The sequence below is a fragment of the Nicotiana tabacum genome, chromosome 8, assembly GCF_000715075.1.
Source record: "Nicotiana tabacum cultivar K326 chromosome 8, ASM71507v2, whole genome shotgun sequence".
NCBI classification, from domain to species: domain Eukaryota; kingdom Viridiplantae; phylum Streptophyta; class Magnoliopsida; order Solanales; family Solanaceae; genus Nicotiana; species Nicotiana tabacum.
Window position 1 is genome coordinate 145,697,619 of NC_134087.1, and position 72,089 is coordinate 145,769,707.

Consider the following 72,089-nt stretch of genomic DNA (forward strand, 5'->3'; position numbering starts at 1 on the left):
CTAGATCGTGTGGTAGAGCTCACTTATAAGAATTCAAATTTCGAAATTCTATATTATTCATAATAAGACGATACCTACATCTGGAAAGAAGATTGGAAAGAGAGATAATTGTGGAAGAGCTGAGTCAGAGGAATTGGATTTTTGCATGATAAGTAAATGTGAGGTCTTTGGCAGATCATGGGTGTACTGAAAGGTGTAAGCTTCCTGATAAGAAACCTTAAGGTAAGAATATTTATCTACCTTTATGGTGAAAGACAATGCTTTCAAGAAGTAAAAGAAGCAAGGTGAAGAAGGGTATGAGGCGCCCAGTTAATGAAGATTATCAGTATTACAGTTCTGACAGAAAAATATAAGCATTAAGAGTTACCCTCAATAGTAATATAGGTATGTACAATTGGTCATACCCATATCAGTTATGCCCTATGGGAGCTAACATGTGTAGTTTAAGAAAAGTACGGAACATCAGGACCTAGCTGGGGTTAGAGTAAACCAAAATGGTAAATGGATGGTTTGCGTTAGTTTACAATTTCGAAGGACATTGCAAAAAGTGCTAATAGATCTCCTTGTGAAACACCTAGATGGTGCATTCTAAAATAGTACCACTAGATATGAGTGCTACAAAGATAGGCGCTGGAAGCCTGGAAAGGATAAATATTATCTTAGTATGACTCCTGTCCCTAGTAAAGAGATAATGATAGGCAACCCGAAGGGCCAGTGAATGGAGCAAAGGGGAGCTAAAAGCAAAAGAATGTTTTGTTCGAGTTTTCTGAGTAAAGTAGTAGACATAGATAATTAGCGGGAGATAAGAAGAGAGTTAATGAAGCATTATGAGTAAGATGTGATACACGGATGATAATGGTAGGTCAAAAAAATGATGACAGTATTACAGAGTTTACAGTCAAGTGAAGGAAAAGACAAAAGATGACATGCCTTGAGACAATAAAAGAATATATGCCATAAAGTCATATTCTCATTTCAAGAAATAAGTTTGCAACTCTAGCGCGATTACCAAGAGGAAAAGTTAGACCCCAAAGTAATAGATATAAATATGGACCAGTGAACAAGATAAGCTAAATATGAATTAGGGACTGAGTAATTTGATAATAGTCAGCATCATGAGAATTTCAAGTCGTGTTCCGGCAATAATAGGACGGACAACAGAAGAAGATTCATGAGAAATTTAGAGAATGGTCATTCAGAAAGATGCTTCCCTAAAGCAAGCAATGTTAGCAAAGTTAAGCTTAAAGGGATGTATGTACCAGTTACATTAGTGTCACCCTCGCGAGTAAGGGATTTTGTCATCCTTGGTATATAAGGATTACCGCAAGGTGAGTAACGGCCATCGATGATGTGAATGCCAAAGATGAAGAGTTAAAATATCTATAGGTAGGTCATCGTAGCTCCACTTTTTAGTACTCCCTAAAAGGGGGAAATATGAAATAATAAAGGAAGAATGCGAAAAAAAATGAGAAGGGATGAGATTGAAATTGTCTGAAGCCTACATATATGTTACGATTCCAAAACATTATGCAAATACAACGTCAAGGAGAGGAAGTAAAGGTTCCTGCCCAAAATGTTAGTAATAGATAAGGAGCCAGTAATAGCGGTAAGTTAAAAAAAGGAAATAACCCAAGAAAGATTACGTGGAATATGGATATGAGAATGGGCCAACGAGTAGTTAGTAGTTGATTCAGGAAGAGCCTAGTCATGACTAGACAAGAGGCTACAGACAAATCAGCAAATCATGCAAGATAAATATAGTAAACCCCAACATGGAGAATTCAACCTCACAGTAATATCATTATAATACTTGAGATATATTCAAATAGGAGTCGGTGTAGTTAAAGGTATCGTATGAGTGTTATGGGGATAAAAGAAAGTACCACTGGGAAGACAATCAAAATATCAGTTTAGAAGCAACCCTACAAGCACAAGGGCATGGAGATAAACAACTACGGATAATTATAGGCAAGGAAGGACATCAAAAGGTCTGTAATAAGCTCACAGCTTTACGAGGGTCAAGGGTTCTCCCTAAGTACTACGACGAAAGACTAGCTGAGTAACAAGGAAGAAGGATTCAACTTAAGCACAATGACCTAAAGAGAAAATTGTCGTGTAACAACAGTCTCACAACAACATTATAATCACTCCAAAGGAAAGTGGCACCTACCGCGGCTAATGAACAGGAAGTAAAATAAAAAGTAATATTATAGATCATATAAGTTGCACGAAAACTCTGGCATGTGTGGGCACTAAGATAAGCTATGTATGGACGCAACAAGGGGGCAGAAAGACTAGGAAAAGTAATAGCTTACGTTGAAAGAAATCTAAGATGGAACGAAAGAATTATTCGATCAATGATCCAGAGTTAGTGCGTTATGGATACACTCAAGGTTTTGGAGAATTATCCAGACAGCATATTTGTTGACAATCATACAGCCATAGAAGACTCCGGTATAAGTTAAAAGAATGAATTGAGCCCAGGGCATAGACAAAGGATTGAATTATTAGAAGATTGTGTCATGGATATTCCATAATGCCCATGAAAGGCTAAGGTAATAACTGATATCATGAGCCACAGATCGGAAGATAGCTTAAGCCTAAGTAAAGGCTAATTAGAAGGAAGAGGAAATTAAAGAATTACATCACCCAAGTAAATCAGGAGTCTGATTATTGGACCTAGAAAAATTGTAGAAGTTATGCTTGAGAACATAACAGAATCACTCTTAATATAAGATGTTCAAGAGAAATAACACAACAACCATAATCTATAATGGCTCTACAAGGAAGCAAGTTATAAGAAGTACCAGCCTCATAAGAAGTCAGTACGAAGCTCCCACTGGATTGTGTATGTACCAGAGGAGCGAGTATTATAATAGAGCCTCAAGTTATGGACGTGAATTACACATAGGTGGAAGGGAAGTCAGGAAAGAGATAGAAGATACGATGCGAGATTTTAAGGTATGTAAGGTAAAGGTGAACAACATACGAGATATTCAAAGGTAGAAGATCGTGAATAGTCCATACTTCAGATAAAAGGCTATAGGCACAGGGATCTAATAACCGGGAATGATAGTGGCATCATCGGTGGCATGTCTTCCAGCCTATGGCTTCTAAGTACTGAGAGATCTAGTTAAGAGAATAGAGAAAAGTTGGAGACAATGTGATATCTTGCTTGACATTCTAGAGTAACATAAGGAAATCTATGGTGCAAGCAAGTTGAAGGAAAGTTTATAAATGGATATGTATAGGTCGCAAGCTAAAGTATGGTAGAGCGACAAAGTTTTAAGGAAAAATGAGTAAGGATGAGGAAAGGCAAGTGAAAAGGTGATGAGAATAGATAAGTCTTTAAGATTAAGCCCATGAGAACAAGAAGAGAAGACAGTTTCTCTATGTTATACAAAGCTCACTATAGCCCTAATAAACTCAAAGGAGTCTAAGATTAATAGCATTTAGAAGGAATGAAATGTTGATCTGGTAATAAAATGAGGGTATAATTGTGACAAATAAAGGATGACGTCTTCGTTTGAATAATGATTTGGAAAAAAAAGAAGGAGAAAAGATTTCGCTGGCGGCATGAAATTAGGAGGTGAATCACATTAATACACTATGAAATATGATTATGGGAATCACTTTGAATATTCTTTGAGATAACGTAAGCCCTAGGGGCAAAGTATTACGTAAGAAGTTTCAAGTTATCAGTGGTATATTGTAGATCAATATTGAGGTGAATCAACAATTGATAGATAAAAGTTACAAAGTATGAGACGAGATTAGGCCATCATTCTAAAGATGAGCAGTAATGAGGAAGCATTAAAGGACTTAAATTTATACATATGAATAAGTAACGAGAGTAAGATGGGATTTGGTAGCAGACCTCAGCAACGATAAATTAAAGTAAGAGTTATGGCAGTAAATTCATATGGAAGTGCATTGGCGATCCTACCTGAGTAGTGCCCACAGATGATGTACAGATTACAGAGAACTTATCATACGAGGAAGTTCCGATTGCCATCCTAGATCGACAAATCCGCAAGCTACGGAATAAGGATGTAGCCTCCGTGAAAGTATTATGGAGGAACAACAATGTGGAAAAAATGACTTGGGAGGCCGAGGAAAACATGAAGTCTAGATATCCCTACCTATTCCCTCCTCCAGAGAAGGGTCCGACTGAGACGTCATAATCATGAGGTATGTGTACAAATTCTTTTATTGGCTATTGTCGTTGGTCGTGTGAGGCCATTGTCATTTGTGGTCCGGTGTGGCATTGGATTATTAAGCTTCTACAGGGAGAGTTGGTATTAGCATTATTACAAAGGCGACTCTACCAAGATTATATAAATCCCGGAGAGTTAAACATTCGAGGACGAATGTTTCTAAGGGGGGGAGGATGTTACATCTCGCGTTTTTGTACGTTAAAATTTCGTTTTCAATTAACCGATGTAGGCTCGGGAATGAGATCATCTTGACGTTAACGTACTTATGTTATTTATAGCAAGCAATAAATAAGTGTTATGAAGAATAAGAGGGTACACGCATTAAAGAAAATGAGTTTCATTGAAAGTGGTCAATTTGGAATAAAGTACGGGTCGAGCGATAATACCCAATAATTATGAACTAGTATCATGCAAGGTACCATATGACCATGATAGTATAATATATAAAGTATATATGAAGTATTTTAAAAATAAATAGAATTTTAAGTAATTTGTAGTAAATTTTAAATTATGCGGGTAATGAATTAATTATCGGGTAGCGAAATATTACCCGGTTAACTAATAAGTGGATAACAATTAACATCCCACCCCCACCCCACTTGGCAAGAAGCCACATACCTAGAAAATGACAAAGTAGTCATATATCTAGGTGTTAGAAAGCTAAAGTCTTAAAAAGACATAAAGTTATCCAATCTGCCTTAGTCATCTTTAAAATTGATTTTCATTGTTTTGGTTTTGAAAACCAAGAACGTGGGAAAAGATCTTTTTTGTCAACACGCCTAGCCAAAAGAACTTTAATTGAAATTTCAAGAGAAACAACAATTTACAATTGCTTTCTGCTTTGAAACCAAAAATGTGAGAAAGCAGGATCATTTCACTTCAAATTTTCAAGCAAAAATTCGATTCTGAAAAGCTTCAAACGAGAATTTTTTTGGAATAATAGCAACGTAAAATTTTTTGGTTCTAAAAGATTACGGTGCAATATTCACCAAAAATATTATACAAAATTTTTTCTATTCTAGGTATGTTAAGGCTATCCCTTCTTTCTTTTGGCATGATCCATACGATACGAACGAAACGTGTAAATGCACAAATTCCATAAATGACTATATTTATAAAAGTATTAGAGATATCTGTATTCTTGAGTTTCTATCTGTCATAATATTTTATCATCTGTTTATGGGTCTTAGAAAAATATAAAAATTGAAAAGAGTTTACATTTTGATATTACTCAAAGGCAAAATGGTCTTATGACATTACGAAAGACTTTATTAACATACTTTCATGCATCGCATTCATATACATTGACCCATGACCAGATGACGTTATATACGCGTATATATATGTAAATATATGTATATGGGATATGGGAAAAGGTTATGGCGTTATACACGCACCACCACCTGATCAACTGGTATACGATGATGATGTTGCCCACAATAGCTGAAATATGACTCAGATGGCATTATATATGTATATATATGTATATGGGATATGGGAAAATGTTACGACATTATATACGCACCACCACCTGATCAGCTAGTATACGATGATGATGTTGCCCACAATGGCCAAGATGATATGATGGAATGCCCTCAGGGGCTGATGATGTTATGAAACATGTACCTATGCACGACATGACATTCATACACATATGCATGATACTATAATTATTCATGATTTACAAAGTTATTCAGACCTACAGGTTGAGTCTTGTACTCTATATTTCTTTCATATCTCTTATGTACTTATTTATGTGCCTTACATACTCGGTACATTATTCATACTGACATCCCTTTTGCCTGGGGACGCTGCGTTTCATGCTCGCAGGTCCCGATAGATGGGTCGAGAGCCCTCCAAGTAGGCTATCAGCTCAGCGAAAGATGTTGGTGCACTCCATTTGCTTCAGAGTTGCTTGTTTGGTTAGTATGATTTAGACGTGTATTGTTTGGTATGGCGGGACTCTGTCCCAACCTTTATGACATTTTTGTACTCTTAGTGGCTTGTAGACATATGTCGTGTACGTGAAAGATTGTACGGCCTTGTCGGCCTATGTTTTGAGTTTATAAATAATCATGTTGGCCTATTAGGCCCGTATGTCATGTGTATATGATAATGTGATAAGAAAGATACGTTATGTTGGTGCTCGGTTGAGTAAGGTACCGGGTGCCCATCGCGGACCTATCGGTTTGGGTCGTGACGTGATCATGGAAAGTGAACCATTCCAAAAGTGCTTTTCCTGTCCACAAGATAACCTACATAGTTAACATCAGCATACCCAATAAGATTAAAACTGTCACCTTAAGGGTAATACAGGGTCAGGTCCTGAGTTCCCTTAAGGTATCTCAAACTTCTTTTGGCAGCCTTCAAGTAGGATTCCTTGGGACTTGACTTGGATTCTATTCTGGAGTGGAAATACAGAAGGGACTAGAAATTATTTTTTTTTGAATTTTGATTCTTGTCTAAAACCAGAATGAAGGGGAGTGATTATGTTATCAAGTAGATGAGAGCTTTTGTGTTTCCAGTTTGGGACTGAGGTTTGATTGGTAGAGGAACTTGGTAGGTTAATTGGTCTTCCCTACACTCCTTATTCTGTTACTTGTAGAGTGCCTTGCACTGCATCTCCACTCTTTCTTCAGCTTCAGTGGTAGTAATTGAAGTACCAGGTTCCTTATGAGAAGTGGAAGAAGATGTTGCATTGTCTTTCACCTGTCTCCTTCATCTTACTCATCATATTAGCCTTCCCATTTGAAACCTCAGATATTTCCCAGGGGCCAAAGATGGTTCATTATATTGATCATCATTGTTTCCTCCTTTGTTAGAGGAAGGTGTCTCGTTAAATAGCACACAAACACTTACTTCCACCCAGTATGCCCTTTTGTTATAGACTTTGTGGCCTTTACTTTGTGGGGAGTATCCCAGAAGGATTCCTTCATCGCCTTTTGCATCAAACTTCCTAAGTTGGTCCTTCCCGTCGTTGAAAACATGGCATTTTCATTCAAAAAGATTCTCAGATAAGTTGTCTTTGGTTTTCTTCCATTTGGCAGCTCATAGTGGGTTTTGTTCAGGAAGGACCTGATCATACACCTGTTCACCATGTAGCAAGCAGTGTTTATTGCTTTTGCCTAGAAATTTTTGGCAATTGCACTATCGATGAGCATTGTCCATGCCATGTTTTACCTAGTCCTGTTCTTTCTTTCAGCAACACCATTTTGCTATGGAGTCCTTGGTGCTGAGAAGTTGTGTGTGATTCCATTTTTGTTACAAGCTCATCAAATTTGGCGTTGTCAAATTCTGTCTCGTGGTCAGATCTGATGCATACTACCTTCAATTTTACCTTCACTTGGATTTTCTTGACAAAGGCCATAAATACTTTGAAAGTCTCATCCTTTGTTCTAAGAACCAGTGTCCAGGTGTATCTTGAATTTGGCAGACCACGAACCAGGTCTGACTGAATTAATTTACTCAGAAATGAGAAGCTTGCATGCTCCAATCTTCCATGCCAAAGTTCTGCATCATCATCAACTAACTTCAATCATCTCATATCACCAGCTTGTAGAGATTCAAAGTCAGCAACGTAGATGTTCTTGTTTCTTTTGGCCACTAAGACCACTTTGCCAGTTACCGGATTGGTATCTGTGCACACTTTTGATAAGAACTCTACTTTGTTCCCTTTATCACAGATTTGAGAGACATTCAGGATACTGTACTTCAGGCCATCCACATAGTACACGTTCTCAATTGAGTGTCAAGGAGATTTTCCAACTTTTCCAACATTGAGAATGTACCCCCTTCTTTTTCAAGGGACACATTCCCTTCATGCAGGGCTTTCAGTGAGAAGGAATCCATGGTGCTTCCAGTCACGTGCTTTGAGCATCCACTGTCCATGGTTCATGCAGTCCGCTTCCTCTCACTATTCCCTGTACATGCAAATTATGGGTTAGATTTAGGAACCCAAACTAGTTTGTGTCCATTGTTATGATAAAAGGGATGGATAAGGACTTTTTTAGTCCATGCAGGCAATATTCGTTTCTTGCGAGCGGTACATGGTCCCTTGTTAGTAGTCACTTGTCAGTAAACACTTTGTTTTTCTGAATAGATTGAATCCTGGCTTGGCAATTTTCTTTGAAGTGCCCATTGTTCCTATAGTAGGTACACAGCCAGTTATTAGGAACAGTGACGTACTTGCTGTGAGGGTTGTAAGGAGTTTTCTCCCTATGGAAACCAATTCCCTGCCTAATCATCTTCATCTTCTTCATCATCAGACTGAGGCATCAACGTGAATAGTGAGTCATACTTCATTGCTTCAATTTCTACTGCCATCATGGAGCTATTTTCTGCATCTGGTTCCCTTTCTAATTCACTGGAGGAGTCTCCCCAAGCAGCAAGAGTCTGCTTCACAATATTGTTAGCTGCACTTTTTCGATTGAATCGTTTGTCTGGAATCAGGTTCTTTTTTGCTGCTTTGTTAGGGTTTTGTTTATATTGCTCTTATTTCACAAGTGGACAGTCTTTGATGAAATGTTCTGGCTTTCCGCACCTGTGACAGAGATCATTTTTCCTTGCCTTACTTGAACTGCCCCTCTTTGGTAAACCACCATTCCTTCGAACCATCTTTTGATATCTTTTAGTAAGATAGGCCATATCACTATCTTCTTCACTTGAGTCACTGCTTTCAACCTTGAGTACCAAGTTCTTTTCCTTCTTTGGCTCTCTCCTTTCACTGTCTTTCTTTCTTTTCATCACGTATGTCTTTAGATTACCAATCAGCTCATCCATGGTTAGAGTTTGTAGATCTTTAGCTTCAGTAATGGCATTTACCTTACTTTCCTAAGAGCCAGGTAGAACACTGAGGATTTTTCTTACAGGCTTGTTTCTGGGAATAACATCTCCAAGTGAATGAAGCTCATTTATGATGGATATGAATCTGGTGTGCATATCCTATATAGACTCATCATCCTTCATCCTGAAGAGCTCATACTCTGTGGTGAGCATGTCAATCTTGGACGGTTTAACCTGAGTAGTTCCTTCGTGTGCGGTTTGCAATGCTTCCCATATTTCTTTGGCAGTATCACAAGTTGAGACTCTATTGTACTCATCGGATCCTATACCACATACCAAGATTTTCTTGGTACGATAGTTCTTTTCTACAGCTTTTCTGCCAATATCATTGTACTCCTTTCTGTCTTTCGGCACTATTGGTCCAGTTTCTTCAAGCTTTTTCATAGGAACATGTGGACCATCACAGATGATGTCCCACAGTTCTAAATTTTCAGCCATTATAAAATCTTGCATGCAAGTCTTCCATCAGCCATAGTACTGATCATTGAATCTAGGAGGTCTGTAGGTTGATTGTCCTTCCTCAAAGTTAGGTGGAGCAGCTATTGAGATCCTTTCTAGGTGTTAACCTTTTAGAAAGAACCTGTTCTGATACCAATTGTTAACTTGTATGAGTCCACCAAACTGTAGAGCACCTGATCCTTTATGAGTTTCTACTGAGAATACTTATGAAGCAGTAAGTAAAAGAGATAAGGGATTTTTACGTGGAAAAATCCCACACAAGGGGACAAAAACCACGACCTACACTTGTAGGCTTTCAACTTCACTAACTTGTAATCTCACTATTACAAGGCACTTTATAATAACTCTATTACAAAGGATTCAACTCAACTAACTTGTGGTACTCTCACCACAAACCACTTTGTGACTCTCTAGTTACAAAGACTTTAAACTTATGACTAATCCTAGTCACAATATAAACTCAGAAAGTTCACGGATTTTGGGTTTCCTAAAACATAGCTTCTAAGAAAGCAAGATAGAAGCTACGATGAATAACAAATAACAAGATTACAACTCAACTACGGATACATATAGACTCATTATGAAACTGATCCTTTAGTGGAGTTGTCTTCTTGTTCTTGATACACCAGTGACTTCAATGCCGGATGAACACTTTGATGTTTGAGAGAATATCACTAAATGCACAAGTGAATATGTTGTGCCTTTGCACCATGTTGTTATACTACAAAAGACATCTCAATGGTGATGTCAAATCTTGGTACACGCTTCTCCCCAATGAAAAGTGACTGATGCACTATTTGCTGCACTGCCGCATGTACAACTGCAAACAGTCACTTTCTGTAGTTGCATTCCAGCTATATAGTTTACTTGTGCTTCTGTCAGAGAACTATAAGGGACCAGGTACCTGTTGTGTTCCTCTTTGTAGCAGTTGCGGATAGTCACTTTCTACTGTTATGTTCCAGCTGTACAGTTGACTTGTACTTCTGTCGGAGAACCCTAAGGGACCAGGTCCCTATTGTGTTCTTCCTTGTGGTTGTTCACTCACTTGCTGGAGATCAGATTGAACATTGTTCATTTGAAATGTACACCAGGTGGGTCAGGTTCTTTATCTGGTTCTAGACAATAAGTTTGTTAGATCATCAAACATAAGAAGTATAAGGCAAAAACATTGAAAACCCATCTGTTGATATATTTGTTGCTTACCTAACAATGGTGTTGGGCCCCATCACAATCTATAGTAGGATTTGGGTCTTGACAATTTGGTATCAAAGCGCTAGGTTTACTAGGTCTCATGAGTTATGAGCAAGTCTAATAGAGTCTTGCGGATCGGTACAGAGACGTTTGTACTTATCTTCAAGAGGCTATATAGTTGTTAAGAGAACTTCCCTTCTTGATTCCTTGTTGTGCGGTTTGATTTCATTGAAGTGTATATCTTTATTTCCTTCCTGCTCATTCTTATACGGTGTTGAGTATCTATTATCAATTGGTCATTGAGGAGTTACAGTGGTGCTGCAAATATGGTACATGATATTTTTCCATGCATATTCAGGCGGACTATTATCGTCGCCTTGTGGAGGGATGTTCTATCGTTTCAGCCCAGTGTTAGAGTTGCTTATGGTTTCGAGGCTATGCATAGTGTATTGTGATATTCATGCATTGTTATCGCGCAATGTTGGTGTGAATAATAGGGTTCTTATTTATGTGTCACAGTAGTGAATGTCCTAAAAGGAGGATTTCTCGGTTCATGGTTTGGATATTCGGTATTTTATTCTAGTGGAGTAGAGTCAATCAGAATATGGATGTTCAGGCTTTGGTTGATGGAATAACGAGATTGGATATTTTCGAACTTGGTGGAATTCTTGCTTGTGATGTGGTGTCGCCGTCTTTGTTTGAATGTATTTAGGCTTATCTGTGTGATGGTATTCATTGGTTTGCCTTCGGGGTGGGGTGTTGTGAAATGGTACCTAAGAAGCGAGTATCAGAGAAGGCGGTGTGTGGCAGCTTCAGGGTCAATTTGTTGTTTCTAATGTTGATGGCTCAAGAAAGATGATCTTTATGGAGGCTTAGAGTTGGTGGAAATTCATTAGTTTAGATGCTACAGAGATGGATTATGATTTGAGGCAGTGTTTTAGTAGCCAAGGATAAGGAAGGACATGCATGGTTATGTTTCGGGGTAGATGACTTATTAGCAGGTCAAGTACGAGCATCAGAGATCGAGTAGTTTGCTTAGGAAGTTTAAATGTGTCGGGAAGAGTTTGCTTGGAACATAGAGGGATGTGTAAGCTTAATTATCATTTTGGGATGCAACATGACTTCGACTTTTGGAACGTACTGTTGGACCTTCAATTGATACTAATAGGATGAACGGACTCTTGCGGCTGGCGGATGAGTGTGAACCTAGGAGAATCAATAGATTTCATAATGGACGAGGTTATGGCTATGCAGTTAGAGGATGTCGGTATGTGGTTACATATGTGGGCTATCTCCTGTGAGAAGGTTAGGGGTTGCATAACTCCTAATGAAGTTCCTATAAAACTTTTGCCTTCTATCTAATGGGATGCATGTACTGCGATGTGAGCTTAGATCTCTTGAAGAAGATGGTATGACTGTGTAGAGGTCAAGTGTGTGATTGTGGCTGATAATTCGGGATATGTTATAATTAGTGCAACAAGAACTTATGAGAAATTTGGTTGAGCAATGGTGCGAGATTATGGTAACTGAGGAAGATGAGTCATTGTGGGTTCTGGATTTATGTGGTTGTGGCTTAAAGCTAAGTGGGGGAGCCTGTTGTCTATGATTGGGTCACATGCTGATGTGCCTTTGCAGTTTGGGGTTATCGGTATGTTGGTGGATTATTTATTACTAAGGGAAGAAAACATCAGGGGTAATTTGAGTAGGGGATTTGATGGATGTGATATACAAGGGAAAGTATTCAGCTGGTTGCTTCGTTGGAGTGCCTATGTGTTAACGGAGCACTAGTGGTTTGGTTAAATAATCGAGACTCGACTAGAGTGGGCGACACTTAATAATGGTTCTAGTATATCGGGATTTTAGGTGTGGTGCTTAAGAGTTTTCAGGTTCATTATGTGGCTGAGGATTGTGTTTTGTAGTAGAGTGTGAAGGTTACTTGGAGCATTTCTATGTTATCAACGGGTCTGCAATACAATATTAGAAAAATGGGAGAAACAACTTTGGATTTGTAGAAGATCTAATCAGCGCAGGTGTATTAGTTGGAGTTACTATGGATAACATAAGGATGGTAAGAAATGGCTTATGGGTATTGAAATAGCGTGGTCTTGTGATTTGGGTCACTCGAGATGAGTGTTGATTAGAATCCGTTATGTGATGGGATAGAGGTATTGATTCTGAAGGCAAGTCAAGAAAAAATTAGAAGAAGCTGAGTCAGTCTAGTAGTGATCTAGATCGGCATGGTTAAGGAAATGATCGGTTCCTTCGATGTGGTAAGGCAATACTTGTGTTTCATGGATCTATGTGAGGGCTTAACATCCTCCGTAATTTGATTGATTTAGAGGTATTTGATTATGATAGTTTTGATTATGTGTAAATGGGTCCCATAAGAGTTATAGCAGTGTGGAACACGACTTGAGTTCTATGTCTCTTGTGACTATGGGAAGTTGATTATGTGTTTCTATTCTTCTTCTAAAAGGAGTTAAGTTAAAGGTTCTAGCTGATGAAGTATTTATTCTACTGGTGGTTCAGGAGTTATGATAAAAAAATTGTGCTCTAGCGTAGTAGCATGATAGGTGCAGTAAGCGGTATGGAATTAGAATTTGAGGATCAAAGTTGCGATCCAATTTTGATAGGAATGTCATGAGCTCGGAAGATCTGGGAAGAGATTTCAGATATTTAGAGTATGTTGACGCTATTTTTATGTCGCTTGAGAATGGTGCTATGTGGAAGAGGCATTGTGTATTGATTTATGGATTCTTGATTTGCATTACAGTAATAGTATGGTTGGTAGCCATGGATGTGCAGATTTTGTTACCTGGTGAGAAAAGTCGTAAGATATCTCCAGCGGGATGATTGTATAAGTGTGACATGTCAACCATTTATGTGGTAGAGATTGAAATCAGGTATGGAGATTCTAGTACTGTCGTAAATGGGAGACTTTATGTCTGAGAGGCACTCTACTTCTTTGGTTGCGGACTAGAAGTTTGTTCTTGATTTGATGGTTGATCGTATGTGTCATGGATAGGGTCATTGTGGATCTTTGGGAGGTTATAGACCCATTTGGGGATGATCATAATCAGCTTTGAGGTCCATGGGTAGGTCTAATGTGAATGTATATTCTATACCAGATCAGATACACTTATTTGGCATAGTATTTCTTATGGATGGGTCTTCCGGCGTGGTGGATGATATTACTGCCTTCGCCTATTTTAGGTGCTACTCTTTATGCTATGTTCTGTTGAGACGACTTGATTATTCTCACGTGTGTTGAGATCATGTGTAGCTTGTGGTGTTATGTGAGCGAGATGGCTCTCGAGATATAGGTCATTTATTGCATCTTAGCCGTGCTTGGCATTTTGTAGCGCATGGCGCTATCTGTCTCCCCAAGGTTGTGTTTATGCTTTTGGCCTGCTTATGGTCGATATTCAGGCATTTTATGGGTATGAGCATTTTGCCTCGATGAGTATTTCCTTATTGATTATTATGTGTGGATGAGGATGGCACGCTATCACGAGTAAGATGTTTAGATCGAGATGTACGTCACAACAATGCGATGTTGAGTACAATTCCTTATACTTATTTTGTATGTTTTGTTTCTTATCTCTTATATAGGTTCATAGCATTATGTTTGTTGTTTTTGTTCGTTGCGCAGGCTGGATAGTCTTATATTTGGGTTCATTATTCCTTATTGGTCATATTCGAGTTGTGGTTGGCGCATTGATGACGTCATATGAGATTCTAGGCAGTGTTTGAGGTGGCTTATTTCCCGAGCAACTTGTACTGGGTGAGACGAGTTTGTTGGACCTGGAGTTAGTGCAATCAGATTTATATAATGTATATCAGAGGGAAAATGTCACAAATCAGTTCTGAATGAGGCAATGGTTCTCGCCTAGCGGAGAGACTCCATGAGTAATTGATTTGGCAGGTGATTATGAGTTTCAACACATCTCTTTCATTGTTGCAATTTTTTGAGGGTTGGAATAAGGCTTATATGTGTTATGAGGTATATTACGGGTATCCGGTTCGTGAATTTGCAGCTATTATGGTTGGAGGATGTTATTATAAGCATACGAATTTTGCGGTGCATTGTGTGAATTCAGTATGAGTGCATAATAATGTTTTTGCACAACGTATTGAGATTGATACTGCGTGCATATGTTAGAATCAGACCTGGTAGAGATTTTTGGATATTGGAATTTGGTTCTAAGGCTTGTGGGTTAAAGTAAGGGGAGGGATATTTAGTCTGGCTTGAGCTAATGTGCTCATATGAGTTGTGGTGGCACGGGTAGGTGCATGAGGTGTTAAACAATGATTTTGGGCAACTCTGGAATGTTTCTTGTCATATTCGAGGACAAATATATATTTAAGTGAGGGAGAAAGTAATGATCCGCCTGATCGTTTTGAGCTCTAGCATGTTGTTCGGCGATTTGAGACCTTGAGTAGCTTCACTTCATGTATTATGACTTGCACGTGTAGTCGAATTAGATTTCGGGAAGATTAGAGTTGGTTTGGAAGAATAATTCTCAATTGGGAAGCTTTAAGTTGGAAGAGTTGACAAATGTTTGGCTTTTGAGTAAACGACTTTGGATCGTAGTTTTGACAGTTTAATTAGGTCTGAATGATGATTTTGGAGTTAGGCATATGTCCGGATTTGGATTTGGAGGTCCGTAGGTCGATTTGATGCTTTTTGGTGAAAGTTGGAAGATTAAAGGTTTAGAAGGTTGATAGGTTTGACCGAGAGTGACTCTGTTGCTATCGGATCCGGATTATGGTTCCGAGAGTTGGTATAGGTCCGTTGTTTCATTTGGGACTTTCATGAAAAATTTGAGGTCATTCCGAGTTGATTTGGTATGGTTCGACATGAGTTTTAGAAGTTTAAAAGTTCATCAGTTCATTATGCTTGAGTTGATGTGCGATTCGTGGTTTTGATATTGTTTGGTGTGATTTGAGGCCTTTAGTAGGTTGGTGTTATGTTTTGGGACTGGTTTGTGTGATTGGACGGGGTCCCGGGGGCTTGGGGTGTGTTTCAGATGTGTTTGGGTTGTGCCGCGCTCTTATTTGATATTTTTCCGTTGTTTCTTTGTGCATAAAGGGTACCATATTGAGAAAATGACTTTTTATTTGTGAATGGATTGAATCATTAGATCCATATCGTAATTACAGAATCATAGCAATCAGAATCGTCGAATTCCAAGGTCGTATGAGAGAGTTATGTTCATTTCCATGTCAGAAAAGATTGCTGGTTTCTGGTGCGAACTTTATCCTTCGTGAATGCAAGGGAGATCCCGCGAACACGAATAAGAAAATTTGGGTTTACCGGTCAATGCGAAAAATATCTCTTCGCGAATGCAATCGTGTCCTGCGAAGGCGAAGAACAAAAATTACCTGGGTCGTGTTTTAAATGGGGAAACCAAGCATTTTAGTATTTTGAGCATATCTTGAGTTCTAGAGCTCTGTTTGAGGTGATTTTTACGGCGTCGTTATTGTCTAAAAAAGGTGGGTAAATATTGGACCTTTATTTTGATGTTTTACCATGATTTTTTCCGTTGGGTATCATTTTTATCTGTGTTTGGATTGCAAAAACTGGGGGTTTGAGCCCCAAAGTTGAGAAATAGTAAATCCTTGATTTGATGACCAATTCATGGACGTAATTGGAGGATTTTATGGATATACACTATATGGGTTATGGGTAATATTTATTTCAATAATTTTAGGAATCCGGACACGCGAGCCCGGCGTTGACTTTGTTGACTTTTCGTGCGGAGTTAAGAATTTATTTCTAATTGTTGAATTACGAGTTTTGAGTATATTTTGATTGGTTTTCATATTCTTTATCTAGTTTCGGATCGTTTGAAATTGGTTTGAGGTGTTAGAGATGCGTTGGAGCCGGTTATCAGATTTCAGAACGAGGTAAGTCTTATGTCTAACATTGAGAGGGGGAATTTACGCTGTAGGTGTTATATATGCTATGTGCTACATGTTATGGGGGATACACACGTATGAGGTGATGAGTTTTTGTGCGTACACTAGAACTCCTGATTAGGTCCGGTAGACTTAGACTCACCCTATGCATTGTAATATTTGAGCTATTCTTGCATGTTTAATTGCTTTAATTTACTTTTTGCCTGAGACTAGAGTTGCGTAGATTATCTAACTTGCAATTTTAGGTATTTGGCGAGCTACTTGATTAGCAGTAGAGATTACACTTTCTTCTACGAATTTCTCAGTGTAGTACGTATTTGTCCGAAAGTTTCTTGAATTTCACAACTCACACATATACGTGAGTGGGGCTAGTAACCTGTCAAGACTTCACTATTCCTATGGGATTGGGCTGAACGCCTCAGCAGTATTATTATGGGATTGGGCCGTTCGCCTCAGCAATATTATGAGATGCATTTATTATTCATGTCGGTCGATCATCGGCAGTGTACACGATTATGGGATCGGGCTGAACGCCTCAGCTGGGATCGAGCTGTACTCCACGGTAGAAATTCGTGCCCTTACTCTTATGGGATCAGGCCACTCGCCTCTACAGAATCGTGCAAAATATTTTGTAAGTAATCAACGTACTTATGAGTTTTCCTGGCTTGAGATGTAACCGTTGATTTGGTGTTGACCATTACCTATTCCATTTGAGGAAGTTTACGGTATTTAAGGACCTTGTCTTTACTGTTCAGCTGAGGATCGTATTATGTACCTCTATCTATTTTCACTATTTACTTACCATGCTTCAAACATGTCTACTTTTTACTGTACATGATTTATTAGACCACTAGTAAGTGGTGATGTCGACCCCTCGTCACTACTTCTTCGGGGTTAGGCTAGATACTTACTGAGTACGCATTGATTTAAGTACTCATGCTATACTTCTACACAAATTGTGCAGGTTCTGAAAGGTTCATTTAATGGTCATCTTGGCGCATAGGCGTAGCTGCTGGGGGGACTTTGTTGTGAGATTTATTCCATGTTACGATCCGCAGCACACAGAGTTTCCATCATATTTATTTACTTTATCCTGTCTATCTTATATTCCAGACTGATGTTGTGTTATTATTGTACTCCTTAGTAGATGCTCATGCACTTGTGACACCGGGTTTTGGGGATTTAAATTTTGCTTGTGGTTGTATTCTATTATAATTTTGGGATTATATTTTTCGGCCACATTTGAATATTTAAGATAATGACATCTATAATTTTATGAAAATGAACGAACATTCACTCCTTATTTCTTTAATCATTTTGAAATGCATTTTGGACTAACTATTAATGTGTTGATATATTTGTTAGCTTGCCTAATGATGGGTTAGGCACCATCATAGCCTATAGTGGGATTTAGGTCGTGACATGTTGATCAAAATTATGTAGATGCTGCTGATGGAGACAAATAATCAAATGAACAAAGATATAGATGTTCTTGTTTGTGGAGATTATGCTCATTGTTCGGGTGACAAACAAGATGAATAGGGGGAACATGTTGTTTTAGACAAACGAGATGCACATGGCAATAAGGAATTTGAGCAGATAACACCTTCTATTTCAATGCCATTAGTCATGGATATTGAGGCAGTCTGCAGAGGACAAAATAAAAAGGCTACTGATGAAGGTGCAACACCTTCTAGTTCAATGCCATCAGTCATGGATATTGAATTAGTCCACAAAGGACAAAATAAAGAAGGTATTGATGAAGGTGTATAAGCTGATGGAGATTTAGTGAAAGGTCCTTCTTGTGATGAAGAAAGAGTAGACTGTATTGCAGTTGAACCAGTTCTCACAAATGGCAAAGATGTTGATGCTATTGTGGAAAAAATAGGTGATGGGACATATGTGGTTTTCACACCACAATCCAATCAAGATATTTTGCAAAATTGTCCACATGCATCCTCAGTGCCATCAGTCATGGATATTGATTCAGTCCACGATGGACAAAATAAAAAGGTATTGATGAAGGTGTAGAAACTGGTGGAGATTTAGTGAAAGGTCCTTCTTGTGATAAAGAAAGAGCATACTGTACTCCAATTAAACCAGTTCTCACAGATGGTACAAATGTTGATGCTATCATGGAAAAAATAGGTGATGGGACATATGTGGTTTTCACACCATAGTCCAGTCAAGATATTTTGCAAAATAGCGCAGTTCCGTCCTCAATGCCATCAGTAATGTATTGAATCAGTCCATGTAGGACAAAATAAAGAAGGTACTGATGAAGGTGCAACAGCTGGTGGTGATTTAGTGAAAAGTCTTTCTTGTGATGAAGAAAAGAGTAGATTGTACTCTAGTTGAACCAGTTCTCACAGATGGTACATATGTTGATGCTATTATTAAAAAAATATTTGATGGGACATATGTGATTTTCACACCTCAGCCCAATCAAGATATTTTGCAAAATAGTGCACCTGCGTGCTCTCAGGGAAGTGGACTAGATGTTCTAACAAACGGTACAGGTGTTGAAGCTATTATGCATGATATTGTAGATGGGAATATAATTTTGGATGCACCAGAGGAAGAACAACAATTTTTCATCTCATGTATCCACGACCTTCTAAAGATCACATTATAGCCCATGTCACCATCTACCACTTCAAACAAAGTGGTCTTCGTTACCCCTTCGGCGTGCATGGGTAACAGAATTTCTCATTGGGTTGTGGCACTTGTTAGGTTGAAGTTGGCCAAAAGTTTTGTCGCCGGAATGATGTTCCCAGTCAACTTCGTTTGTTCTAGGACCCTCCATTGTACGATATTGGGAGAACTCCCAAAATCGACAAAAACACGCTTAATTTTGAAATCTAAGACGTTAAGTGAAATTATCATTGTGTCATTGTGCGGTAGGAGAAGTCCATCAGCATCTTCTTCCGTGAAGGTGATTTCATCTTCCGAGACGTTAGATTGAGGAATTTACTACCAGAGGAGTTGGCTGAGCACATTATTGATAATATAACACCTCTAATGGAACATGATGTGCTTGATAAATAGGTGTGGATGTTGGATACAAAGGATGCTTTTAGTGTGAAGTCGGCATGAGAATATTTACGAATGAGAAGGGATCCTAACAATGCTTACAAGAAGATGTGGGTTAAAGGATTGACTTTCAAGATATCTTTCTTTATGTGGAAGTTGTGGAGAGTTAAGCTGCCACTCGATGATGTGATAACGAGAATGGGTTACATTATTACTTCTAGATATTGGTGTTGTGCCAATCCACAAGATGAATCCATGGCTCATGTCTTTTTTAGATCGTACGCTGCCACAAGAATATGGTCATATTTCTTCTCTCATGCTGGATTATCATTAGATGGAAAAATTTACTCTAGGCAGTGGTCAAATGTTAGACAACTCATGTAATTTCTCGACTCAAACCAATTTTTCAAGTGTTTCCATCCATCATCGTTTGGGAACTATGAAAAAGGAGAAACAGTTGCAAATATAGGGAGATGGTTCAAGTTAGTAGAGTGATATATCAAGTATCCTCTACTTTGCAAGCTTTTGTCAAGGTTAGGAAGCCTGACTTAAATCATGTACCTCACAAATGGCCAGACCTTTTGCAAATGCTCGAGCAGTATACACCAAGATTGAAGGTCACTGAAGTGTTATGGGAATTTCCTATGGAATGATGGATAAAGATGAACACAGATGGTGCTGCTAGGGAAAATCCGGGCATGAGTGCAATAGGTTTTTGCTTAAGGGACAATCACGGGGATGTTATTCATGCAGTTGGGTAGGAGATTAATGAAACAACCAACATTGAAGTGGAGACATTATCAATACTTGAAGCACTCAGATATTGTAAGCAGAACCACCTTTCTCATGTATGGTTGCAAATAAACTCTTTGTTATTGAAAAATGTCATTGAGGGGACTTGGAGTACATCATAGGGAATAGTGGAATATGTGGAGTAAATATGGAGATTAATGGAGATGTGCAATGCCAGGATAACACATTTATTTAGAGAAGGCAACAAATTGGCTGATCACCTAGCAAATTATGCACTGGACAGTGGGCCTATTGAGTAAAATTCTTTCGCATAACTGGACATCAAAGGAAGAAAGATTGTGAACGATAATAATTAGAGGATTTGAAGAAGGTGGAATCATGTAGTAACAGTCCTATCCTCCTCAATTGTGCTCTGCATATCATCCCCTCCTAACCTCTTGCAACTCTTATCCTCAAATAGGGACATTGTAGCTTATCATCATTCATAATTTTTCTTCCTATGATGTCCAATTGAGCGAAAGAATTCCACTCAATAGGACCATTGTCTAGTGCATAACTTGCTCGGTTATTTGAACAAGGTGGAACCATGTAGTAACAGTCATCTCCTCCTCCATTGTGCTCGTCATCTCATCCCCTTCTAACCTCTTACAACTCTTATCCTCTTATAGAGGAGAGCATGGTGGATTTGGTTTTTACTAACTTTGTGTTCTTTTTTGCAGGAAAAGATATTGTCTTCATGCCTTGTCTCTTGATACAAGTTCAATGGGTGGTATTAGTACTTAGTACTCATTCCCTTGAAGGAGTATTGAGGGCAAGTACAGGCATGTAAATCAAAATGGAAGCAAGGATCACAGTGTTGATTTTAAAGTTTGGCTGTTTTAGTTGGGCCTACTATACAAGGCAGTAGCTGAACTTGTTTTGTGTTGATACTGTATCCATCATGGGAGAGTGTACTTGTGTCCACTCTCGCACATTTGGAATGCAAGAATGGATTACTGTCCAGTTTTTTTGTCGTGGTCATCAGTTGGTGTACATGTTTTTGCGAGGAGTAATGAGGTTAATGGATGTATTGTGGATTGACAACCCAATGTCTTTTAGTAATACACTACCTTGCAAATGGCTTTATGCATCAAACTCAACAAATTGCAACTGGAAGTCACACGCAATTTTGTGTCAACAATGTGTGCCCGTTAGTGCTTCAGCTTGCTGGACATTGGAATTAGCGTATGCCATTGCTACTGTTGTTGGTACTGCTGGAATGAGATTATTGCAAAAATACGTTGCTCAAATAGGAGGGGAAATGAAGTCTCACACCGTAATGAGTATTTGCATACTTTGGACTATATGGACTTGCAAGAATAATGACTTTACATGGGTAGTTTGTATTCATCTTTTTTACTGCTTTAGTAGCTCAATTATTGCATTCATTCATTGGATAAATTGTGCTACTAATTTTGAGCACCACTTAGCTCAAAATTGGTAATAGGTATCATGTATTCCACAAAGCTTATTACCTTTCATTTTGTAAGATCTCATGGTACTTTATTTTTTATTTTTCATATAGATATATATAAAAACTAACCTTAGGCACTATGCCTAATAGATTTTGTTAAAAAAATAGGGATTTAAAAAAGAAAACTTACTAACAGGACATGACGTTTAAAGGGAGAAGGGCAAAAATGTCAATTATATATATTTTAAGTTAAAATGGCTAGAAATCATTAATATTAGTGATAGTGGCTAATTTTGGATATCCAGCCATAAAAATAGCTATGCCGTGCCATTTTGAACCTTGGTGAATATTTTCTGACAAATTCGGTGTCACTTTAGGTTCAATCGAAAGTCAATAGGCTCGGGGTGAAAGTCGGTGCCGAGCCACGAAATTATCACTTTCATAAAAGAATCTCTTCTCTTTGTATTTAAAAAGATAGAAAAACTTACCCAGCTATAAACACTTGATTCGTGGAAAGCGTTGTACATAAAGCTGCGTGACTTGTACAGTGATCTCGAAAGCAGAGTTTTATAAAGGAAAAAGAAGATTTTGGTAGCTTTAATTTATGAGAGATTCTAGAGGAGTTTGCTGTTCGAGAACATTTGCTCTTTCTCTCTATTAGCAAGTAAGGTGTTTTCCCTTTTCAAATGGGAAGTTTCTCTCATCTAGATGCTTTTGTGAGATCTGAATTTGGATGGATAAAGTGGGAAGTTACTGAAAACGACTTGTGTTAGATTAATTTGAGTATGCGTGTTAAATGATTATACTCTACTTGTTTCTTTTTTTGTTTCTTTTTGTTTTAAGGAACAATTGCTGTTGGCTGCTAATTTGAGAAGCAACTAGTTGTTGGATTTCTTGCTGAATTAGCCAAATAATTCTGGGCGCTGCTAGTGTCATTATCTTATTTGATCACGTAAACTGATTTTTTGATTTCTAAATCTAGGATGTTTGGTTGGATATTAAGTTGGTAGTGAAATAGAGGTGAAGATGAGACATGGTGGGTGGGTGCTACTTGGAGACAATTCTAAGTAGCAGAAAGGGAATCAATGTTCATATGTTTGTAGGAGTAGAACGGAAAATAACTTACCTTTATATTGGGACAATTAACTTATATAGAAAACACTTTCCTGGTAAAATTTTTATTTCTTACTAAAGAGGTCCGTACAGGAGTTGCATCTTCATCTAGCTTTCTTTTTCTATATGTTGATTTTGCAGCAACCAAACTGGTTTTACTTCTGGTACAGGAAGGGATAGGGTGTTAATCTTTTCATCGGTATAGAGTGTAGTTCTGAGCGGAATAATTGAAACTTGTTATTGAATAAGTCATTCTTGATTGCACGCTCACTTCTTCGTATGGCAGTGGAAGATAATCCTTCCAAACCTTGTTCACTTTGGCTATTTTGTTTCATTGTTCAAATGCTCCCTTCTACAAGTCGAACTTCAAAAGATTACATGTGCATTTCAAAGATAAGTTCAAATCTGCAAATTGTATATGTGTTATGCCGAACAAACTACAAAGTTATACAGATAATGAGCTTCTCGATGCTTATATAAATGCTTTTGAAAAAATAAGCAGGGTGGAAAATTGCCACTTATTTGAGATGAAACTGAAATGGACCATATTAGGAGATTGGATAGATTATTGGAGATACTTTTCCTTACATAAGTTATTTTTTTATGTCTTTATATTCCTTTTTTTTGCAACTTAAAATTTGGGGTGGGGATTTAGTGCTTAGCAGCTTGGCTATGGCACAAATACTTAGAGTTAATGGATAGCTGATCCAGGAGCTTTTTGCTGCTGTTACTTATAGATTACTATGCAGTCATCTTTGGGTCGTTTAGACAGGGCTTTCATAATCAATAGCACAGTATTAACTGGAATACTGGATCACCATTTTTTCTTCGGAAGGTGGTACAAATTAGATCAGGGTTCTTGATTGAGGTGGTGCGACCCAAGTGGCACCCACAACAACCCTGTAAACAAGGGTCGTTAGCATTTGTATAACCATGTCATTGTCTATTAATAAGTATTTTACACACAACTATTTGAAGGTTAGCGCCTTCTTACTACATTTGCAATGGATTTTTTTTGTGCTTCTTGTGGTTGCATAACCTCGTGGATCTAGTACATCCCCCCCCCCCCCCCCACACACACAACACAAAAAAATTCCGAAAACAAAGCATTGAGTAACTTCCATAAGCATAATCTCTTGTATTCTGTTGCATTTGTCTGTAGATTTCAGCACACGTCCCATTTGTTTTGTGCCCATTTTGCCACAATAGTCTTCTGATATGTGAACTACATGTTTTTATCTGGCCTTTGTGTCTTCTGAGAGTTTGGTATCTGAATATCATGACGTTATCCACATTAAATATTTCTGGATTCATTTCCTGTTGTGCATCTTGCAGATGAAGTAGCATATATCGCAGGGAAGTTCTTGGCTAGATTTGTAGACATGATTTCTGAGCTGCTATGAGACAACTGGAAAATAGAAGTGTTTTTAGAAAGTTCAATGTAGTCCCTGCATAATAGTTTGCATTTAGTACCTTCTATTTGGCTTCGTTGTTGTCCTTCCCATCAGATCCAAACTTGGCAACCGAGATCATCCATTTTCTCTCCAGATGATATTTTAAGCAGTTTTTTCTAGTTCTCTCCTTATTAACAAAAAAAAAAAAGTTCACCTCTTTCTCCAATTATGTCAGGATTGGAGAGATCACTTGAAAGGTGCCCACATGGGTGACTAAACCAATAAAAGTTTGGCAATGAAATTGCCGGAAATCAATCTTCAGAGACTACATTGCACTTCTTTTAAAAATATTAAGGACTCCCTCTGTGGGAAAAAATATTAAAAATAAGAAAGGTTCTGTGCCATTTGTGTTGAAGAAATCTCAACAATTGGTTGTTTTTATCTAGTTAACATGTAGTAGTTCCAGTAAGATGTGGTGCATGGGGAAACAGCTTTCAGTTTGCTGTAAATCTCATTCATTTATGTCGTAGAAAAATGTGCTAGCACCTAAATGATTACTTGCAATATTTGTACCTGCGCCCATAGATTGTATGTTGCAAACTGAGCATGGTATTAAGTTTGATCCAACAATTTTGGGTTTTTAGCAGCAGATGGGACCTTTAAGTACTTAGATGGTTCTAACTCACAGAGGAGCTTTTGCCTACTTCTTTTCCCCCCTTGAAGTAAATAGCTTACTTTCCTAAAGATTTATGAAGGTTCTGACAAAATTCTCATTTCTCCAGCTGGAAAATAAGGAGAATGGCAGCAGAGCTTGTTAATTCTGCAACAAGTGACAAACTCACTGAAATAGATTGGACAAAAAATATTGAAATATGTGAATTGGTTGCACATGATCACAAGTATGGCAGTTTCTTTCAACTCCCTCTCAAATTTTTTACTGAGTGGCGGTAGTACTAGTACCTTCAGCTATTACTTTACCAAAAATGAAGTTTAAATCTGTTACATAAAGTCTTCCCTTTTTTTTTTAATTTTTTTTTTTATAAAGTAAGAAAATTTCATTGAAAGAAGGGCAAAACATGCCAGTATAAAATCTGTTAGATAAAGTCTTTATCTGGCACAGTTACGTTTTCTTTTAATTTTGATTCTTATAGAATTTGGGAACATTCCTTTTAAATAAGAACTTCATTATTTGAAAATGATTAGTATCTAATGTCAAATGAAAAAAAAGGAGAAAAAAATAATGGAGCTCCCTAAGCTCATATTTTGCTACAGTAAGGTACCAAGCTGGTACAAAGTAGTACAATAACAAAGGGAAAGCTGAAACTACTTTTTCCCTATGTTTAAAAGGTGTTGGCTTCGCAAGTTTCTTTACTATTGCCAATTTTAATTCTTTGTGGTACTTTGCTAGTTTCTCCAACGAAATACTATTCTAAGTACCTTGTCCAAAAAAAAAAAAAGGTACCGATTCTATGGCTCCTTACTATGTGTTTAATATATGTAGTTAATAGAGACCCTCATTTGCATGGTCCCTGTGACATGCCTAGGTAGGAACTACATGCTGAATTTTTTTTACTAGGATTAATGAATGTAAACTCATCCAGTTTTTATAATTCTTAAAAATCCCCATTTCACTTGTGGAAACCAAGTTCTTGCTAGTCTGGTGTGGTACTCCAATTTTTGTGTTGAATAAGTTTTCTAAGGAACTATGACTAAGCCATAGTTAGCTACATTTCTGCCAAGCATTTAGGTTGCATCTTATTGATGACTCAAGGACATGATATTGCTTTGATTTGAGCAGGCAAGCCAGAGATGTCGTTAAAGCTATAAAGAAACGACTGGGAAGCAAAAGCCCAAACTCACAACTCTTCTCAGTAAATGTCAGTGCATTTAGATTCTCCAACATTTTCCATCTGATTGGAAATTTTGTTGTCCCGTTGATTGTACAACAATCTTTTTGCTGGTTTAGCAGCCTTTATAAAGACACTTCATTTGTTGGTTATACTTACTGGGCTGTCACTTAATACTGCAGTTGCTGGAAATGTTGATAAACAATATCGGAGAACCTGTTCATAAGCAGGTTATTGATACAGGAATCCTTCCGGTACTTGTGAAGATAGTAAAGAAAAAGGTCTGCAATTTTTCAGCTTTTATTTTTATTTCCCCCCTCCCCTTTTGTGTTCTTAAATTTTTCATGCTCAGGTCTTGCAATTGCTCCTAATATCTAAGGGGGTGTTAATTTTTGCTTTCTCTGTATATAGTCAGATCTACCTGTAAGAGAAAAGATATTTCTTCTTCTGGATGCTGCACAGACTTCTCTTGGCGGAGCTTCTGGGAGGTTCCCTCAGTATTATTCTGCATATTATGAGTTAGTGGTAGGTAGATTCTCCCTAACCGTACATATAACAGTATTCTATTGAGAAACATTGACCTATCTGTACTGTACTGAAAAAGAAAAGAAAGAGTTGAAGAGACTAGGTGTTGCGTGTAAATCCTTTAATTATATCTCCTTAATTTTGAGGATGGTCATCATCTGTTTTTTAACTAATTGACTCTACGCTCGGTGCTTACGCAAACTCAAAATTAGCACATATATTTTGATGTAATTTTTCACAAGGTTATTGAAAACTGAGAAATTTGACCAAGTTATGCGTTATGAAAATTTTGGTAACTGGTAAAAGGTTCTTTTATGATTAGAAAAGTAAAGAAGAAAGGAAGGAAGAAAAAGGAGCAGTAGATCTAGTAAAGAAAGAGAAGAACAAGGAAAAAAATAGCAGTGTTTTGGAGATAAGAGTAGCTCGATACAAGTAGTAAAAATGAATTGTATCTTAAATTTTCTCACTTTTGGCGTAATGAGCTTTTTGTAGAAGATGCAGAATCTATTTTACAATTTTTGGAAGCCTTATAAAGTATACAAGGGCTGTAACTTGTAAATACTGTTGCCAGCATAATCTTTGTGCTGATGAATGAAATGTCACCATTCTCAAAAAAATGCTAAAACCATATCAACAAAATATTTCATTCTAGTTTTATACTTTCAGAATGTATTTTCCCCAAATAGCTCGCGTAGTTCCATTGCTCAATGGATGAAGTTTGGAACCCAAGTCCTCAATAACTCTTAACATTACTGATGCGGATTGTATTTAAAGACAACTCCTGAAGTTCATGCTCCTCTAGCCATGTAGAATGGAGGAAAGAACTTACATCTCGACTTAGTGATAGTAAGGCTTACTTGATCTTGTCAGAACCTTTTTGGGCTGAAGGCTAGTTGTAGCCTGGTCTTGTCTTGTGGCTTATGCGGTGTCAAGTGAAACAATGCTGTAAAAAATCAAGCAACTGGGATGATATTCCAGAATTGAGTACAAAGAATCAAAGATCTCTTTTCTTTTACAAGTACACCTTTGGTGTAAGCAGAAAATCATTGTGTTGTATTAGAGAGTCGGATAGATTTTTGGGGTTTCTAATGATATTCATTTTAGAATCACATTGTAATAGTCACACCAACTTGGTGTTTATAAAAATTTCTAATGTATTAAAAAAGGTATGGATGTGCAACAAATTTAGCCACCACCTGCAGTTTTGTCGCTCAACCTTGTGACTTCAGATGTGCATAAGCATCGAAAGTAGAAATTAATACAACTAGAGAAGAAGTGATCAAATCTTACCTGAACTAAGGAAGAATACACTAAAAAGATAAGTTGTGGATTCTAAACGTATTATGTGGATTGCCTTTTGGACATAAAAGAATATCCTATTCTGCTCCATGGTCAATCCCAAAGTAACAGTAAGTAGAAAACGGAAGAGATCAAACCAAAAGTAGTTTGTTTTGTGCTTTTCCCTTTGGATTGACTCCCTCCTTGTCACGACCCAAAACCCCACCAAGTCGTGATGACACCTAACATAATCCGCTAGGTATGCCAAACAGTATAAGTTACTACTACGAGGAGAAATCATCAATATTATAAGTAAAACCACAAAAGAATTCACTACGACTAACCCATGGACTGGTAGTACAAGTCATGAGCTACTATGATTTAGATTTACAAAATTGATGTGAGAAATAAATACAATATCTGTTTGAGGTTTTCATAAACGGAAATGAAATTCTAAACTATCATTAACAAAGGTAGCTTGAATCCGGAACGCTGATACATCTCCAATGCAAGGCTTCGTCCTCCACAACTGCTCAGCTCCAAAATCTGCACGCAAGGTGCAGAAGTGTAGTATGAGCAACCGACCCATGTACTCAGTAAGTATCCTAACTAACCTCCGTGAAGTAGTGACGAGATCTCAGGTCAAGGATACTCACTATATATATATATATATATATATATATATATATATATATATGTACAACTCAAAACATATGTGTCTACCCAACAATGGAATCAGAGTCTTAAACATGAAATACAGGTACCACCAAACAATGCACATAAAGGAGATGTATGCCCGTCTCTTAACAGTTCAACATATAAAGAAGTTATGCATTTGATATTAGAAAACACATCGACAATTGCATATAAAAAAGATATACACAGGTACTATTCTAGTTTAACAACTCAACATATGGAGAAGATATGAGTCAAATATTAAATAATACTTCCACAACTGCACATAGAGAAGATATGCACGAATATCAAATAATCCTCCTACAGTTGCATATAGAGAAGATGTGCATGAAATATCAATTAGTCCTCCAACAGTTGTATATAGAGAAGATACGTATGAAATATCAATTAATCCTCCTATAGTTGCATATAGAGAAGATATGCATGATTAAATAAGTCACGACACACGGATCCACAAATAGAGAAGATATATACCGTGAACCATCTCATCTGGTAAGACAGCATATAGAGAAGACATGTATAAAGACATGTATACATTTCAGAGCTAGCATATAGAGAAGATATGTAGTAAAATCATGTATACATTCAAGGAGTTTGCAAATAGAGAAGAAATGCAAAGTCCAACCAAGGATCCAAATTCCATAAACCACGTCAACTAGAAACCCGTCGGTTTCTCACAACTTGCGCGTACATCATCAAGAGAGAAACATGATAGAATGACCCTAGGGGGATGGATTCTTATCCACACGCTGCACGGATAACTCACGTGCCAATAATAACCGCACGGACAACTCACCTGCCATAATCATATTACCGCACGATCAACTCACGTGCCAGAATAGCTCATCCCGCACGGACCACTCATGTGCTGCCAATCCAGTCCCTCACACAGAAGGCATATACAAGAATACATGTATACGAATAATGGATATCAAATCACATGTTCATGGATGGAAGAATATAGCATGCTAAGGTGTATGCATGTGCGAGTGTATAGCTACAACTCAAATCAGGCGGATACGCCGTACAACAACAAACATCATGCTCAATAGGAAATCAACACCTACACATGATCTCTAGCATGATTTATGGAACTCACGTAGTCATACAAACCTTTAAAGCATGATAGCATGAAGCACAATATTCAAATAAAGGCAAAGTTCCGCCTAAACACTACCCCGATCATGAATATACATAGCACCCGTATATATGCTTGTCACCTCGTATATACACCGCTTCTCACACATTTCAATTAACAAACGAAGTCTTATCCTAAGGGTTATTCCTTCAACAAGATTAGGCAAGATATTTACCTCAAACAAGCCAAATTAATACTCTAAAACGCTTTCCTGCGCGAATTGGCCTCCAAACGACTCGAATCTAGCCAAAAATAACTCAATAACATCAAATAATGTCATAGGAATCAAACCCAAATGATAAAGATCGAATCTTTAATCAAATACTCAAATCAACCAAAAAGTCAACTTGGGTCCCGCACCCCGAAACCCGACAAAACTCACAAATCCCGAACACCCATTCCAATACGAGTCCAAATATACATGTTTTATCCAAAACCAACTCCAAATTGAGGTTCAAATCTCCATTTTTCACTTTAGAAAAGTTTTGCCAAAACCCCAAAAATATGCTTTCTTCTCTTTCAAGCCAAAACCCCCTTTTCTTCTTTAAGATTCCTTGATTTAGAGCCAAAATCAACAATAGATTCATGTTATAATCATAAATTCGAGTTAGGTTTACTTACCCCAATGAAGTAGATGAAAACTTTCTCACAAATTGCCTCTTCCCGAGCTCCAAAACTTTGTGAGAAAGTAGATGAAAACTTTCTCACAAATTGCCTCTTCCCGAGCTCCAAAACTTTGTGAGAAAAATTGACTAAATCCCGAAATAAGTAAAAAAAATGCAGCAGCTGTCCCTGCTTGAATCAGATACTAGATGATCCCGAAACTCACATTTGATAAGCCCAACATAATCCTTGCGAGATTACACCCAAGATAGCCTTTTGAATTACCCAATTTGGCCTTAAAATGAGAGAGATATGATGTTTTGAAGTTTTAAAGAAAGTCTAAAATTTTAGGGACATAACCGGTATTTTTGGAATTGTTGCACTTGAAAAATCAGCAATCGCAAAATCTTCATTTTAGCACCCAAAACTCATTCGGAACCTCCCGGACATAAACCATATATGCATTTCAATCTTAAGACACGCTAAACATGCTCGTGCACACAAAACACTGAAAAGAGGTGCTTGACCTGATATTGACCGTAGTCAAACTCCAAATCCTTAACTTGACTAGTCTCTCAACCAATAATCCGAAACATACCCGAGCCCCTCGAGGACCCATCCAATTATACCAACAAGTACAAATACGTTATCCAAACTTATCCAAAGGCTCAAAGCACCCACGGGAACATCACAACAAAAAATCGAGGCTCACACCGGATAGAATTTCTCTTAAGTTGTTAAATCTTCATTCATTCAAAAAAGTGTCCGAATCACACTTACACACTTCAGATTACTTCCAAACTTTGTACAAAAGTTCAATTCAACTATATAGACCTATCCAAAGTCTCGGAACAACAATTGGAGTCCAATAACATCAAAGTCAATTCTCGGTCAAACCTATGAACTCTTAAGTTCTTCAACTTGCCAACTTTCGACAAATCGTGTCGAATTCTTCCAAAAACCTCCAAAACCAAATCTGAACATACGTACAAGTCCAAAATCATAATATAAACTTATCGGAACCATCAAAACCCGATTTCGAGTCCATTTATACAACAGTCAAACCTTGGTCAACTCTTCCAACTTAAAGCTTCTAAATCGAGAATCATTCTTCCAAATCAATCCCAAACCAATCGAAAATCAAAACGCAAGTCATAATACATTATATGAAGCTACTCAAAGTCTCAAACCACCGAATGCAACGCTAAAGCTCAAAACGACCTGTCGGGTCGTCACACTCCTAGTAGAATCCAGGGTTGCGGTGGGGTTGTTAAGGAGATAATGGAAGTCATATCATTGCCTCCATTCAGTTTGCATGGTGATCTCTTTTGTTGTGTGGGGCCTCCTCTCTCAAAGTTTGGATTCCCGTAGAGAAATGTCTTGGGCATTTTTCTGTTGACTGCTATTTTTGTTCATGAACATCATGATTTGTCTGCTTACATTTTGTTTGGATATTCTATTTTTTGATATGAAAGGTTGAACAATATGACTTTTGGTTTATTGCTATACATAAATATTGGACCCATACTCTCATGGTTATTGTCTGAAGGGTTTTCTTACCCCTACTCTCTGAAAGAATTATTCAACTTTGTATTTTCAATGGCACGCGGGGAGCCAAGTCATCTAATATGTGTCAGTAGAGAGTTAAAAAAATATACCTTTTCAATGTGTACTGCAAGTTACTTGTAAATTTTCTGGATCCTGTTTTTTCTTCTTTACAAGTAACATATTATCTGCACAATTGCTATCTTTTATGATGGTGTAGAACTCTTAATACCCTTTGGTAATGCTTGAGATTTGATTTTTCAGAGTGCAGGCGTGCAGTTTCCTCAAAGACCTCTCGTCTCCTCCGAACCGCATGCTCCCGCAAATGAGAATAAACATAATCAACGAGACAATGATCATGTCTCTCCTAGATGTGAAATAAAATTCCCACAAGCAGAGCCTCAAAAATTTCCTGACAACAGGTAAATGCCATATTGTGCCATACTTTTAATGGGAGAATGAAAAGAATTCGTTAAAACAGTTCTCTTGGTTTTAGTGTACCAGGTAGTCTTAGAAGTTTAAGACATTGATGAATAAAGCCATCTCCTCTGTTGATTTGTGGCCTAAATGGAGAAGAAAATGCTCATTTTGTCCTTTCTCTGCTCTCTATATCCTCATTCCTAGTGCAGGCTGCATCCTGATTGTTCTCTCGATGGATGCTTCTGCCGAGCCAGCACCTGGAGGAATAGGAATTTAAAATTCTACGAGAAAGTTCCGTTCATATTCTGGCTCTTATGGAACTTTTATAGCAACTTTTTATGACTCTTTTCTATATAGCTACATGATTTAAGATGTCATTAGAAGTTTTTTGAGTTAGAAACTTAAAAATGATATACAGAATGTTAGACTATCCAAAATGTTACACTCTGGTTCCCACCAGCTCTTGTTTCATAGAAATGTTAATTAATAAGTAAAACCTAAATGGGTTTGTGCCCAAGGTTAAAGGGGGTTTGACATGTCTACTCTGTTGCATAGTCTCATGTCAACAAAGACCCAACCAAAAAAAATGTCTTCCCTAAACCCCGAGGATCAAGAACCAGAACCAAACTATCCATAGAGAGCCTGTACTCTTCCCTTCTAACGAAGTAGTCAGAAAATCAGAAGTCGAGCAAGCCTGAAAGATCAACATTCTTCACTTCTCTTGAGGTCCGTTTATCGTCAATTTCTTCTCTCTGTTATTATAGTTCCATCACTCCTTCCCTTTTTACTACCTTGCAGCATTGGGCTGTTTACATTCTCCTCTTTCATAGTTTTTTTTCTTCTTCATCATTTATTTGCATATGTTCTTGACTTTGCTGCTTCACCATACTCTTAAGTGAATTTTAATATGATGGGACCTTTACGAAATATTGCGTTACTAGAAATCTGTAACCAATCTGATGATTATACAATTCATAGTCACGTGTCTTCCAATAAATCTGGAAAAGAAGGCTGCTGAAGTAGATTTGTTTCAAATAATCGAACACAAATGTACCCTGATGTGCAACGCAAATGCTTGGAGTTAAAATCTTCCTCTTTTTTTTTTTTTTTTTTTTCCTTTTTTCTAACTTTTTGTAAGCTGTTTTAGCCTTCACCTTTTTGTTGAATCTTTAGGCGTTAAATTTATTTAGTGAGAGAGCTTCTGTATAATGCAGTATCCTACAGAAGGCTGCCGCTGCCCTAGAGGTTCTAAGGGAAGTCCTTGATACCGTCAACACTCAGCATCCTGAGGTATGTCGGGGGTAATCTAACATCTGTAAGTTTCTACGTTCTTTAATAGGGTTATGTACAGTGGTTGGTATCATTGGAATCATTTTCTCAAGTCACCATTACCAATTCTGCTACCTAAGGTTTAATTTTTAGTGATAATTTTATGGTATTATAGCTATTGAAATAAATGGTTACTTGTCATTGACACAAGTTTTGTCCAGGCAATTTTGTTCGATTTGCTCTTCGTTCAAGAGGTATTATTTGTCAGAGATCTGTTCTTTTCTGGCATACCTGGAAGAAAGTAGATTTTGTATTTAGTTCATTGTCTTGACATGATGTATGATTGCTCGAGTTATTATGTTTGCATATATTTAAGCCAACTGTCAATGTCTAACGTGCATACACTAAGTCCAATTAAAACGTGCCATTTTTCGTCTGGGTTCAATATGGTCATAGACTCAAAATCATATAACGTGTACATATTGGTAGTATAGTTCTCAGCTTTCAGTCATTCCTTTCTGATAAGCAGTTTTGGCTGTAATTTCTTTTTCCTTTATCTTTGGAGAAGGTAAGATAATATTAGTAAAGTATAGCACCTAGGAGATGCTGAGGTACGGGCTGTAATTTCTTTTATTTTTCTTCCTGAAGGGAGCAAAGGATGAGTTCACACTCGATCTTGTGGAGCAATGTTCGTTTCAAAAGCAACGTGTGATGCATCTTGCTATAAGTTCTCGGTAATGCTTCCTGAGTCCTGAATTCAATTGCTATGTGGTGGTCAGTGTAGAAGCAAGGAGAACCACTTTCTTTCGCACCAAATGACTTCTTGATAGACCCTTTTGTTTTCTATTGAACATGCTGGGTAAGTGATAGAGCAGAGTACCATATTTGAGATACATCTGTATAAGGGGTCCCATATGCGAAATTGGGCATCAGTTTGGTTCTACACCCACTTCGGAAGGATTTCGTTAGAGTTTGCTTTGTTTCTTTCCCATTCCATGTGGTATATCAAAGTGTTTGATGCTTAGGTTCATTTACGATGGAAAGAGAAGGTTAAGCTTTTTTCATTAGGAAAGCCAAAGTAAAATTTAAAGAACAAGTACAATAACAAGGAAAAATGAATAAGCTGGAGTTCACCTTTGGAGTTCCTTTTTTAATTAGTGCTAGACTCTAGACTTTCAACTAACTGTGGAAGACGTGAAATGAAGTATAATAAGAAGCACAACTATGATGCAATTTTCCATCTTCGATATAAAGCGTGAAAGTTTCGAGATATTGAAACCCCCTCAGCCCTTAACTTACAAATTTGGGCAGGTATGTATGGGCGGGGGAGATTCACATGGAAGGGGGGTTGGTTCATGTGAACCCGTGCTCCCCTTCCTAAATCTCGTATAACACTACTACTTTTTTGATTAATTACTTAGATTTCTATATCTCTTGCAGAAATGCAGGGTAAGATTGCGTATAATAGACACTTGTGGTCCGACCCTTCCCCGGACCCCGCGCATAGCGGGAGCTTAATGCACCGGGCTGCCCTTTACTTAGATTTCTATATGTGAACCTAATATCATGGGCGGCTTTCCAGCCATGCCCCATGACCCCTTTGGACGTGCCTCATAGCGCCCTGGAAAGCCTTCCAACACCTAATGCCATGGACGACCTCGTGGTCTTGGCCGTGCCAAGTGACAAGTGTGCCTGTGTCTATGTCGCCCCATCAATGGCCCTCGCTAGCGCCCAGCCGCAGGCAGATGCCAACAGGTCACGCCCCAGCGCGTATTCGTTGTCAGCGCAATCAACCTATGCTCTGCGGCCAGCGCCGCGTGCACAGACCCTGATACTAAAGACAAGGTTGCGGCCCCTCCAAGATGAACCTGCTTTTACCTAATAGGAATCTAGGTCCCTTTTGATATAAATATAGAGTAGTTTTGCTTTATGTATTTCCATAAACACAGATATAACCAAATCAGTGCACATAGAGAAGATGTGGCAAGTCTTATAACAGTTTTAACAACTCACCATATAGAGGAGATATGCGTTTATCATCAAAGGATCTTCAATATTAGCATATGGAGAAGATATGCATTAAGAACCAAGTCATTGTGCGCAAGTTAACATATAGAGAAGCTATGTACCGTGCCTTCACCTTCCCGTCAAAATAGCATATAGAGAAGATATGCATAAAGAGGCGTATATACATTTTAGAACTAGCATATAGAGAAGATATGCATAAAGAGGCATGTAGAAATTTCAAAACTAGCATATAGAGAAGATATACGATAAAAATATGTTATACACCCAAAGTATTTGCAAATAGAGAAGAGATGCAAAAATCAAACACTGATTAGTTTTTCTCATACTGCGTGTATGTCATCAAGAGAGAAACATGAGAGGACGACCCTAGGGGATGAATCCTTATCCACACGCTGCACGGACAACTCACGTCCCTTAATGTAACAATGGCACGGACTACTCACGTGCAATTATTATTCAAACCGCACGGATCACTCACGTGCAATCCAGTCCATATCACACAGAGACATAGAAGAATACAAGCATACAAACAATGGATATTAAATCACATACTCATGGACTGATAAAAGTGACATGATAAAGTGTATGCTTGTGCAGAGTGTGCTACCATAGCTCAGTTTAGGCATATACGCCACAAAATAGCAGTTATCATGTTTGAGCAGGAGATTAACCTACACATGATCTCTAGCATAATTCAAGTAGCTCACAAAGGGGTACAAACATATGAAGCATGATAACATGAAGCTTAGTATTCATTTCAAGGCATAACATAGCCTAAGCACTACCCTAAGCATGGATAAAAACTCGGTGCACGCACACATTCTCATCCCCCGTATGTTCGTGACCCTCGGTACGTAGCCATTATCAACAATTCAAGCAACTAGTGTCTCAAACCAAGGCTAGGCAAGATACTTACCTCAAACCAGCCAAATCAATACTTCAAATACGCTTTCCCATGCAAATCAGTGTCCGAACGGCTCGAATCTAGCCAAAAACAACTCAATAACATCAGATAAAGCTATAGGAATTTGATTCCAAACAATAAAGCTTCAATCTTGCATAATTCCTAAAATTTCAACAAAAGTCTACCCGAGCCCACATGGTCAGAACCCGAGTCAAGGGGTAGATCCCGACTACCCATAACTCCACTAGTCCAAATTTGTGATTAGATTTCAAAACTAAGTCTAAATCGACCTTCGAATCCTCGATTTTCACTCTCTTAAGTTGTAGGAAAACCCCCCAAATTTCCCTCAAAATTCCATGTTTTAGGTGTTAATAATCCATGTAGATTCTTGATATAATACCAAAAATGTATAAATCACTTACCCCAAAGTCTTGTATGAAAGTCTTCACGCCAAAATCGCCTTTCCCAAGTCTAGGTTTCAAAATATGTAAGAATGGACACCTTTAACCTCCAAGCATCTCCGTAGAATCTCTCTCGGGACTTTATCATATGCTTTCTCTAGGTCAATGAAGCACCATATGCAAGTCTTTCCTCATTGACCTATACTGCTCCACCAATTTACTCACAAGATGAATGGCTTCCGTAATCGACCAACTCAGCATGAAATCGATCTGTTCTCGAAAATAGACACACTTCTTCTCACCCTCCCTTCTGTCATCCTCTCCCAAACTTTCATCGTATGGCTTAACAGCTTGATGCCCCTATAGTTGTTGCATTTTTTGATATTACTCTTGTTCTTTTACTAACGGAATCATCGTGCTCCACCTCTATTGTTCAAGCATCTTCTTCGTCATAAAAGTGACATTAAACAACCCAGAGAGCCATTCCAAGCTTGCCTTACCCGCGTTCTTCAAGAATTATACAGGGATTTCGTCTGGCCGAATCGCTCTACCCTGCTCATCCTACATTTAGCTCCCTAGACCTCTCCAACTCTTGTGCGCCTATAGTATCCAAAATCTTGATGACTCACGGAGTGCTCCAAACCACCGAGCACAATGTTCCTATCCTCTCCTTCATTCAAGAGTTTATGGAAGTATGACTGCCATCTCCGCCTAATCTGTGCCTCATCCATCAAAACTCTACCCTTGTCTTTTATGCACTTCACTTGATCCGAATTACAAGCCTTCTTTTCTCTCACCTTGGCCAGCCTGTACATTTTCTTATCCCTTTTTTCTCCCCAAGTTCTTCATACAAACGTCCAAATGCTGCAGTCTTGTGGCCGCTAACTTTTCCTCCTCCTTAGCCTTCTTGTACCACTCCTTGTTACCCCTCTTCTCCACCTCGTCTATGCTCTTTACTAGATTCAATACGCTGCTTTCTTGGCTTTCACTTTTCCTTTGACCTCTTCATTCTACCACCTGTCCCTTTGTGGACCAGAGAAACCATTCAAGACCCCTAACACCTCTCTCGCAGCTTCTCTAATACAGTTTGCTGTCACGGTTCACATACAACTTGCGTCCAACTACTCCTCTAGGCTCCCATAGCCAACAACTTCTGCCCCAACTCCTGAGCTTTGTCCTTAGTGGGAAGCAGTCAAGGCTTCCCACCCGATCCTAGGTAGACTAGACACAACCCTTTTTTTCCATTTCCCAATGTGTCCATTAAAATCTCCTCCTATGATAAGTTTCTCGGTGTCCGGAATTCCCCGCACCAACCCATCTAAGTCCTCCTAGAAGCGCCTATTAAGCTCCTCGTCCAAACTCACTTGAGGCGCGTAAGCACTAATTATGTTTAAAGTAAACCCTCCCACAACTATCTTAATAGCCATCAACCTGTCATCACCATCCTAACCTCTACCACTAGCTCTCTAAGTTCCCTATCAACTAGGATGCTTACTCCATTCTTCCTCCTAAACCCCCCCCCCCACCCCCAACCACCACCCACCCCCTCCTCCTGGACACAAGCTATTGATTTTCCTCTTCCGGAGAATCTTTGCTAACTCATAGACTTCCCCGTCAATGCCCCTATGCTCCAGGACCCAACTCTCAGCCTAGAGGTTCCCTTACACCCTACCCCCCACCCCAACCGAGGATATTACCTTACTTTATCATTGCTCACCACAGCCACTATAGTCTAAGGGGTGCTAAATTTTCACTGCCACTAAACCAGCAAAGAGCTACAATAGGGTAGTACAATAACGGAGCAAGCATGCAAAATATCTAACTAAGATACCAGCAAGAATGAATGAACTATCAATTCAAATTAATGCAATATAAGAATCGGAAGTGCTACAATAGTAAAGCACAAGAGACAGAAATTTCTAAAAAGAGACACAACAAGAAGAGGGGAATCAAGTCAATGCAATTTAATCGGCTTTTGTAGATTCCGTGCAGAAAATTTGAAGAGAAACAGATGTGGAAGCAAGAAAGTTCTGAAACACTTTGCAGATATAATTTCTATTTTCAAATGTTTATAGGTAAGATAAAGTGAAATGGAACACATCAACCTGCCACCAGCGAAGAAGATTATGAACACTGCTGATTACTGTTGCTCTGATTTTTGAGCGTTGGACATTTTCGTGTCCTTTCCTTTAATTTCTTTTGATGAGCTTAGATTTACATCTCTATTCCTACATATCTTTCTGCATATATCAAAGATTAATCCATGCTCGCATATTCCAGGGATGAAAAGGTGGTCTCCCAAGCAGTGGAGCTGAACGAGAAGCTTGATAGAGTTCTCAAAAGACATGATGCACTTCTTTCTGCTTGGCCAACCTCCACATCAAATCCACATGATCATGGGCAATCAGATGAAGAAGAGGAGGCTGAACAGCTTTTCCGAAGGTATGCCTTCTTAGAATGTCAGACTTCACATGGAACCGTGAGAAATATACTGGTAGTTTCTTTTTGAACTTTGAATCATTGCTGTTGGTTACCTCTTAAAAACCAGCCTTTTGTATTTGGATGACTCTATTGTTGCTTTGGTTTCTAACATTATGGTCAACTTCATAGAATAAGAAAAGGAAAAGCTCGGCTACTGCCTGAAGATGAAGACTGCCAAGTAGAACGTACTTTTGGATTGCTAGGATCTGCAGTTCCAGGGAATATGCTACATCGTCCCCTTATAAGGCCAGCGCCTACAGAACAGAAGCAAGAAAACAACACTGGAAGAGCAGCTGTCACAATACCTCCACCTCCTTCAAAGCATGTTGAGAGAGAACGGTTCTTCCAAGAAAACAAGTCTGAGGGTTCTACTCTTTCTGGCCACATGAGAGGCCTGTCCTTACATAGTCGCAACGCCAGCAGCTCTCGCAGTGGCAGCATTGATTTCAGTGAATAAGACTTTCTCAAACCACGTTATTTTCCCTTCTTTAATTGAAGTTTCTTTAACCTGTATCAAGCTTTTTCTGTTGAGTGCTATTGTAAGTCATGCCTGTGGATATTGTGTGGAGGGGGTTATTAGGTTATCATCATTTTTATATGCTAGCTTAATTTTCCATGGATAATCTGTTGGGAGCTACATATTATTTTTACAACAAACATTTGTCTGCTGCTTCCAGTTTTCTACTTAAGTCAACCCAATGGGCCATGGATTTTGTTAAATATGACGTTCATATGAAGATAAGTAATTTACTGTGAAGAGCATTTATTCTTGAGATCGAAGGAGCATTACTGTCTTTGCTGAGGTGTAATTTCTTATTTGGAACTTTTTAGAGAGTTACAAGTTCAATCGACGTGCAGGGATGTTTTTGGCCAAAAATCCCTTTTCATTTAGTTGTTATGTATACTAAATTAGTTGTTCCCAGTCATTATAGAAAATTAGGAGATAACTAATTATAATTTCTTAGCTTTACCCTTAACATGAATTTTACTAGAATTAAGAACCACGTAAATAGACAAAGATTAAAAAATTAATAAGTGATAGATTAGTCAAATTATTCTTCTTATTAATACTTTCATTGTGGGTTTGTGGGTTTGTGGGGGAAGTGCACAATTAGTCACTAATACGATATGTATTTACTTTTAAGTCACTGTTTAAAATGTCTTTAGTCTTTAGCCATTGCTTTAATAAACTTTTATTCGCCCGAACGAAATACCCTTCTGCTCATAAAGTTCAGGACCAAGTGTCTTTAACTTATGAGCTTATTACTATAAGTTCAGGACTAACTGTCTTTAATTTATGAGCTTGTAAGTCTAAGTTCAGGACTAACTGTCTTTAATTTATGAGCTTGTAAGTCTAAGTTTAGGACTACATGTCCTTAACTTTTGAACTTGGAACTCGAAGTTCAAGACTACATGTTCTTAATTTCTGTGCTTGTAACTCTAAGTTAAGGACTACCTATCCTTAATTTCTGTGCTTGTAACTCTAAGTTAAGGACCAAGTGTCCTTAATTTTTGAACTTCCAACTCTAAGTTCAGGACCAAGTGTCCTTAAATTATGAGCTTGTTACTATAAGTTCAGGACTAGCTGTCCTTAATTTATGAGCTTGTAAGGACTACATGTCCTTAGTTTTTGAGCTTGTAAGTCTAAGTTTAGGACTACATGTCCTTAACTTTTGAACTTGTAACTCTAAGTTCACGACTAGATGTCCTTATTTTCTGAACTTGAAACTCTAAGTTCAAGACTATAGTAGCACAGCCTGTCTTCAAATGGTTTAGACATGTCTCCGTTAATCTCCAACTCTATAAGAGCAGTAAGGAATTCGAAACTATTAATCCCATTTTCTTTGTTTTCTCTATCAAATGGTTAGCTCCTTCCGTTCTCTCTCTGACTTTTGAGAGAGATTTTTTTTCTCTCCTTTTTCTCTGGATCTCAATCGTTTCCAATGTGTTAAATGCTGTGTTTGAGATTTGGGACACAATTGATGTCCGAGAGGATGATCAGTAGCTAATGTTGTCAGGGGATCTTTCTCAAGTTCGATGCAGAGAGAGAAAGCGAGGGTTTGGGAAGAAAAATAGTTGAAGAAAGGGTAAAAATGTCTTTTCATATTAACTTTGAATAGAGTAGTAGCTATTTTTGCTCAACATTAGAATTGCTGGATAAAAAATAAATACCACCTTAAATAATGGCTACCACACGCCATTTTTACTAGGTTTGTAGAGGGGATTTTTACCTATCTATACTATATATGAAACTTATTTACCCTTCTTACAATTTATCAATTATATACAAACTAGTTTTAAATGAGTGTCCCTTGATTGTAGCCTCTTAATTTGGTAACTGACTCCCACACCTTCGGCCAATTACCCAATAATCTCTCTTTGTTCTTCCTCACTTTTTTTCTCTGATAATCTCTCTTCGTCTCTCTCTTTGTTCTTATTCACTCTGTACTTCTCTGATAATAATTGCTGGTGGACAGTTCGCGATGCCACCTCCCAAAGCAACAGGTTGATGTGTAGATTTCACTGGATCATGGGAGGTTTCTCCTGACCTTTGAGAACAACAACGAGTCATTAAAAAGCTTCGAAGCCTTGATTTCAAATTGGGATTTTTCAAAAAATATTATTATTATTTGGATTGGATGTTATTGGGAACGATTGAGAATATTCTATGGAGTTCATATCACGATTTTGAGGGTATTTGGTGAAGATTAGATTAGATTAGGCTGGATTTTCAGATTAAAATTTGAAGAAAAAGCAGAAGAACACACCACATACAAAATATATACAAATCATATACAAAATACATACAAAAGATATATTATAAAAAATTTGTATTTAAATTGTATGATGTTGTAGCTGTATTTAATTGGGTAAGAGTGATGTATAAAAGTTGTTCATAACTTGTAAATAAGTTGTATACATTATAATTAGTTGTATGAAATTTATTTTTAGTATGTATGTTGTTGTAGATATATCAAATTTTGTATTAATTATTTGAAATTTATTTTTACTTCGTATGCTATTGTACCATACATTATTTTTTTCTTAAAACAGGTAATTATGACAAAGAGAGAGAAGAGTTGCATTAATTATGGTTAAAAATAGGTAACAAACAACTGGAATGAGTCTTATTTAGATGGAAGGACAATTTGGATTTCGTTTCCTTCAGTTATGCCCTTTTCCAAGCAAAGAATTTATAATTTAAGGCACTAATAATAGATTGTATATAAATTATAAATAAAACTTGTTTAAGGCGGGTAATATACAAAATACGAACAATTTTGCTAAATAAGTTTCAAATATTGTATAGAAAGGAAAAACTCCTTTGTAGAACCTTATCGTGACGGGGGAATAGGTTGATTGACGCAAAACAAACTTTTTGGAGGTGAATTTAGCGGAATGTCTTTAAAAAATAACTTCGGACCTGCACAAACTCTTTAGGGGGTTCTTTACCGGATTAAATTGTTCATCGAAGTCAACCGTATTGTCATACTTTCTCTTTTCAGGATTTTTTACCAATCCGATAGAGTTAATGTTATTATTACTCTACCTATCTGTTAAGTTGTTCATTGAAGTTTGCCGGATTTTCATACTTACTGCTCTTCAGGGATTTTCTACCCGGTCGGTAGAGGTTATGCTATGTTTGTCTACTTATCTGTTAAGTTATTCATCAAAATCTAACAAATTGGCATTTTTTCTGGATTGTTTTAACAAAGTGTTTTTCGAATTAGCAACTTTAATTTAGATCAAACCATCCCACATCTACTCCAAATGATCTCAATTTGAAATAAAGCTTTCAAATACCAGCACGAACAATCCTCAATTACCAATTTAGTTGAACAACACCAAATTAAAAGGACACACTTTATCTTCTTAAACACTTTCTAAGGTCCAACAATGAAGTTTTGAGATTATTACTGTAAATCACCAAAATCTGTATCTGAATTAAAAGTGTAAGCACAAATTATCAACATTCAAACGATTTTAATAAAAAATCAATCATTAACTTTTATTTTCCACCATTAAACAAAAATTTTAAGCTTTAAAGTATTTAGAAAAACTATGGTATTTAAGTAAAAAGAAGAACATTTTCTAAGACCATAAAAATGGGGACATTCTGCCAACATCATCCCTTTGGAGGTCACGCCGTGCTAATTTCTGAGTAATACACTTCTATTACTTAATAAGACGAAATAAATTGTATAAGCCAAATGGGATTGCGATAATTCTCAAGTGATTTCACAAGCTGTGGACGAGAACTTTGCTAAGTTTTGGCTAAACCATTGATATTCTTAATAATAAATGAAAAAACAGTATCAAGATTAAGCATATTTTCGTAGAAAGTACAAATATCCCAAGAAGGGTGTCAAATGAGCAGGTAAGTGACCCACTAAAAGGTTACTTGGGCTAGGTCAAAATGACATAATGTCACAATTCACTTTGACATCTAGGCTGTGACATGGCACCAAACGAGCATTATTCATCAAACGAATCCACAAAGCTAGACCATGGTGATATCGACGATGACAAATAAAAGCTAAACTAATGAAGTCTCATAGATAATAAGTGAGGAAACATAATACAGTTGTGAACTCAAACATCCCATAAACCAAACAAAAAAAAAAGAAGTCATGGAGCACTAGAATCTATGTACAAATGATACGAGACACAACTTGAAGATAAAAGACATACTGAATAGAAATATAGAAATTGATGTCGTCTTCACAAACTAGTGGTGCCTCACATCAGCTGATAATACTGGTAACTAGCTGGACCCACTGCTTAGCAGCTGGATCACACTCTATAAGACATGAAAATTGCAGTAACAGTGAGCCTAAAAGACCGAACAAGATCAGTGACTAGCTCTCATCTTACCTCCAAGACGAGTTCCCATTCGGTGGAACTGAGTCATAAGCTCTACAGAAATATATTGAAAATCTCTAGTACAACACTGTCTAAACAAAGAGTAAACAGTAGTAGAACTAAGGACAGAGGGTGACTCCGAGGCCTACGAGCACCAAACAGGTATACCTTGAAGTCTCCAAAATATATGGTCAAATTACTGATGCCTAGCTTGAGCTGAAGTAGTTGGTTCTGCACAAAATTGTGCAGAAGCTTAGTATAATTACACCGCAACGGTACCTAGTAAGTATCAAGCGAACCTCGGTAGAGTAGTGACGAGGTCAGGTCAAGACACCTACTAAGATAAGAGAAACTAAACAAAGTATAGTATAGGCAAATAATGGAAGATGAGGAAATAAATGACTATAAAGCAGTTCAATAATATAAGCTAACAATGGAATTTAAAGCAATAAAGGCAACAAGGAATGAACACATGATAAGAACATCAAGAAAATAATACGGACAAATACAAGTAAGGTAAATAAAGAGATAACAAAACTATTTAACCAACAAGCTTCTGTAATATAGAATGTACGACAAGAATCGCAACTGAGGTACTGCCTCGTTTCCACATTTTACAAATTCAAAATCATAACCTTTCCTTATACCGCCGCGTGAGTCATTCATTTAGATATTTTGAAAATATTTTTTCTAAAATATCTACACGCACTTTAGCCCCCTTATGTCATCATGTGGCTTCAAGTAATTCCCTTACTAGCAACACGCACATAAATCTCATCTTATGCTGCCGCATGCACATTAACCCCTATTCTTATCTCACACAGCGCATCAATATCACAATACAATAACAACTCACACCACAAGTGCCCATATGCCACAACTTGCCAAATTAACAATACAAAAGTTACCACAACATATAGCCTAAGGCTCGACCACGATGTGCAAGAATCTCAATAATAACAAAATGAATGAGAATTATTCAACAAGGAAAGATATCTCAATAATCAACAACTACAAATAAGAATAACTCGACAATAAAGGAGGTAACATAACAACAAGAGAGACAACAACGACAATTAAGGCATATAAGAGCATGTTTGACAATAAGGGATAGAACATGTGATAACAACATCAAGTAAAGCATGTAAGAGCAATTTAACAATAAAAGATCTAACATTATATTTCAATTTCTATTTAAATGAATGAAAGAGTCTAAGAGTCTAAACTGATCAAAATACCATATATAAGCATGTGTACACACCAGTCACCTTGTGTACACGTCTTTCACATAATCCAAATCAACTCAAGTTCTAAGGGGTAGTTAATTACGTACTTCTATTACTACGCTGGTACAATACTTCTCATGGATAGTATTAGATCAAAATGTACTACCAATTTTGAGTTGCATCAACTCAATTTTGGTAATAGGTTTTATGTCATTTTCATAGTTAATTTTTTTTACATTAAAAAAAAAAAGCAAACTGATGTACGACCAAAAATGTAATCATCTTTGAAAATATATAAAGTATGTTAATTATATTATCTTGGAGGTTACAAATATTTAAGATCATGAACAAGAAGTAGAAAGCGGGTTGGAAGGTTCAGAAGCTAAAGAAATTGCAGGAAATAATGTTTCGTCGAAAGTCGACAAGTTAGGAGTGTTATAACCCGTACCTTTGGGGTGAGACTACTGTTCTTAACATGATAATAGGGTTATGTTATGAGTTATTTTAGTCGCATTATAGTCATGCGTTAATTTTTGAAGTCAAGCGAGTTGTGGAACAAAAGTTGATGAATGTCATCACAAGTTACGTTCATAAGTTTTATTGAAACTTGGATCTAATGTCACTGAGCTTTTCTCCCAATAAACTTAGAGTTACGTTGTGATCCACCCATAACATTAAAGATATATAATTATATTTTCTAACGCATTAAACCGTTTGTCAATACGACATCGGAGAAGAGAGATATATGCATTTTTACGAGACCGCGCAGACTGCATAGGTGACAAGTAGGTGTGTCACCTACTTGCTTAAATGAGAGGACTAAATATGTCAAAAAGGGGGCCAATTCGGGTTGGACAAAGAGCCCTTTTAAGGGATTATTTCCTTCATATATCACACTCATTATAGAGCATAAAAACCACAGATAAGCCCCTGCAAACATCTCCCAAAAATTCAACACAAACCCTAATTGATTTTCTCTTCTTTTCAAGTTCTAGTTGGTGGAAAACATAAGGTTTGAAGAACCAAGATAGAAGCTGAGATATTCACCTAATAAGGTAAGTATACTTATCTCTTTCATCTATTGTTTCTGCTGGAAATGTATAGAAATTCGTTCTATAATTGTAAGAACTCACGAGATGGTGACCGGAGGTCGTGAGTTCGAGTTATTCAATTGTAGTGAACTCGTGTTGTTATTGGATTATGTGTTTTGCTACTATTTTATGGAGTTTGGAGGAGAAAGGTTGTGTAGAAGCACCACATAAATTCGGAGTGGGGGTTTGGTCGTTTGTCATAACATTTTTGGGTTATATGACACTACTATGGTGGTCATTTTGCATATGAAGATATTGGGGTTTGTTGGGCTATTTTATGGTGGATATAAGGTTGGAAAATGATGTATATATATATTTTTTTATTTTTTCTTGTGTTATTGGTGCTATCTCAAATTTGAAGGAAGTAAAGATTATAGGGGAGATGCTACTCGTTTTAATATAAAATAAGCTTGTCGTTCGTTGTGCGGTAGTCATACTTTTCATAACTTAATGATAGTATTATTATCATTATTGTAGATTAAGGTGAGAAGAGATAAGTTCAACGTAGTTATTGGAAAGATTGTGATAAGGTATTTTATTAAACCTTTCCTTCATTTTGGCATGATCTCGTAACTACATGCGTTTGATAACGAGACATAAAGAGAAGTTCGTAATCCTGAATTTATATACATTATCCTAGTCTCACAAGTTATAGTATTCTCTCTTATTGGAACTTTATATTCAGTTAAGTATTGTCTTCTTCCAGTCAAGAGAGCAGAGGGTCTATTATATATACAATGTTACAACATTTTCCCCACCATCGAGCTATAATCGGTGGGCAGGCCCCCATTGGGCAACCTCTGATCAGATGGTAAGTTATATATCGAGTTTACTATGACCGAGCGCCTATGCACGAGCCCAGAATGGCTGAGATACCGAGCCTAATATGGCAGAGCACCTATGAGCGAGCCTACTACGGCCGAGCAGTTACACGTACCGAGCCTTATAGGGTTGGACAACTATTTTACTTACTCTATTGAGAGAGTTGAGTCAGTATCAGCAGGTAAGTATATCTTCAGGTCATCTTTGACTCCCGGTTACTTTCAGTTAATATATTATCAATTCAGTTTCAGCTTTTAGTTATTCTATTGCCTTACATACTCGATACATTATTTTGTATTGACGTCCCTTTTCTAGGGACGCTGCATTTTATGCATGCAGTTTTAGATATACAAACAGTAGACCTCCTCTATAGGTGTTGTCCAAGTTCATCTTGATCGATAAGCTCCACGTCTTTCGGAGTTGCCGGGTCTAGGGTTTTGAGTATATATTGTGTATATATGTATATACATATCTATTATGGGCAGGTCGGGGCCCTGTTCTGACCACAGTACATCCATCAGTAGAGGCTTGTGGACATATCCTGTTAGTTAGTGCAGTATGCTGGGCTTGTACGCCTTGTATGTATATTTTTTTGGTTTGTCAACTGTAGTAGTTATGACGGCCTTGTCGGCCTAGCTTTATATTGATGTTCAGTCAGCGCTATTTTCCGTTTATTCTTATATTTTGTTTCAGAAATTGTCTTACAATGTGGCCCTATGGCCAAAGTATGACATTGTATGTTCAGAGTCCCTCAGTCTCAAGTTGGTACGCTCGGTTACGTGAGGCACTGGGTGCTGGTCTCGCCTCCTCAGGTTTGGAGCATGACAATTAGAATCGAGTTGCACGCCACAAAAATATTTATTGATATTGGGATTGGGTTGCAAGCTGCAGTAGTGTTTATTGAGATTGAGATCGGGTTGCTCGTCGCAACGGTATTTGTTATTGATGTTTGGTTATGATCTTGCGCATACTTCGCTATTATTATTTCCTTCGTATAAATGGTTATGAGGTTATATCTTGTTTTCCATGTCTGTTAACGTGTTCCATAGCTCTCCAATTGATGCTCTTAGCATTATTCGACATATCTCCTGCCTTGTTTTTCCTGCTTATTATCTGCACGGGTACATTATAAGTGGGTATCTTTAACTTGAAACATCGTCACTACTTCACCGAGGTTAGTCAAGATACTTACTAAGTACATGGGGTCGGTAGTGCTCATACTACACTTCTACACCTTGCGTGCAGATCTTGAAGTTGTGTAGCTATGAAAGACAGAGCCTTGCATTGAAGACGTACATGCGTTCCCGATTTAAGCTACCTCTTATTTATGGTAGTTTAGCATTCATCTCTGTTTATGTAAACTTCAAATAGACGTTGTATTTATTCTTCATATCAGTTTGTAAATTTAAATCATAGTGGCTCATGATTTGTACTATTAATCATTGGGTTATTTATAGAAATTCAGTTATTTCACTTATTGGTTCTAATTAATTTCATTAGAATTGTGTTCATTATTATCTGTCTTACCTAGCCGGTTAGGTTAGGTGTCATCACGACTAGGTGGATTTTGGGTCATGACAATATTTAATCAAAAACACAAAGTCAACCATAAATTCAACTCGGGCCCGCACCCCAGAACCCGATAAAAGTCACAAATCCTGATCACCCATTCTAACACAAGTCTAAATATACAAGTTTCATTCAAATTTAGCTCCTGATCAAGGTTCAAATCTCACTTATTTATTCTCACAAAATTTCTCACAAAACCCGAATTTTCTCCTTTAGATATCATCAGCCAAAAGCCAAAATCGAGGATAAAATCATGAATAACAGTAAAATCTGAGTTAAGGATACTTAACTAATCCAAGTGAGTAAAATCACCTCAAAAATTTCCCTAATCCAAGCTTCCAATCTCAATATGATAAACTAAAGCCTAACCCTCGATTGTAATATTTTGCCCAGTGGTTTCGATTCTACGACAAAAGACCCGCTTCTACGAGTTTCACTAAAGTCCCAACCACTCGCACTTGCGAAGCACAACTCTGCTTCTACAATCTCGCAGGTGTGACCAACCTCTGCTTCTGCGAAATTCCCCAGTTCTGCCTGCCTTCGCTTCTACGATCCAATCTCTACATCTACGATTTCGTAGATGCATTAATTCTTCGCATTCGCGGAATCTCCAGTATCCAGCCAAACTTTCACCTACTATCACCTGTCCACTTCTGGGGATCACACCTAAGCACCGAACCTCGTAGGTGTGAAACACCAGTACCAGACTGCCAATCAACCTCACATTGATCTGCAACCTATCTGAAATACACCCGAGCCCCCTAGGACCCCATCCAATCATACCAACAAGTCAAAATACATCACCCAAACCTATCAAAAGGCTTCAGACACTGTAATTAACATCAAAACCAAGAATCGTCGACCAAGATCAACCTCTTAAGTTCATATGTCTCCAACTTCAAACCAACCATCTGATTCAAGCCTAACCAATCTGGAATGAACCCAAACTTTTCACACACATTCCAAATGCTAAAACAGACCTATTTCAATTCTTGGAACAACAATCCAAACCCGATAGACTCAAATTCAACTCCCAGACATACTTATGGATTTTCTAAACCTTTAAATTTCTAACTTTTGACAATTAGAGCCAAATCAACCTAGGAACTCCAAATCCAAATCTGAATATATGCCTAAGTCCAAAATCATCAGACGAACCTATTGGAACCATCAAAATATGAATCCAAGATCGTTTACTCAATAGTCAACCTTGGTCAACTCTTATAACTTAAGCTTCCAAAATGAGACTAAGTGTCTCAATATACTCCAAAATCTTCCCAAAACCAATACCAACCATCCGCACAAGTCACCCAACATCAAATACACATTCTGGAAACATAAAATAGGGAAGCGAGGCTGAATTATACAAAACGACTAACTAGGTCATTACATTCTCTCCTCTCTTAAACAAACACTCATCTTTGAGCGGGTTTAGAATCATATCTGGGATATCAAAGAGATAAGGATATATGCTCTGCATCATGCCTGGTCTCCCAAGTCGCCTCCCCAATCGATTGACCTCTCTACTAAACCTTTATTGATGTAATTTCTTTAGAACTCAGCTTCCGAACTTGCCTATCCAAAATGGCCACGGGCTCTTCCTCATAATCCAGATTCACATCCAAATGCACTAAACTGAAATCCAACACGTGTGACTGATTCTCATAATACTTCCGAAGCATGGTAACCTGGACTAACAAATGAACTCCCGATAAGCTAGGTGGTAGAGCAAGTCTGTAGGCCACCTCACCAACTCTCTCCTACACCTTGAAAGGACAAATATACCAAGGGATAAACTTTCCCTTCTTCCTAAATCTCATCACGACCTTCATAAAACTCGGAGAAGAACCTCTCACCCTCTATGAAAGCCACCTCACGAACCATCCTGTCAACAAAACTCTTCTTGTTGGACTATCATTGTACGAAGCCGCTCCTGAATTAATTTCACATTCTCCAAGGCATCACGAACCAAATCTATGCGTAACAACCTAGCCTCCCCAGGCTAAAACCAATCAACCGGAGAATGACATCGCCTCCCATATAATGCCTTATATAGAGCCATCTGTATGCTCGACCGATAGTTGTTGTCGTATGAAAACTCCACTAATGGAAGAAACTTATCTCATTAGCCTCCAAAATCTATGACACATACTCTAAACATATCCTCCAAATATGAATGGTCCACTCGGACTGCCCATCCATCTAAGGGTGAAATGCGGCACTCAACTCAACCTGCATGCCCAACTCATGTCGAACCACTCTCAAAAAATACAAAGTAAACAAAGTGCCACGATCTGAGATGATAGAAATAGGTGCACCATGCAAGCATATATTAGCCAATTTCTCCGAAGTGTGAGAAGTCATGACTGGAATTAAATGTGCAGACTTGGTCAGTCCGTCCAAAATAACCCAAACAACATCAAATCTCCTTAATGTCTATGGAAACCCTACCATAAAATTCATGGCGATGCATGATCGGCTCCCACCCTTCACCACTATATAATGGCGAGGAGTGCTCGATGCAGCTTTTACCAGAAAGGTTAGGATCGATATCCACAGGGAGTTAATATTGGTTGGGAATTGGGTTTCTATCTAATCTAGTTACGCGTGTTGCTTTTAATTGCACTTCTAACCATGCTTGGATTTGTTTCTATGCTACGTTTAATGCTATTGATTGCTAAAGATAATCTAAGTACAATGTTTTTGTAAGAGTTTCTCAATTGATAAAAAGCACTAGGGAAGTGACTTACACCTAGGCGAGTATCTAATGGGGTCTAAATTCAGGACAAGCTTGTTCTATTTGGGGTGGTGATATAACCTTTAATCATAATTACTCACTCTATACCTCTCGGTAGTTTGAGTGGCTTTTCCCTAATTGGCTTTCTCAAGCCTAATTGGGTGTTCAAACAATGCAAGTAAAATTGGCTCAAGTCGGGTATTACTATCTCTAGGTTTAACCCTTTAATTGGGGTTATCAATATCTTAAATGCACCCTAATTCCTTATTAGCCTAATTTTCCTAGACTTAGTCGCTCTTTCTCAAGAATAGTCTAAGTCATAAAGGCACAATTCAGTGTTTGCAACCACTAATTCTACAATTAAAGCATGAATCAAGCTAAATATCACTAACCCATAAACAATTAAGCCCTAAAATTGAAGACCCATTAAATACCACAATAGGGTTGGGTTCCAATTCTAGCTAATGGGTTTAGCTACTCATAATCAAGGTAAAAATAAAAGATGGAGATGAAATATAAGCCATAAAAGTTGATTACAAGAATAAAATTTAAGAATATAAGCTAAAGCTGCTCTAAAATTACCCTAAATGGTAAAGTACGGCAGTTCACGAGCTCACTGATACAAAAGATAACCTAAAAATGTGAAAGAGATCTATTTATACATAGCTAAAATTACTGGACAAAAATACCCCTATGGAGGTTCCGCTGTCAGCGAAGCACCTCAGCGCATGGACTTTCGCGGCCGCGCAAAAACAAGAGCAGACCGCGTTTCTTAAATTTTGGACTTGGCTTGGACTTGGTTTTGCGGACAACGTAAAAGTCACCTCCTCCTTGTTAACATCATCCACGACTGCATAATTTGGACGCGGACCGCGCTCCTCAGTCAAGCTCAACTTGTAGAGTCTCTGAACCTTAATCAGCGCTCTCAGCAGAAATACCACCGCGGCCGCGTCAGGTATTCCGGGGCCGTCTTTTTCATCGTGGTCAACGGTCACTATTGTACCCCAAAACATCTTCTCTGAATCTCATTTCCGTGGACCGTGTAATTGTGGCCGCTTCAGCGGTGGACCTTACGTGGCCGCTCTTTTCCTTCACAATCAGCGCTTCAGTCGCAGCTTTGAACTTGTGCAAATTTAACTCCTTCATGAGTTGATTATGGCTTTCTTGTCTCATTTTGACCAAACCCTACAGACAAGTACATTAAGTCAGTTTTCAGGAATACTTTTACACATTTTTGATCCAAAACCTAAGCAAAAGAGAGCATCATATAGGCTAAAATCCATAGTTATCAACTCCCCCAAACTTAAGCTTTTGCTTGTCCTCAAGCAAATAAAGTAATTCCCACCTCCACAAGATAAAAGAAAGGAAAATTTTAGCTGTTCTAAGGTGACTTCATTAAGCATCAATTGGGACTAACAAGTACCCTCAACACAAATGTATTATCAACAACACACAACCTTTTTAGCACCATGTCTCTAGTGCGACACAAGAGCATCAAGAGTTGACTTAACTCATTAAGGAAGCTCGCTCTACTACGTAGGTCATTGTGGAACCCAAATTCTTTCTCCTCTACTCTCCATAAGTAAATCTCACTTTAGATTATAGCACTCAGAACAAGGATTGTGGAAAAGTACACTCATCTCTCTCAAAGGAAGGTCACGAGTCCGGCTCTAAGTACCATAAGCTTGCCCCTTATGTGAATCACCACTAATGTAAGCTCACTCAACTCGAAATCATATAGGGCTTTTGCGAGAATGTAATGAAGGCTTTTGGTTCAAGGTAGGATATATCGGTCTATGAAAGTTTCATCTTTCCTTAAACACTTCATTTTCTCATTTCGGCTCACACTTTCTTGACTCTTTGAGTCATTTTATTCTTCATTAGGGGACTAGAGAGACACACTTTCACTCTTTCTTGTTCATGAAAATCATTTTTCTCCTTTCTAATCATTACAAGCCTTTCATCATTGCTTTCATTGAATCCTTCATTTTTCTTTATTATTCACTTTCTTTTTGACTTTTTGGCTTTTCTTTCTTTTTCTTTTGCCTTCCATTTTCTTCATTTTGTACCTTTTATCACTTTTGCATTCCTCGTCTCTCCTCCCAAACTTATGCTTTTGACAGTTGTGCTAAGGAAAGATTGGGTGCCAAGAGAGGGTCATTTTAGAAAGTATAAAGGCTTGTATCATTGTTATTGAGAGAACAAGGGCTTTGGCTCAACGAGGTTGATTAGGGATATCATATTTGGTAGGCTATGGATGCTTTCAAATTTCAATTTGGATCAAGGAGAGCCTATAATCATTTCTCAAGTCGAGCTACACTTAGAATTTCGCCTAGACAAACATTCATGGAAAGTTCTAGACTTATTGGCACGGGACTTGGACTTGCAAATCAATACCTCACCTCACAAGCTATTGGATTACTAAAGAGAATAGAGTCGAGGTCCCACAACAACCCTAGCTAAGATTGAGCAACACAAATGGCTCCGAAAAACCACTCGATGATTGTTTAGTCAACACAAGAGTCTAAAGGTCACAACTAGCACCATTCTTTGCAAATCAACTTGTTTCTAACCATAAGGTCAAAGGTAAATGTGCTAGGCCCAAGTAAAACTTTGCCTGAGACACTTTGATTAATTACTACTATTTAGACAAAAACATAAATAAAACGGACTCAAACCCTTAAGAAGGTTGTCACGCCATCCATCATCGGAAAGAGCCACCCGGTTCACACAAATTCCACCTTTGGAAAGAACCGTGGCATTAAGAAAACCAAAGGCTTATTGATCATAAAAACTTGTAAAAGTAAGAAGTTACAAATTGAAAAAGGAACTACTAAATGAAACAAGAAGCTACGCTATTAATGAAAATTTCAAAAGAAATTATAAAATAAACTACGGAATGTAAACTAAATATGTACAATAGGGGATTAAGACGAATATACATAAAAGGGGAATGAATATATACATGGAAAGGTATCTTTATGTACATACCAAAAGTAAAAAAAAAGTATGAAAATAATGGAAATAGTATCAAGGTTATTACAAACCAATTATCCAAATCATTATTAAAATAAGGCCACCCCCCAAATAATAATTAGCATTGTCCTCAATGCTATCAACGAAAATAGAATAAGGGAAGGGTAAAGAGTAAAAAAAACTCCATATGATGCCTCTATCAGCATTGTGTCACTGGCTGGGTCCTGTGGCTGGCCTGAGTTACGTCCCTCGGGGTCCTCCAGCTCAATCTCTAAGCCCTCAGTTTGGAGGATCACCCTTCTTCTCATCGGTCCTCTATCATCCTCCTGCTCTGGTGCCTGTGCTGCCTGGGCTGTTGGAACTTGCTCCTCCAAGAGCAAGTCCAATGGGATGTCTCCAGCTGATGCAATCTTCTCTATCTCCTTCTTCAGCAACTTTACTGACTCCTTTGAGGCTCGAGTCTTTTTCATATTCTTCGTTTGTTTGCCCAGGTCCTTGATTGCTTTTCCTTGTGCATCCAAAGTGGCCATGATAAGCTTCTGGTTGTCCAGGAACTTCTTGTGGTTGTCTAGAAGCTCCTTTAGTGATTCCTCCACTGAAGCAGCTGGGACCTGAGGCTGTGCCGGAGCTGCCACTGTGCAGGATAGGACAGACAACTTTGATGTAGCTTCCTGTATCCAGTTGTTTATACTGGATAGAGTCTGATTAACTCGCAATACAGTCGGAGGGTATGCTGATGAAGAAGGCACTAAGGTAGGAATAGAAGCAGATTGTCCGGAGGGAGGATGTGGCATGGTAGTGGAAGGCTCATAACCAATGGCCACCACCCCTAGCTCTTCAGACTGGCCAGTGGAAGTGGTGGCTTTGCCCTTGGACTTGGGTTTGTCTCGACCTTGAAGGCTGTACTAGGAAAATGGCCTCTTTGGTTTCACTTTGGTGTCAAAGTCTATTCCTTCTACTTCCTGATCCTCTAGATACATGGTGAGGAAGTTCGGGAAAGGATATGAGCGCTCATCCTTGCCAACCGCTCTGGTAATCACCTTGGCCATAATATTACCGATGTTAATCGGGTACCCCACCATGATAGCCCCCACAATAATAGCCCGGGAGATAGCCCCCACAATAATAGCCCGAGAGACCGGCATATCACTGTCATGCATAGTAGGGTCTAACCGACTGCACACAAAAGTTTTCCACCACTTCGCCTCAAAGCTTAAATTGTTCTTGTAGATCGGGACCCCAAGTGTTAGCCAAGCTGGAGTAGTCCCAGGAATAGCAATCATCGATGCAAGCCAAGGGCGGACTAACTCATCCATAGCCACCTATTTCCAGATACATGGACTCATCCTCGTCATTGAACCCAACATAGTCATTTAGAGTCTTGCCATCAAACATAACCTTCTTGTTGCGGACTTTGGTCAAATACGTGCCCTTTTTGATATGGGCAACATTTGTATAAAATTCCTTGACCAAATGTTCATTGGCATCTGGTAAGTTGCTGGTGAAGAACTTCCACCCCACTCTCTCATTGAAGTGCCTCTTGACATTAGGGTTGTGGGGTAGCACATCTCGCTCAATGAAGACCCTCTTAAATGTAAGTGACCATTGAGGCCACTACTCCCGAAACTTATGGTAGGCTTTCTCACTCATAAACCGTTCTTGCCTTACCACAGAGTTCCTTAATCTCTCCAACCCCCTTGTCTGGGTGTCACCACCCCTCCCATCATCAGGGATCTCAACATTAACATCAATAGGATCCGCTGGTGAGGCTAAAGGTGTAGCAAGTGGGGAAGCTGATGCTGAAGCCTCACAACTTTCTTTCGAGCCATCAAATGACTTAGAAGAATCATTTTGTTTATCACTTGCGCCTCTAGATCGGACCATTATCTACATACACAATCAGTGAAATCTCATTAGTATTGTTGTTAAAAGAATCATCAAAGGAAAGTAGATGACAAGTTGCCAGTGTTTATAAAAGTAAGGGTCTGCTGACAGCGGAAAAAGGGCGCGACTGCTGAATGGGCACCACGGTCCGCGAAAAAAGGAATACGGCCGCAAAAGACTGGGGATCAGACTACCCAGTCTCTAAAGTTGAGGCACCGCTGACAGCGAAAAAGGGGCGCTGCAGCTAAAGCTACACCATTGTCCATGGAAAAACGAACGCAGCCGCAGACCCAACTTAGCAATTCTCTGAACTTTAAATCTGCGGTCTGCAAAAAAAATAAGTGTGGCCGCGTAAAGCAGGTCGCTGACCGCAGAAGTTCCACCGCTGACTACGGAAATGCACATTATTTTTAACTCAGCACTGCATATGAACCCTGATCACGGAATTAAGGCCGCGACCGCTGAATTCAAAAAGAACGGGCACTGACCAACGAGATAACACCTAGGGTTTTCACTTAGCATACAACTTAGGCAATTAAGCGATAAATTGAACAACCCCATCCCCATTAGCCATTAAAATCAATTACCCAACCAGTGTTTTCTTCAATTAAGCATACTTTTGATTCTTGCCTTGCATTAACCCTAACTAAAAGAAAACTAAAACTATCTAGAAAGAAAAAAAGCAAGAACTAAAATTAAGACAAAGAAATTGAGCATACTCGTTGTTTAATTTGTTGTGGAAATTACTCTTGCCTAAGGAGATGGAGTCTAGATGAATTAGATGACTAGTGCAAATGGGTGTTTAGAGATGAGGTGCGTGAAAAGTGGTAAAAGGAGGAGGGCCCTCCTATTTATACTAAAACCCTGAGGGCCCACACCGACTTACCTGGCTCGTCCACAGAATTCTACCGCGGTTCGCACTTTTGGTTGCTTTGAGGAGCTGAAGGTTCCATAAAACCGCTGAGAGCAAAGAAGTGGGCACGACCACGGAACAAGGTCCGCTCACCGTGAAAATGCCATTGCGGATGTGGTTGAAACTTCAGAGAGGTCACATTTTGGACTTTTCAAGTCCGCGTCCGCTACAGAATCACGCCACTGCAAAAAATCTTCTGCTGACCGTGGAATTTTGAGCGCGGTCAGCGGTCCAATTACATACCTAGCCAAATTTTTCAGTATTAGTCCTGCACTACATCAAAAATTCCTACACAAATCTCATAACCAGTCAGTCCAAAACAAATCCTACACTAAGAAGAAAATCCAAAAGAAGGAAAAAACACATGGGTTGCCTCCCAAGAAGCACCTGATTAACATCACAACACGACACATGTTACCATCCTCATTTGAAATTGATCAAGGCTACCAAGTGGCTGTCATCAAATTTTCCCAGATAGTGTTCGACTCGGTGCCCATTAACTCTGAAAACTTCACAATTTTTATTCTTCAAATCAAGAGCACAAAATGGAGTTACATGCACCACTTCAAAAGGGCCACTCCATTTTTACTTGAGCTTTCCCGGAAATAGTCGTAACCGAGAGTTGAATAAAAGAACCAAGTCGTCCTCCTTGAATTCCTTGCTCTGGGCATATTTATCATGTAAGTACTTCATCTTGTCCTTTGTACACGGCTAAAATCGGAGAGTCTGATTTTATGATCATTACGACATTCCGTAGCCCGTCTCCTGAAGGCTCGATGCACAACTCGAGGTTCGACCCTGAGGGTTCCCTACGCTCAATCTTGGGGCAGCGCAAATCATTCCCAAGGCACGTGATCAAAGCTGACAACACCTGCAAGAATAGTACAAGTCCGTACCAGACCATTAAGTAGTTGTACCAACTATGTTTCTTTGTAATAATTTTACATGTACCATGTTGGGATTCCCCCTCTTATATAAAGGGTACCCTTGTTATTTCTTGTAGACATGATATTCAATACAAGAACAAGAACATTTTCTGCTCTCTAATAAAAACATTCTCCATTGTCTTTCCTTGGATGTATTGTTTACATTTATTGTGCTTCATTGATTGTTCCTCATTTATTATCCGTCATTGATCATAAAGAGCTATTATTGAGGCCCTTGGAAATATTAGTCCTTCATCGATCATCCCCAGTCAAGCTCGTTAGCTCAACCTCGAGGCCCAGCTCAGGCCAGTCCGAGACCCCGATTCGCAGCCGTTTGGTTTGAATAACCACACTGCCTCTTACTCTTAGTTTACCTTCCTAGCTCATACTTAGCATCTATTGCCTAACAACTAGTATTAAAATAAATCACGTATTCTTAGAACCACAAAATCAAATCTAATTGTAATTACCATTTTCAAGGTAAACAGTTTGGCGCCCACCGTGGGGCTAAAAATAATAGTGATTGTTTTCATGCTGGTTTATTGAAAACACAAGTTATACTCCACACTTTTTCTTGTTCAAGAATCTTTAATTTCAGGTAAAAATGTCTAACTCGGTGAATGCACATGGAAACTACGGTCCTGAGGACCATAGAGAGAATGGTGTAGCTATTTTAGGCACCGGTGCACCACTGCGAAACCCTGAGGACGCACCAGAGCCAATCCACGTGGATGTGGGCTCACACAATGCCCAACACGTCGATATAAGCTTCCACACTAACAGGAGTATAAGCCAAGAAAACCAACAAGAAGCTCGAAAAACTCCAGCCCGGGAAGAAGGAGAGGCAGATAGGAGGAACGAAACAGGAAAACCTCAGCACATCGTTCATATGATCATTGAAGGGACCGACATTCCTTAAGGACCCGTGATCAAGCGGACAAAAGTCATATCTACAACAGAAGGGCAAATTCGGGGCCGCATGCCCGAGGGCATCCTTGCATTCAGTGAAGAGGACTTCGAGACCTTGTCTCATCCACATAATAATGTGCTGGTAATTTCATTTCTCTTGAGTAACATTCAAATTAAACGTGTACTCGTGGATCCAGGTAGCTCGGCCAACGTAATTAGGTCGAAGGTGGTATAACAGCTCGGATTGCTCGATCAAATCATACCTACCTCCCGAGTCCTCAATGACTTCAACATGGCCGGTGAAGCAACAAAGGAGGAGATCACCCTCCCAGTCAACATGTCCGGTACAGCTCGAAATACCAAATTTCAAGTCATCAGAGGTAACATGAGGTATAATGCATTGCTTGGAAGGCTATAGATACACAACATGAGGGCAATACCATTAACTCTTCATCAGATGATGAAGTTTCCTACAAAAGATGGTATAAAAATGGTATATGGAGAACATCATGCGGTGAAGGAGATATTCGCGGTTCACAGGGAGGCACCAACTTCCATACCCTCCACCTCGGAGGAGCTGGAGGGAAAATAGACCCCCGAGGACAATGAAGAAGACTTCCTCACTCCCCGAACCTTCGTTTCCCCCGAAGAATCGGATGTAACAAAATCAACAATTGAAGAACTGGAGCAAGCTATTTCGATCGAGCATCTCCTAGAGCGGAAGGTATATCTGGGAACGGGATTAACCCCCTAACTCAGGAAAAAACTCATTCAATTTCTTATTAATAACATCAATTACTTTGCTTGGTCCTATTTAGATATGACAGGGATCCCGCTGGAAATAACCACCCACCGACTAAGTGTCCACCTCAGGTTCAAACTAGTGAAGCAAAAAAGAAGACCTCAGTCCTAGGTACATGCATTCTTCATGGACGAGGTAACAAAACTCCTCAAAATAGGGTCTATTGGGGAGGTAAATATCCCGAATGGTTGGCCAATGTGGTGGTAGTTCCCAAAAAGGGGAATAAGTTAAGAATGTGCATAGATTATAAAGACTTAAATAGAGCGTGCCCCAAAGATTCATTCCCATTGCCCAACATCGATCACTTGATTGATGCCACAGCTGGCCATGAGATCCTCACCTTTCTCGACACCTACTCGGGGTATAATCAAATTCAGATGAACCCCGAGGATAGGGAAAAGACTTCGTTCATCACAAAGTACGGTACGTACTGCAATAATGCGATGCCCTTCGGGCTAAAAAATGGGGGATCCACGTACCAACGCCTAGTTAATAAGATGTTCAATCATAAAATAGGCAAATCCATGGAAGTTTACATTGATGATATGCTAGTTAAGTCCCTGCGCGCAGAGGACCACTTGACTCATTTGCAGGAGACATTTGACATCCTCAGAAGCTACAACATGAAACTCAATCCCGAGAAATGTGCCTTCGGAGTGGGTTCGGGAAAATTCTTAGGCTTCATGGTATAAAATAGGGGGATTGAGATCAACCCCGACAAAATCAAAGCCATCGATGAAATCACGATGGTAAAAAATGCGAAGGCCGTGCAACGACTGACCGGGCAGATAACAACCTTGGGCCGATTTATATCGTGGTCATTAGACAGGAGTCATCATTTCTTTTCCTTACTCAAAAAGAAAAATAGCTTCGAATGGACTCCGGAATGCCAACGTGCCTTAGAGGAATTGAAGCGATATCTGACAAGCCCACCTTTACTCCACACCCCAAAGGAGGATGAAATGCTGTATTTGTAACTGGCCGTATCCGAGGTAGCGGTAAGTGGTGTGCTGGTTCAAGAAGAACAAGGTACGCAATTCCCTATTTAATATGTAAGTCAGACCCTGGGAGATGCCGAAACAAGGTATCCGCACCTAGAAAAATTAGCTCTTGCATTGATAAGCGTATCTCGAAAATTAAAGCCTTATTTCCAATGCCACCGTATTTGTGTTTTAACGACATATACTCTTCGAAGCATATTGCATAAGCCCGAATTATCAGGCCGACTAGCTAAATGGGCCATCGAACTCGGGTCCATCGAACTCGAAGGGTATGATATCGAGTATCAACCCCAAACGGCTATCAAGTCCCAAATTCTGGCAAATTTTGTGGCCGACTTTACGCCCTCCCTCGTGCCCAAGGTAGAGAAAGAACTCATGCTGAAAATGGGCACATCTTCGGGGGTATGGACCTTATTCACTGATGTCACCTCGAACGTGAAAGGGTCCAGGCTCGGCATAGTTCTGAAGCCACCTACGGGCGTTATGATTAGGCAATCTATAAAAACTGCAAGGTTGACTAACAATGAAGCCGAGTATGAGGCTATGATTGCAGGTTTGGAATTGGCCAAAGGCCTAGGAGAGGAGGTCATCGAAGAAAAATGTGATTCCTTTCTGGTGGTAAATCAGGTAAATGGGAACTTCGAAGTTCGAGAAGATAGGATGCAAAGATACTTAGACAAAATTCAAGTCATATTGCACCGCTTCAAAGAATGGACTCTGGTCCACATACCTCGAGAGTAGAATAGCGAGGCCGATGCCCTCGCAAACCTGGGATAATGTGTCAAGGAAGACGACAAACTCCCCGGGGATGTTGTTCAGCTATCCAAATCAGTGATCAAAGAAGGCCATGCCGAGATAAACTCCACTATCCTGACATAGGATTGGAGAAATAAATATATCGATTATTTGGAAAGTGGGAAGCTACCCGTAGACCCAAAAGAGTCGAGGGCCCTGCGAACCAAAGCAGCTCGGTTCTCACTCGACGAAAATGGAACTCTTTACAGAAGAATCTTTGACGGGCCCCTACTAGTATGCCTGGGATCGGGGGACACAAATTACATTCTCCGAGAAATCCACGAGGGCACCAATGGAAATCACTCCGGTGCCGATTCCTTAGTCCGAAAGGTGATCAGAGCAGGCTACTATTGGGACAACATGGAGAAGGACACCAAAAAATTCATCCGAAAATGCGACAAATGCCAGATATTTGCACCAATGATCCACTAACCCGGTGAATAGCTACATTCACTCTTGTCACCATGTGTTGATACCCAATTTTTCTCAATATATTTTTAATATGTATATATACTTTCAAAATAGCATATATGCATATATAAGCATGCATAAGCATTTTTTATAATTTTTCTATAATTTTAAAGGCTTCAAATTGATTTATTTCTTCCCCTTTTACTTATATAATTTCCCATAATTATCCTTCAAATTATTTTTGTGGTGATTTAGTCATCTAAATTCTATATTTATGCCAAAATATTGTATAAATATTTGTAATATATTTTTTATTATTGCATTTACATTTTTAAGTTAATTTGCATATATTTGCAATACTATCTCTATTGAGGCATTATTACATTGTTGATGCATAAAATGATCTTTTATATTTTTTAAAATGTTAAATAACTATTTTAAATCATTTTAGTGCATGAAATTATTTTTTCAGAAATAATTTATTATTTCTTATAAATTATATAGTGTTAAATGGCTATTTAAAATCTAGCCTAATTTTATTTCAATTTTAGCCCAAACCCAACCCCAAAATTAGCCCAATTTTTGAACCTAAATCTACCCAGGCCCAATACCCTCCTGCCCAACCCAAATACCTGGCCAAATCCTGGCCATTGATCATTTTGATCAACGGTCCAGGTTTCCCCTTTCCTTAGTTAAACCACCCTATACCCCAAAACCCTAATTCATTTCCCACCTTATACCGCCGTCACCTAATCCTTTCTGCTCTCACCCTAACCCTAATCCCCAATCTCACTGACCCCCATCTATGGCTATCTCCGGTGACCTCTCACCACCTCTCAAGCCTCCAATGGCCTCTCTTCTGTCATGCTTGCCATCTCTAAGGCCCTCAAGGGACCAAGGCTATGTAGACTTGCATATAGGGTTCATCTCTCGCCTGTTCCACGACATTTCGGTGTGATTTTGAGTGAGATCGTCCTATATTAGCCACAATCTATGGGTTTCTAAACAGGTTTCTTCATCTTTGTATGGTTCTCTTCGAAACCTTAATTTCTTTTCTAAAAACCTCCTAGATCTGTACAGATATAAGGTGATTTGAGTTTGTTTCCTGTGAGTTTTATAATAGCCTCGAGATTCTTTACAAGAATCGTATAATTTCAAGTGATTTTCATCTTTTTCTAAAATTAGGGTTTTCAGAATTTCTTTTTAAAATTTGTTCGATGATTCTTTGTGTTTAAACGTCTGCTTCTCATACAGTTTTGACTATTTTTATGAACCTGCTACAACCCTATCCCATTTGTACTAAAAACCCTAATTTTTGGGGTTCTTCGTTTGATTTGTGGATATTGGTACATCAGATTGTGTTCTTGTCTTGGGTTCTTGTGACTTCTTATGATTTTCTTGTCCTAATATGCTTTTACTGAATTTTCCTAGTTCGGACTTTCATTGATATTATGTACTTGTGTTCATACTGACCATTCATGCAAGACTTGTATACTTCTCCTTGAATAAGTGCTGTTTAACTTTTGTTTTGTTAAAATTATGTATCGATTCCTGACTATTCATGCTCTACCTCATTTTATATGCTAAGCATGCTGATTCTTCCATGACTTTCTCTTTGACTGAACCCTTGATTACTCTGAATGTCACACCCCAACCTCGGGAGGCGCGACTGGTGCTCAATCGAGTGAATCCAATTGAGCAAGCCTTTTTAAACACTTTCTACCCAACTCAATATGATTAAGGAAACCATGCTTTCATTTATTTAGACAATTGGAAAGATCGTACATTCAACATTGTTAGTTCACTTTATATCACAACCTTACACCATGGTTAAGTTTCCAAGATTTCATACAGTTACACTTTATAAGAAACAAGAGTTTAGAATTATAATATAGTCTAGGGACCCATCCAACACCCGTACACAACCCACACAAACGTCTACGGAGTCTCTAAGGATACAAAAGACAGTTATGATAACGCCGACAACAAGGCCCCGGCTATACATCAAAAGTGGAAATGTTATAACAAAAGGTGTACAGTATAACCCCCGAAGGAAAGGGGCTCACCAAGACTTTTGAGAGGAGAATACTCTGCTACCTGCGATTGGCACTGTCCGCTATAGAACCACCTACATTCATTCAAAAATGTAGCGCCCCCGGCAAAAGGGACGTTAGTACCATGGAATAGTACTAGTATGTATAACTAAACACCATCTTATTAGAAAGAACTATCATACAAGAACAAGGCAATCACAAGGGACAATCAAAAGCTTTAACCGAACACCACATCATCAAATAAAAGAATCATATAACTTTCACATAATTTGCATAGCTTTAGTTTGGGGCATTTAATACTGTTCATCATCATTCACAATACCACCGCTTTCTTGAGCGGAGTCCAATCATGACCCGATCAGCTAGGTTGCCTCATTTGAGACATGTACCTCAATCATAATCTCATTCTAACTTTCCGGAATTCGATATCAGCACAATACCACCATGTGTGCGGCATGGCATCCGATCACGGCCAGATCGGCTAGGTTGCCTTACCAAGACGTTGTTCCTTTCTCATTAATCATTTCATTTCAATCTTTATTTCACATATATCAATTCATAGGTACTTAGGGACACGATTATCACATCACATCCACTTTCAATGTTATCACATCATTTCCACGTTCAATATTAACCTTGTAATTTAGGATCATAGGCACATACAAAAGTAATTCAAGTTGTAAGCATAGGTAAGATTTCACATAGTTGGCAGGAAGTCTTGGCATTTCAACACATGGTTCATATTCTTCGCACATCTTTAAATATCTAGAATAGTGCATTGCACACATTGAGGCATACCTTTCATATAAATGTAATATTTCAAAAATAAAATTTCAAAACCAATTCATGTGAAATAACAATCAATAATTCAATCAAATTTTAGTCTTACCACATTTGCATAGACACCAACGGAGCTCAATTTCTAAGAAGATGAGGTTTTAGCCATACATACCTCGATAGGGCTTTCCTTAAATTCTTACAAAATTCCGGAACTCTTAGCAACTTTGATCTATTTTATGAGAATTACAAGATGAACCAATAATTATAGACATGATTAGGATTCTAGCTCATTTGAGTATATTATCAAGCACTAAGTGTGCATTGTGATTTTAGGACCCTTTTGTGAGAGATTTTTATCATCCTACACCCCAATTGCTATCTTTTTAACTCACAATCTCCCCATACCCTATTATTATTTGTGCATGCAAGATAATCAATCCCTATACCCATGAACCCACTTGTTAATCACTTATTTTAATAAAAATTTTGAAATCATAGATCAGGGCACAAAGTTCTTACCTCTTAGGATGAAGGCCTAGCAATTTTTACTTGAAAGTCTTCAAAGATTTGGGCAAGGATTGTAGTGACTTGGTTAGAGTTAGTTTCTCCATCTAGAACTCCCTCTCTCACTCTATTTGCAGTAAAATAACAGAAAAGGGGTCTAATGGGGTGTTTTTAATTAGATGGGGTCGGGTTTTAAAAGTTAGAAATAGGATCCCCGACACAATCTGCGATCGCATAATTGACATGCCGTCCGCAAAAGGGACCGCAAAATAGCCCCCAAAACATGAACAAACTGCCCAGGTATGCGACAAGAATGCGGTCCGCATACCTGTTCTGCGGTCGCATAGTGCATTGCAGAACTGCCCCTCGCAAAATTCCAAGGAGATTATGCGATGACTATGCAGCCCGTATATTGATTATGCGATCGCATAATTGGCCGCATAGTTGACCTCAAAATTAACCATCAAACTGTCTCACTCTGCGGCGACTATCGGTCTGCATAGCTATTATGCAACCGTATAATGGACTGCAAAAATGCGCTCTTCTGAAAAACATTATTTCTTAATTTTTTAATGCACAGATCAATCCAAAGGGTCTGAACCGCGACGATCTTGCGAGATTTTGGGTTTTTGATTCTTACCTCTTTACTCAATTTGATTGAATTTGCTTCCCTTAATTGTTTTTCCTGCCTTGTTTGTATTCCTTTGATTATTACTGATTTATTTCCTTAATTAAACTGTTGTTCCTTTACCTCTAATTGCATATTCTATACCTAAACATTACTTGATTCTTTTCCTTAAACTTAGCACATGTTACCGTTGATTTAATTGTCCTTTGATTAAGGGAGGAACTTGCTGATTTACGTTTGACTTCCCTGCTACTAATTGATCTCTTACCTTATTTGTTGAGTTTTTGATTACTATATAAACCCCCCTTATTCTAAGTTCAGAACAAGAAGACTAGTTTAAAAACTCTCTCCTATGCTTAAAGCTTTCTCCTCTTTTCTGCTACTTGCTACTTCTATTGAACTAGCTGGCTATAAGCCAAGGCTAGTTATTGCACTACACTACTCTATACTTTGTGTCTGCTCTCCTTAACTGGTATGTTATGATTTAATGACAAATTCAAAACTCTATATGTTCTCTTACTGCATTAGTTTACTGATTCCTGTCTATCACTTGACTTTTTGATATGTAACTAGCATGCTTAAATCCTAGTTTCACTTAGCATATATGAGTACTACCTATTAACCTTATGATTAACATGTCTGATGACTTGTCTATTGCTTTCTCTAGCATGTCTCAATTTGACTCTACTCCATATATGATTGTCTGTCTGTTTGTTTACACAATTCCTGATAGTAATCTACTTTGCTAGGTTACTTACTACTCCCTAAGTACTTCTGACCCTATGTTCAATTCTGCTTAGTATAACTATGTTCTCACTGTTTGTTCTATGGCTATACGATTAACACCTAAATCCTATAAAGAACTCTGAAAAGGAAACTTCTATGCTCTTGCTGTTACATTAATATGTTCTATATGTCCCCAATTCCCATACTCCCTGAGTGAAATTTGTGTCTGAATGGTGTTGTTTAAACTGTTTGCTGATTTCTCACAAGTTCACTATTTTCAAAACTGTTTTATTACTAATCAATTCCTATTTTTCATAAAACTTCTTTACTTAATTGAGCCCTTTTCAACACTATTTTTTTTCATATCAAAACCATTTCAAAACTAGGTCAAGCACTCTTACATTACTCCTAGATTATTAGGTTCTGCCCCTCTAGCATGGGTACTGCCTTGAGATCCTTGAGATCTCTCTGAACTATGGCATGTCAGAGCTGGCCCTTCCACACTGCACTTAAATCAGTTATTGTTGAGAAAGGGTCTAGGTGTGAGCACTGCCCGGGATCCTTGAGGTCCTTAGGGAACTTTGACACACCTAGACATGATACTGTCTATGGAACTTTGGCATGTGAGGCTATTGGAGGCTTGTGAAGTAATTTGGGCCTGCTTCAGGCTCCCTATAATTAACTTGTTTTTTTATTTGTTTATGTAATTTATTCAGCTGGTCTATAATAATTATTTGTAAACAACATTGGGGTTATTAGTGAAAAGGGGTGGGTAGTTATATATATGTTGGGTAATTCGGGTAGATACCATGCCTATAGGGCTTGTATTAATGCATTTGCTATGCTTGCTTTACTTCCACCATACTAGAAACCATGCCTATAGGATCCAAATGGCTTTATAATTAGAAATCATGCTTATAGGATCTAAATGGCTTTGTAATTAGAAATCATGCATATAGGATCTAAATGGTTTTATAATTAGATATCATGCCTGTAGAGTGTAAAGTGACTAAGTTAAGTTTTTGTTACAATATTTGTTTCACTAGAAATCATGCCTATAAGTTCCAAAATCAGCTCTTAACAATTAGATACCATGCCTATAGGAATTAAAATTAGTTCTAGTAGAAATCCTGCCTATTGAACTTAAAATTAGTTCTAGTAGAAATCCTACCTATAGAACTTAAAATCAATTTAGTTAAACAAATCAGTTTAATCCATGTTAGTTCCTTTTAAACTGGTTTAATCAACTGTCCGCTTCTTTAATGAGTTTTCAAACACTGCCTTAATTTACTACCGCTAGAAAACATGTCTATAGGATCTCAAGTGTCCGTTTAAAACTATTCACTATTTTACCTAATCAATGTAGATATCATGCTCTTAGGACATCACTGTCCTGCGTTTAGACAAGCTTATAGGGCGATTTAAATTCTGCAACTCTGAAGTTGTGCTTTGAATATTTAAAACTTTTCAGATTTAATAGGTCTAAATCAGTAGGCAAGCTAAATAAGATTTTGAAACTTTGGCCTAATTCAATACTGTATAATCCCTGCTCACCTAGATATCATATTCTAGGATTTTCTCTTAAATACTTGACTGTTGTTTGAAGACGTGCATTTACTTGTTATATTTGTGGAGGTGACTGTGAGCCTGTAATTTGCTCTCTTTAAATGCAGTCCTACGTATTCTTGATTGACGCCTAGACTCTTGTCATTTAAAACCTTAGGAGGGTCTAGAACTACCTAAATTAGAGGTCCTAAATACTTTCAGGGCCACAAGGAAGGACGGGTAGTGCACGCATAGGACATTTTCAAGGTTGCTAGAATGCTTTAGGCTATGACCAAGGGGAGGGAATTGGGTAGAAAAGGGATATGATGACTACGTGCTAATGTCACGTGTAGCCCCTCATTGAGGAGTGTTTACCAGGCATTGTGTGGGGTGATCCTATAGGCTAACCAACCTAGGACCCCTCTTTCCCAATTTCCGATGTTTAAACTTTACTCTTTTATATGAAACTTGTTCAAACAATTTGTCTTATTATTTGAGTCATACAATGTCCAACATGCTTTTACTTGCAATTATGTGTTTCAACTACTTATTTGTTAAAGGACTAATTCATAAGTATAAGTTCGGTCGGGACCCACCATTATGGACCGATAGGGGTGCCTAACACCTTATCCTCAAGGTTATTTCGAGCCCTTACCCTAAATATCTGGTAATGCAAACTAGTCTAAGAGTTAATCACTCTAGGTGCCCTAACGCACCATAATCCGTTAGGTGGCGACTATTCAAATACCCAAATCCCAAAGGAATGAGTTATTACCCCCATGAATGTCGGAACCCGGACTTTCTCTGCGGAGGAAAAAAGGGGCGCGACAGCATGACGATTCTGCTGGGGATACCTTTAGGCTCTTACCATAATGAACTTATCTTTTGTGAATTAGTCCAATCATGCTCCATCTCGTATCCTTTCCAATTATTTGAATTTAACTGCCTATTTTAAGCATTTATAATTATTTTATTCCTGAAACTGACTTGTCTCTTTGTTTTCTTTTTCTGTAATTGTCTTTCAATTATTTAAATACTGTATTTATTTTTTCTACGTGCAAATACTTGACTACATGCTATTTATTGCTGCATAAATCATGCTCCACATCATATTCCACTCGTGCGTATTTAATCCTATAGCAACGCTTGATGAGTGGTTGCGCTCTTCCTATTTATTACCCTTAAATGCTGAAAGGCTTATTTGCGGTAAAACCAGTCGATCAGCAGTGCAGTCGATGATTCCGTGCCTTTCCCCCTCAAGTTGTCCGCTTGAGGGTACTAGTCTAAACCCCCATAGTAACCTTACTCTGATCGAAATTGTGCATGCATCATGGTCAAAGTGCTGAAGGAATATGAAAATGCATCTGGGCAGCTTGTTAACAAGACCAAATCAGCTGTGTACCTGCATCATTTAACAGACATGGAAGTGGTCAGCAAGGTAGAAAGGATCATAGGCATTTATAGGAATGATTTCCCTATCATATATCTAGGTTGTCCGATATTTTATGCAAGGAGAAAGCTAGAATTCTATCAGCCCCTAATTACTAAGGTAATGGACAAAATGCAATCATGGCAGGGCAAGTTATTATCAGTAGGGGGCAGGGCAGTTCTCATATCCCATGTATTGCATAGCATGCCTATGCATCTACTTTCAGCTGTAAACCCTCCAAAGTATGTGATAAATAGGTTGCACAAATTGTTTTCTCGGTTTTTTTGGAGCAGCACTGTAGGAGGAACTAGTAGGCATTGGGCTTCATGCAATACCTTATGCATGCCAATTGAAGAAGGAGGAATAGGTTTCAGGTCACTGCATGATGTAGCAAACGCATTATTCAGTAAGTTGTGGTGGAATTTCAGAACAAAACCGAGCCTATGGAGCGCTTTCGTATGTCAGAAATACTGCAAAAAATTAAATCCTATTATTGTTCTGTGGAAAAGGGGGTCTCAAATCTGGAGAAAAATGTTGGAATGTAGAGATCTGATTGAACATCAAATCCTTTGGCAAACAAAAATGGGATCCTCACTATTTTTGTATGAAAATTGGACAGGTCTTGGGGCACTATATTTTTTAGTTCCTCAGGACTTTGGCATTGATGAAAATGTACATAATGTAAATGATGTTACCTTAGATGGTGAGTGGGATGTGGCCAGGCTATATGAAATACTTCCTGAAGACTTAGCAGTACACATTATGGAGAAAATCAAACCACATTCACAGATGCAGGTTCTTGACAGGCCGTGTTGGATGCTGGAAACAAGAGGATATTTTAGTGTTAAGTCAGCATGGGAGTATACGAGAAGAAGAGACGAACCAAGAACAGCTTATATAATGATTTGGGTGAAGGGACTTCCTTTTAAAATATCATTTTTCATGTGGAAAGTGTGGAAAGCAAAACTACCTTTAGATGATTTCTTGAAAAGGATAGGCTACTGCATGCCATCAAAATGTTGGTGTTGTATACAGCCTGATGAGGAATCTCTTAAGCACTTGTTTTTTTAGATCAGAAACTGCAAAGATAACTTGGAGGTATTTTCTATCGAGGGCAGGAATAGATGTGGAGGGACTTACATTGCACCAAGCAATCACAAAATATTGGACTGCAAATGTGTGCTTAAGGCTAAAACCAATAATGCAAGCACTCCCCTCATGCATAGTCTGGGAACTTTGGAAAAGAAGAAATAGTATGAAGTATGGTGATGGCGTGAGAACAAGCAGGGTGATCTATCAAGTTTCATCAAATCTTCAGGCTTTGGTGAAACTGAGAAAGCCTGGGATGATCATGGTACCTCACAAATGGCAAGATCTATTAGTTGTGATGGAAAATTTCACTCCAAAACTTAAGGTTACCAAAGTCATGTGGGAACTTCCAAATACAGGATGGCTAAAGGTTAATACGGATGGGGCTTCGAGGGGGAATCCAGGCAGAAGCTCAATAGGTTTCTGTATACGAAATGAAAATGGTGACATAGTCAAGTCAGTAGGAAGGGAGATTGAGGAGACAACAAACACAGTAGCAGAAGCGAAGGCCATGGTAGAGGCACTAAGGTTCTGCAGATTTCAACAATACCCTCATGTATGGCTTCAAACTGACTCAATGTTATTAAAAAAGATTATGGATGGGATCTGAAAACCACCATGGATCATATCTGAGCAGGTAGAGGAAATAATGCAACTAATGACTGGGGGCAATTACACAGTTACTCATATTCATAGAGAGGGCAACAAGTTGGCTGATCACTTGGCTAATTATGCTTTAGATCATGGAGAAATAGAATGCCAACAATTCTGGCATCTAGATGAAAAGGGAAGGAGGTTGGTTAAAGAAGATAAGATGCAATGTCCAAGTCTAAGGGTGAAGGTGGACAGGAGATAAGAAGCAAAGAGAAAAGGAATAGCAGGAGGCATGTCAACTTA

At 38.4% G+C, this 72,089-nt stretch overlaps 1 protein-coding gene across 3 annotated transcripts; it reads left to right on the forward strand.

Moving 5' to 3' along the window:
* Positions 1-22,214: 22,214 nt before the first annotated feature.
* On the forward strand, positions 22,215-40,181 carry LOC107803174 (TOM1-like protein 5). Of its 3 annotated transcripts, none has more exons than XM_075219730.1 (10): positions 22,215-22,534; positions 25,160-25,276; positions 26,176-26,254; positions 26,407-26,505; positions 26,636-26,749; positions 32,274-32,431; positions 33,644-33,719; positions 34,347-34,432; positions 39,312-39,473; positions 39,642-40,181. In XM_075219730.1, the coding sequence occupies exons 2-10, from the start codon at positions 25,176-25,178 to the stop codon at positions 39,967-39,969; spliced, it is 1,203 nt and encodes a 400-aa protein (XP_075075831.1). In that variant the 5' UTR covers positions 22,215-22,534; positions 25,160-25,175; the 3' UTR covers positions 39,970-40,181. The 3 variants fall into 3 exon arrangements, with proteins under 3 accessions (XP_075075831.1, XP_075075832.1, XP_075075833.1); XM_075219731.1 differs by having other exon boundaries at positions 22,219-22,539; XM_075219732.1 differs by lacking the exons at positions 22,215-22,534; positions 26,176-26,254.
* Positions 40,182-72,089: the final 31,908 nt, after the last annotated feature.

What these genes read in the sequence shown, in the direction of transcription:
- LOC107803174 (XM_075219730.1), top strand. Translation starts at nt 25,176, where the DNA reads ATGGCAGCAGAGCTTGTTAATTCTGCAACAAGTGACAAACTCACTGAA. An exon ending in CACAACTCTTCTCAGTAAAT is followed by an intron (nt 26,255 to 26,406) that starts GTCAGTGCATTT and finishes TTAATACTGCAG; the next exon opens with TTGCTGGAAATGTTGATAAA. An exon ending in CAAAAATTTCCTGACAACAG is followed by an intron (nt 32,432 to 33,643) that starts GTAAATGCCATA and finishes TGTATAATGCAG; the next exon opens with TATCCTACAGAAGGCTGCCG.